The sequence below is a fragment of the Chenopodium quinoa genome, unplaced genomic scaffold (assembly GCF_001683475.1).
Source record: "Chenopodium quinoa cultivar QQ74 unplaced genomic scaffold, ASM168347v1, whole genome shotgun sequence".
Taxonomy (NCBI): Eukaryota; Viridiplantae; Streptophyta; class Magnoliopsida; order Caryophyllales; family Amaranthaceae; genus Chenopodium; species Chenopodium quinoa.
In genome coordinates this window covers 734,974-807,062 of record NW_018743391.1, presented here as the reverse complement: position 1 = coordinate 807,062, position 72,089 = coordinate 734,974, and the positions used below count along the sequence as shown (strand labels likewise).

The window sequence follows — 72,089 nt, the reverse complement described above, 5'->3', positions numbered from 1 at the left end:
TAAGATGCAAAATCAGATGCTAAGGTGGCAAAAGAAAGACATCATCTTATCTAGTACCTGGAAAGACCTCGTAATACCAAGCTATGGGAGGGGAGAGAATGAACACTTTGGTTATATATAATAATAATTCATATTACAAGAAAATAATTGCAAGAGCTTAATTCTATAAGTGCATAACTCTGTACCAAGATATCACCTCAACAATAAGAAATGAAGTGCTATGCTCAATAAGTGGGTAGACAAAAACAGCTTAACCAACGCCTTTCCTTTTCACCAAATGACAAAAACATGTAGTTCCTATTGTCTACAACGACTACAAGTCTACACCTTATTAACATTTAATATCATTATATCAATCAAATGAAACTACCTTTGGGCCATCACAGTCACTGTATCTGCTAGGTCCATTGTTCGGCTCTGACATGCAGAGACACAAGATGCGAGAAACGAAGTTCGAAGAGCTGCTCTTGTGAAGTCATAAGCTCCATTAGCTATTATCTTCTTTACTAGTCCCGTAATACCATGTAACTCCTCGTGTGTAGTAAGAAACCATATCGAATCCAATGAGATGCAAAGGAAATCATTAAGAGTTAGTGGATCAGCAATCAGAATCAAACTTTCTGCCAAGTCCCAATCATGAGAGCTCACAGCACTTTGAAAAAGTTTTCCCAGCTCAATCCTATCTTGTCTACTGAGCTTCTTTTCATTTCCTACACTACCTTTCTTCCCCAACTGAGAACTTGTCGTCACTGCCTTCGATTTCTGCTTCTTAGAACCATAGCATCCAACCTTGGACATTCCAGTGTCCTCCATATATAGCGGCCCTTCTCTCGCAAACACAACATTACTTCCCTCACCTAGCTCGGAAATTTTGCTTTCAATTTCAAACTTGGGACTCTCAGTTCCACCGTAATCAATTTCCATCTCAGAAGGTATCTGCTCCTCTTCTTTAATTTCAACCTTCAATCTCAACCCCTCCCTTCCCATGTCACTTTCCATCTTATACAGGAAAAAGATGCCCTTTGAAACCACCCAAAAGACTGATCAGCTACAGTCAGTTGTTAACAATGAAACAGAACAACCATATCAAAACTATGACAAAAAATTCAACAATCACAAAAATACCAGCAAATTATCTTCCTGAATCCCAACACTTAGTTAAAGTAATCTAATATATCAGCTTCTACTTTCACTTCACTTGAACCAATTAAAATCGAAAACGAAAACTCCAAGTTACAACCAACTGATATTGAAACCGGAATCGAAAAACGAACACTCAGAGCTACGACACCCCTATTGAAGATCACTAAGATTAACGCAATCAAATGAAAAAAGATGCAAATCCTCAAACACCCTTCACTTGAGATAATCAGAAAAACTTGGAGAGTAGCAACATCACACCATGAAAACAATAAAAATCCATCAAACCAAATGAAAAATTGAGCAAACCCAATATCAAATTGCACCAGAGGATCTCAAGATTCTCAACTGAACAGTACCATATAAGCAAAACCCTAGAGCATCATCTCTTCAATTCTCTGATAATACAGCAAATTCTCAAAGATCCAGCATCAACCTGAAATACCCAAAACAAGAATCTCATCAGGAAATAAAAAAAATATTAAAAAGAATCAAAAATAAATTAATAAAGAAATCAATCAAACTCAACCAAAAAAACCCAGTTGCTAACGCAATCAATAAATTCAAAATTGTGAAATTTGAACAAGGGCAGAAATTAAAATGCATGAAATTATGATTTTTATAAAAATAAAATAAAAAAAGGAAATGGGTTTGTTCTTGCGAACCTGAAAATTTGCTTGGCAAAGAAGAGGAGAGAGAATGAGAGGTTGGCTTAGAAAAAAAAAAAAAAAACCCAGAAAAACAAACTAAGATGGGTAATCTTTCCTTTATTCCTTCGAAAATAAAAAAGTAAATAAAATATTTAAAAAGGGGGTTTTTATTTTTATAATTAAATTAATTTTGGGCCTCTTGTTTGATTTTATTTGGGTGGGCATTCTTTAATTATTGATTCTTTGTTTGCATTTGCAGAGGAACTGTTAGTGAAGTCAGACACCAAAATTGTTTTGTAATTTATTAATATCACAAACTCTTAATAACATCCGATTTGCACTGTAAATCGGGCTGGCTGGGCAACTTCATCATCGAGAAAAACACCCACCACCGTCGCCACTCCCTTAGCTTTTCCCAAGAATCCGGCGTCCCCCTCCGATTTCGACCTTGCTGACCACCCCAATCCCACGATTCCAGCGCCGCTGACCTCCCCCCAATCCCCCGATTTGTCGAGTTTGAAGTCCGGGATTACAACAACTCCAAATACCTCGACCCCAATTGCATATATACCGTATTGTGGGTATCTATCATTTCACCTCATCTACTTTGATGGTGGCAAACATGGGGCGGTGGATACTCTGGGTTAACTTTTGGATTTTGTATTTATTTATTTTATTTTGGTACTTTGTTTTGTGGAAAAAAAAAAGTCACTTTTGTAAAAAAAAAAAAAAAGGGTTACTTTTGTGAAAAAAAGGGTCACTTTTGTAAAAAAAAAAAAAAAAAAAAAAAAAAAAAGGTCACTTTTGTGAAAATATGGGTCACTTTTGGAATAAAAAGGGTCACTTTTGTAAAGAAAAAGGGTCACTTTTATAAAGAAAAAGGGTTATTTTTCGCAAAAATGTTCGATGTATAATAAAATTATTGTAAACCGGGGGCATGCAAAAGGAGTTTTATTAACATTAATACTCCGTTTATTCTATACTCCCTTCGTATTTCATTACTTGTTCTATAATACAGAGCATTTCTAGATACACAAGGTTTTAAAAGAAAACAGAGTATCAAGGAAGTGAATTTGATGAAAAAAAAAAAAGTATTACCCTTGTTTAGATTTAGATTTTGGCCATGTTTTCATCAGATTATTTTCAGTTCAGTTTAGCTCTAATAAGTTCAGTTCAGTTCAATTCAGCTCCTAATTTCCTTCTCTCATAAATTATTCATTTCAGTTCAACTTGGCTCAATTCAGTTCAGTTCAGCTCATTTCAGTCAATGAAAACAAGTCCTCCATTTGTAGATATCGAATAGCTTTTTATTAATGAATTGTTTTTTTTTTTAAAAAAAATATTACTTTCATTTATATTATTTGCAACGATTTGACATAAAGTGTGAGTAAAAAATCTAATTGTTACAAATAATTTGAAATGGAGGTAGTATGATAGTTAGGAGAATAGATGATTTGAAAATATTAAAGTATAATAATTAAGGGTCCACTAGGAGAAAAGAAATTTGTAAAATATTCTGAAAGGGTTTTTAAAAAAGACAATGGAGCAAGTAATATAATATGACTGTAAAATACGGCTGTAAAAGAAAAGTAAAGCAAATATTAAAACACACCCCTAAGAGGAAAGTAGAACCAAATATTAAAATGCGGAAGTGTAAACCGTACTCCATACATATACTCCACATTTATTTAAACTAGTCTTCTGGCCCGTACAATGCACGGGTTATTCATATAAAATTGTATTGAGAGATAAGTGAGGAAATATCATTAAGTCATTATAGGGTATAATATGTAATCGGAAAATTTGTATTGAGAGATAAGTGAGGAAATATCAATAAGTCATTATAGGGTATAATATGTAATCGGAAACATGATTAAAGAGATTAAAATTTTTGAACTTTAATCGAAAAAGAGGCTTAAATAGAAGGTGGAAGGGCTAAAATTAAAGAGAGAATAGAAAAATGTTGAATTAAAGGTGAGAGATGAAGTGTGTATGAAAGATGAACTATAAGTTTACCTAAGTTTAATGAAAGAATTTAAAAAAAATGGTGTAATAAAAAATTAATAGTGTAAAATGACATGTGTCACTATGGTTAGAGAAGTGTAATAGAATGGATGGGGACATGTATCTTTCTTAGTTTCTTGGTTATAGACGTAATCAAGAAAATTTGGGCTGGATACACTACAGAGTATACTAATAATTAATATTCCTCCGTTTTTTTTATTTTTTATTTGCATCACTTTCCTTTTATTGATGTTATTTTTAATGCATCACTTTTATATTTGGTAATTTTATGCTATATTTTATCATTTTTCTCTTATTTTAAACTCCACTCAAATTATTTTATCATTTCTCTCCTTCCACCACTTAAATAATAAAAATATCTATCATTTCTCACATATTTTCTCTTTCATGATCTATATTTTACTTTTAGTACTCGTATAATACATTCACTCACATTATTATATTACTCTCCTAAAACTCCGTGCATTCCAAAGTAAAGGCCCCGTTCTTTAGAGCTGCTCTGCTGAGCCCTGCTCAAATCAATTCTGCTCTACTCTGCTCAAAAGAAATTTGTTCTACTCGGTTCTGCTATGCTTAATTTTTAAATAATAATTAATATTCAATAATAATAATTAATATTGTATTGATGATAATAATTTTGTTATTTTGAAAAATTATAATAATTATTAATATTAAAAATTATAATTAATAATAATAATAATTAATAATAATATTAAAATAAGAATAACATTAATAATAATAATAACATTAATAATAGTAATAATAATAATGTTGAAATCTGCTCGGCTCAGCTTTACTTTTCTGAAATGTGCTCTGTTCTAGTTTGCTAAAATTTAATCTGCTCTGCCCAAAAGCTAAAAAAACAGAGCATAATACTTTGTACGAAGTACTTTGTAATAGTAATAATGTTCTATGATGCTTTGTAATTATTAGATGACGTAGTTTAAGTTTGGAGGAAAAAAAAGTAATTTCATTTATTAAAAAATAATAATTAAAAAAAGGTTAATGAGTCATGAAAATGAGAGTCACCCAAAGCTACGCCAAAGGACCTCACCACTTGGAAGTTTTAGGTTGGCTTTTCGTGGGCTCCACCTTTTTTATGCACAATCATTGCTTTTTCCATTTTTAACCCTCCATTCTCATTTCTTCACCGATTTTTGTTTATAACTAGTTTGTGTCCCGAACGATGCCCCGCAATGTTAGTTTGTGCTTGTTCAATTGTTGTATAGCTAGTGTGTGATTTGGGCGTTGACTCGCATGTTACAGTTTATTTTTAATTCATATGTATTTATTTTCTAATCTTGTGAAAAATAAATAAATTAAATAACTTCTAATTTAAAAGAATATATATTGTTATATATGTGAAATTTAAAACCTAATAAAAGTTGGTTCCAGCAGCAAGAGTCGTATGGAAAAAAAATCTAACTCCTTCGATCACTGCCCAATTCTACCAAGGATCAATTAAAGAATGGTTAACAAAGAACCTGGAGAATCCGGATGCAAATGATGAAGAAAGTTTGGTAATTTATTTTGGAATCACTGTTTGCTGGATATGGCGGTGGCGAAACTGTTATGTGTACAATAAAAAGAGCGAGTTTCCCATTGATTTCATGGCTTTTCTGCAAGTCAGGTATGAAGAGGCGAAAAGAGCCTTCAATAATTTGAGGGAAGACGAGGCTACTAGCAGACCACCAAGAATTGAAGTATACATTGCTTGGAATATCCCCGAGTATGGTTGGTATGCCTTAAATTGTGATGGTGCGGCTAAAGGGTGCCCTGGGCCAGCTGGAGGTGGTGCAATTATTCGAGATTACACAGGCAAGATGGTCTCGGCATTCACTAGTAACTTTGGTTACTGTTTTGCTTTTAGAGCAGAGGTTATGGCTCTTACAAGAGGTCTAGTGATTGCCCAGAACCTACAATTAACCAAACTGGAGGTACAAATGGACAATTTAGCTTGCGTTCAAACTTTACATAATCAACAAGTGCCTAGAGGTGAGAATGTGCACGATATTATCTACTGCAGGAAGCTTCTAAATGACCCAAGATGGAAAGTTCGAGTGGTACATGTGTTTTGTGAAAGCAATCGAGCGGCGGATTGATTGGCCAACAATGGAGTTATTCAAAACTCTCAATTAGATTTTATTAATAATGTTCCAATTGAGTTGAGTCGTATTTTAGAGGAGGATGCTAGGGGTGTGACGAGGTCACGCTTCATTCCTTCTTAAGTAGGTGCTGTAGTTGTTTTCTTTGTTTGTTTTGTTTTATTTCTCTTGGTCAATGTACTTCTTTTGGAAAAAAAAAAAACTAATAAAAGTTGGTTTAGATGGTAAGTGTGTAGCATTTATTTGTTTGAGGATAAGGGTTTGAATCTAGATAAATGCATATTTTATTATTTTTGTTATTACCTCCGTTACATATTAGTTGCAACTTTTGCCATTTAGGGATGCTACACATTAGTTGCAACTTTCTATTTTTTTCCCTTTTTAGTAAGTTTTTTTCAATAAAAGTACGAATATACCCTTACTAAAGAGTTCAAAACCACAATTAGCTACCAAATCAGATTTCATTAAATTCCTAATATAACTTATTTAACATATTAATGTCACCCAGTTAAATCAACAATCATCAAAAATCACTATTTCCCATTTCATCTCCCACAAAAAATCAGACACCCACCACTACCTTTACGGTCGTCGTTTTCAAATCAATCACTACCTTCACATCATCGTTTCCAGATCAAACACTACCTTCAACGTCGTCAAAGCTCATCACCACCGTCAAAGTCGCCTCCTCCTCCTCCTCTTGTGTTCCTTTTTCGCTCTTTTTTTTTTTAAAAAAAAAAAAAAAAAGTTCATTCAGATCTGATAGTTTAAGGGGCGGGTGGGCTTGTTTGGGGTGGCTCGAGGCGGTTTATGGGTAAATTAGGGTGAGTGAGGGTGGTTTCGGTGTGGTTTTAGGTTGAATGGGAGTGGTTTTGGGGGTGAGTGAGGGTGGTTGTTCCGGGTAGTTATAAGGTGGTTCGAGCCAAGATGGAGTGGTTTCGTGGTTGTTTGCACTAAGAGAGGGTGATTTTGGGGTTGTTTAGGTGGAGAGCGAGTGGTTTCAAGGTGGTTTGGGTTGAAATGGGGTGGTTTCAGGGTGGTTCGGATTGAGATATGTTGGTTTCAGGGTGGTTCGGGTTAAGATGGGGTGGTTTCAAGGTGCTATATTTGTGGGTGACTTCGGGGTAACTATTGTTGGCTGACGGTGGTGGGACTGTAACACCCCAATAATTCTCCCTTTTCCAAACCACTTACTTTAAATAAAAATAGAGGAGAACCATTGGCATGTTACCGCCACGTGTTAAAACGTTAAGGCTTTATCAAAGTATTGCAGCGGAAATCCAACTTAAATCTTAAAATAATATAATTTAGAAAACCAATAAGTCAAAGCTTACAAATTGGAACCATAAAGGCCCTTATTAAAACCAAACAATATTCAAAATCCTAAAACATAATTAAAATAGTAAAACATAAATAAGTTCAACACAAAGAATGAATACACTCAATCACACCAATCCCTTGACAATGCGTATGTCAAATCCCCGAACTTCACATCATCAAGCTAACCTGTGTAATACTGCTCCCCAATATTACAAGTGTAATAATTGGATCATCACAGGGTCATTGAAAGGTGAAGGCCATGACAAAAAAAACACACACACACACACAAAAGCACGCAATCAGCAAAGCTGAGTACATACGAGCTACAACGTACCAAACCTAGCATGATCAATTAATTAAAGTAAATAAACATACAACGGGAATTCATTAATCAAGATTCTACTTAGACAATTCAATTGACTCAACATACTTACTAACGTTTTAAATAAAAATAGAGGAGAACCATTGGCATGTTACCGCCACGTGTTAAAACGTTAAGGCTTTATCAAAGTATTGCAGCGGAAATCCAACTTAAATCTTAAAATAATATAATTTAGAAAACCAATAAGTCAAAGCTTACAAATTGGAACCATAAAGGCCCTTATTAAAACCAAACAATATTCAAAATCCCAAAACATAATTAAAATAGTAAAACATAAATAAGTTCAACACAAAGAATGAATACACTCAATCACACCAATCCCTTGACAATGCGTATGTCAAATCCCCGAACTTCACATCATCAAGCTAACCTGTGTAATACTGCTCCCCAATATTACAAGTGTAATAATTGGATCATCACAGGGTCATTGAAAGGTGAAGGCCATGACAAAAAAAAACACACACACACACAAAAGCACGCAATCAGCAAAGCTGAGTACATACGAGCTACAACGTACCAAACCTAGCATGATCAATTAATTAAAGTAAATAAACATACAACGGGAATTCATTAATCAAGATTCTACTTAGACAATTCAATTGACTCAACATACTTACTAACCAATTCCAAACACTTGACTCTTTGTATTTAGTTTGATTAATTTAATTTGGAGTAAGCAATAGACGAGGTTGTCCAACCCACCAAATCATTGTGGTCCCAAATGACCATTTAAAATAAAAGTTTAGCGCAATGCAATAATGGGCGCGACTCCATTCTCATAAAGTTAGTCTAGGATCCCATCTAACTTTCATTATGAAATAAAATGTAAATACTAAAAGAAAAGAGGACATGTTGATCAAACAAGCCTCGGAAAGCCACGGGCTACCACCGTGTACCCCAACCCATAATTGGCAATACTCTAGAAGTGCATGCTCTCTAGAGTTTTATTGCACATCCATGTTTCACTTTAAGTGATTACAATTTTAATTAATAGCCGACTCATTCAAGAAGACCATAAATAACAATCATACATTAATTCATTTTTAATCTTATTTAGGACAATGGTGATCACATCACAAATTGATCTTTAATTCCATTAAACTTCCAATTTATCCAAATTGTTGAACATAATCAACCCACCTAGCCATTTCGGCTTAATCCACTTTTACTCAACATACTAACAAGTCATGCTTGAGTAATAAATAAAATAATAATAACCTTGTGGAATAATTAATAAATTCATTCCACTTAAATAATTTAATTCCAATCCTTTAATAATCCAAATGTGGTTAACAAACCAATCCAATAAAAATATGTTTGTATTAACATTCCATACAAACAATTAATCCAATATAACTCAACATGCTTGTATCCATAATTCCATACAAACATAATCAATGCACCAAAACATGTCTCATAACATAAGCACATGAATTAATTAGATGTATAACCAAACAATTTTCATCCAAGTATTCTCTAATCATGAAACTAAGTTCTTTTCTTTGGTACCTAAACATGATACTACTTCACTACTAGAAAACAGGTTGATTGCGACGGAAATTTTTCGTCGGAAACACCTTGTTTTCTGTCGCAAAACCCATTTACGACGGAATTCCGTCGTAACCGGTTGTCGGAAAAGTTGTTGTCGGAAAAACTCCCTTTTCCGACGAAATTTCCGTCGTAAATGGGTTTTCCGACGGAATTTCCGACGGATTTCAGTCCGCCGAGAACATTTTCAAGCACGGCAAAGTCCCTCGTAAAATTCCGACGGAATTGAATTCCGTCATAAATGCCCAACGGAATTTCCGTCGGAAAATGCTTTAAAAAAACAAAAAAAAGCCACCGCCACGCTGTACCAGCCACCGCCACCGCAAGCCGTCACCCCTCACCACCTAGCCCCACCTCACACAACCAGCAACTCACCAAGTCACCTAACCCACACCCAACCCCACCAACCGTATCACCACCCACACCAGAACCCTACCCACCAGCCACCTACACCAGATCCACCACCCCACTACCCACCTACAACCACCACCGCCACCTAACCATATTTACCACCCCACCACCCACCTAAAATCACCACAACCACCACCAAAAATCACCACAGCCACCACCAAAAATCATCACAATCCAGAAATTAACAAAAAAATAAAAAAAAATTAAAATCAAAATTGAAAAAAACAAAATAAAACAACAAAATAAAACCCACAAATATGGTCTCCATCCAACAGCCACCACCCACCACCACCATAAATTGTAAAAAAAAATTCCAATAAAACAACAAAATAAAATCAAAATTGAAAAAAACGAAATACATACCTTAATTAGACCACACATAACCTCGAAATTGGGTTTAAGAGGCCAAATTCGACCATAAAAACTCTAGATCTAGAGTTTTTATGGTCGAATTTGACCCAAAAACCTTTGTTTTAAGCATGAAGAGAGAGAGAGTAAGGGCGAAATAGATGAATATTATTGTTGATGTTGATGCCGGCAATGGTGTTGTTGATGTTGGTGTTGTTCGTTGTTCGTTGTTGATGGCGGCTATGGTGGGAGATTTGAGGGGAAAGTAGAGTAGAGGAGAGATAGAGAAGGAGAACGAGTGAGATTCAGAGAACGAAAGAAGGAGAACGAGTGAGAACGAATTGAAAGAGAATCAGAGAGAGGAGTGAGAACGAATTGAAAGAGAAGGGGAGTGAGATTCAGAGAAAGAGAAGGGGAGGAGAGAGAAGAGGAAAGATAAGGAGGAGAAGAGGCGGAAAAGAGAGGAGTGTTATTCTAGGTTGATTTTTTTTTTTAAAAAAAAAAAAAAAATTCCGACGGAAAATTCCGTCGTAAATTTACGACGGATTTTAATTCCGTTGGAAAAAGTAATTTCCTACGGAAATATCCGTCGGAAAGCCCATATATTACAACGGAATTAAAATCCGTCGTAAATTTACGACGGAATTAAAATTCGTCGTAAATTTACGACGGAATTAAAATCCGTCGTAAATTTACGACGGAATTAAATTCCGTCGTAAATTTTGTACTTTCCGACGGATTTTCAAGTCCGTCGGAATGGTTCCGTCGGAATTAAGCTGTTTTCTAGTAGTGCTTACAACGAAGTAGACATGTACGTACATCGTGTAAACAATCCTTTGTGCCACTTTTAATTACTTAAAAGACTCCTAGGTAATAATCACTTCCTAGAAAACAACCAACAACAATAAATTAATACTTAACCAAATTTTCAGCAATATAATTTATATTAAAACTCCTTAAAACTTCATTAAAACATGTTTTTATGGTTAATTAATCATTAGAAACACAATAGGAACAAAAGCCCCAATTTAATTGATTATTAGAACCCTAAAATTCTAATTTAAATAAATTAGAACCCTAGGTTTTAAAATTATAAAATGTGAAAATTAAAACAACAATTATAATATGAAATCATAAGTTTAAGCTATCAAAAACATGATTTTAATACTAAAAATATAATCTTTATACTAAAAAATCAAAACCCAAAACAAATTGAATTAACATTAAGCAAGGTAATGAAACAAAGGAGGAAGAAGGAGGAGCCACGGCTGGGCTGCCTGGTGGTCGCCGGCGGTCAGATGGGTGGCGGCAGGGAGGCGCACCGGTGGTGGCTGGGCGACAGCAGTGAGTCACAACTTACGTAAGAAGGAGGAAAGGAAATAAAGAAAAGAAAAAGGAAAAAGAAAGGAAAAAAAAAAGAAAAGAAAAGAAAAATAAAGGGAAAATAAGAGAAATAAAATAAAGAGAAGAAAGTTTACTAAACTTTTAGTGTGGGGAAAAATTTGGAGATGTATGGGGTATTTATAAGAGAGAGAATTTTAGGGTATGAAGGAATATTGGGCCTCATGCAAATTATGGGCCAATTAAATAAGTAAAGTGAGTTAGACTTTGTTTGTTGGACATGAACTGTAGAATGATGTTCATAAAAAATCATAATGTAATAAAAATAATTTTCCACCCAAAATAATTTGAAACTTTTAAAAAAAAATCCGGAAAAATACAATAAAAAATATTATAAATAAAATAAAATTTCATTTATAATATATTTAAAAATATGGGGGATTACAGGGATTGCTATTGTCGGTTGACGATGATGGGACTGTTGTTGTTGGTTGACGGTTGTGGGGTGGGTGCTGTTGATGGTGGTGGGTAATTTATTAATTACCTTCACTTTCTCTCTCCTACCTTACTTAATTACCTATTCTTTATTTTATTAATCTACCATTATGAAATTTTGTCTTATAATCCGTGTCAAGCTCAAAGTTGCAACTAATATGTAACGGAGGTTGTAAATGAAATCACAAGCTTACGTGTCGCTGACGTGACATTGTGACTTGGTTTTCATATACATTGAAGAGTGCCATGTGACACCGTTCCTTTTAAAGGAACACCTTTAATTTATAGTATAGATACCAACGGTGAAACTAATGCGGTTATAAATCGAATCGGATTGGAAACCATATCAAATTAGTAATTCGATTCGATTTTTTCTAATTTAGTTTGGTGTATTTTGAGAAGTAAATAAATTTGCAATTTGGTTTCGATTTTAGGATTTGAAAAACCAAAATACAAACTTATATCTAAATCTATTAAATATTATTAAAACAAAACATTGCTGACTTCATTCACCCTTAATCTATCTCACGTGTCATTCTCACATTAAAAAAGTTTCCCTCCATTTCTATGAGTGATGTCATCAATTATTAATTTTTTTTTAATCTACATTATATATTTCAAACAAAAAATAATTTCACTCTTTTGCATACGGAGTAAAAATTATTTAGATCATGCAACGCACGAGTCTAATCTAGTTACAATCTAAATATAATTTTAGGCTCTACATGCAATATAAGGCCAAAAAGTGGTTATGTTTGACATGCCCCAAAAAAGTTACAAATCAAAGCCCAAAATACTATGCCCTAAAACGGTGTGGTTTGGGTTTGGATCGGACTTTGGAGTTTGGACTGAATACTAACATGGTGCGATGCCGCTTGAAAATCCCCAAACCAAATTAATATCATTTTGTTTCGATTTAGGGCTATAAACGACATTGCAAATAGAACATTATTCACCCCTAATGCCACCCTTGAAAATGTTGGGGAAATTGTTTACTAGGTCACAAAAATGACACGAAAATTGGACAAATTAACACTTCGAGGCCTGAATAAGATCAGTTTCCCAAAGTAATATTTCAACCCTTATATACACACTAGGTATCACAAAATTACTAGGAGATACAACGAAGACAATCACAACAGTGAGTAGTATGTTTGTGATCTAATGTAATCAAACTTTGGATAATTTATGATGTGATAATTGAGGTTTGCAATTTTGTTTCAGGAAATATAATAAACTGATTTTTCTTAAATCTTTTCTTCATGATATATTCTTTGTACATACTTATAAAGAAGCCAAAATCGAAATGAACAGCCATGAAGAAAATTGACAATAAACGTCACTTTACAAACAACCCAGACCTGCGCCCGACTGGGCCTTTGACCACCCGACCGGGAGGATCTGGACATCAGAAAATCGAAACCTCTCGCGTCCGGCCAGGCGTTGGTGGCCCTACCGGGTGGTGAAGCCTTATTCCATAAACACCCTCGCGCCCTATAGGGCGGTGAAGCCTAGAACCGAGCAACAGGGCTTCGATCTCCTTCTTCTTCTCACTCGCACCCTGCCAACGGAGCTAGCCATAACAGGCTGCTATGGCTTTCCTCTTTACCGAGTATACCCCTCTATACCGAGTTCATTAGCTTCTATTTACTTTGGTATACTTAATCAAAACTTCTTACCAATATTAGCACCTTCACCTATATTAACATTGATTAAGCAAGGCAAACATGAAATTTGTCTCATACTCTAAATTACTCAACAGAAAATTAATAGAGTAATAATAGGTTTCTCCTAGGCACATATGCAAATGCAAATCTTTGGCTAATAATATTTTTAATTATCAACAAATATAATCTATACTCGATTATCAACATATATATTCTATACTCGATAACAATTGAAAATTAATAAATTATTTATTGAAATGGTTTCAACAAGTACACACAGGAGATTAGGAGTATTGTAACACCCAACTCAGATTACACATGAGTCAACTAGTGAATATCTTCCTTTTTGGGCCTTAGCTTGCAAGGATTTGCTCCAGTGCAGGACAGAAGTCCTACCCAAAAGGCCTCTAATAAGTTGGAGTATTAACTAGAGTTGGCTAATTATTTATGGATATACTCTAGACTAGGCATCTATTCCAACACCCCTCCCTAACAATGCATTTCACAACCTCCCCCATATACCCATTTTATGCAAATGTACAATAACTGCACAATAATCTTACTACTTTACCCCCTATGTATACACCAAAAAAAAAAACAAATAAACCACCATTGATCTCATTTCGCTTTCTCTCTCCTCACCCATTTTCCGCATTTTCTCTCTCTACACCCATTTTTTATGAATTTTCTAATCCGAAAATTTATACGAATTTGTGAGAAAAAAATGTTCAATTCAACAAATCAAGGTCGAAATTCGAAGGAGTAAGTGATTTTGTTCATATTAGTTCGAAAAAAGTATAAACCCTAGTTTTATTTATTTATTTATTTTTTTGTTGCAATTGTATTACATAAACGAACATCATCGAAGCATAAAACATGAAAAAAAAAGTATGAACCCTTGCATTTTAGTAATTTTTACTAATTTTCGTTTAAAAACTAGTAACCTGAAGAAGTATATTTTGATTTTTGAGTATGAAGTATTTCAATTTTTTTTTTTCTTTAAATTTTTTGCAGTGCGAAGGAAATAGTTTTAGAGTAGAACATCAAATAATCTGGAGAAAAGTAAGCATTAATTAAATTAGTTTGTAGTGGGTTTTTTTTTTTTTTTTTTTTTATTATGAATGTTCATTTTTATTTTGATGAATGTTCATTTATATATTTGTACACAGTCATTCACAAAATAGATGATTAATATAAATGTTCATTTGTATAGTACTACATAGTCATTGTATTAATGTTCATTCTTTTTCATACTTTAGAGTGAAAAATTATTTTGATGAATGCTCATTTGTATTTTCACAGATGTTCAATCACATAAAAGTATATGGTTTTCACATACTAATATACGATTATCAGAATTTTGATAAATATTTATATATTGGTCATTTTCTTCAAATATTTCATGCTCAGTTCAATTTCGAGTTTCAATATATGTATTTTTTCATAGTGATGTATTTTGAGTTTCAACATATTGATAGCTTTGAAGAGTTATTCATGTATATATTTCGTTTTCATTGATTGATATCTTTCATAGGCATTTTTAAACTAATGCATGTTCATTTATATATTAATATATATTCATTTTCATATTCAATTATGTAAATATGTTCATTCATGTATTAATAGCTGTTCATTTCTACACTGATATTAGTAATATATGTTCATTTATATACTATCATATACTATTCATATTCATATGAAATTGGTTCAATTCAATTCAACACTCAATCTAACTAATAATTCATTTATTTTTGTCTATTAGTTAAACAAAGAATCGTGGATATAGCAAGAAAAAAAACTAGAAGACGACAAAATAAGGAAATTAAGAAGGCAAGGATTTGCTCAACATGAACCAATAGCACGAGCATGAATTTTTTGATTTCGGATCGAGAGTTCATTGTGTATAATAATATGTGTGGAATTATGTTGTATATTTTAATATCCAATATTTTAAGTTTTGGTGATATACAATTTCTATTGATTTTAATAAGAAGGAAATAAAATTTATTTTTCCCCAAAATAATATTACAAAGCACAACAAATCTTCTTCTCCACACCAATCACGAGTTTTTCTCCATTCCTCTCGTATATTGTCGTAACGTCCTTAATGCTAGGTTTTGAAAAAGACTTTTCATGTCATTTCCATTTAAGTCCAATTCGGATCCCTCTGTTGTTTCCTTTTCCTCCCGCACCTTTTCTTCAAAATGAGAAAGAAGATGGTACACTCAAACAGTATTATTTAAGTGCTTATTGCTTGCCAAAGATCCTACTTCTACAATTGGTAGGTCATCGGGTTATTCAAATAAGCCGTGTTTTATGTAGTTTTCCCATGTTACAACTTCTATACCAATCCGGTCAATCCCGAATGGATCGGTTAACATTTTATTAGGGAGTTTGGTCTTGACTCTTTTGTGCGGTATTCATATCCTTCAAAAACAAACATTTAATAAACAAAAAAGTAAATATTCAAAACAACTTGAATTTGTGATTGATCATTACAATTGTCGACTTTGAACCATCATTCACCAACTATATGACTATATATATATTAGAATATTTGACATTACATGCTCATAAACACACCTGAACGATCAATAGATTTAAAAAAAAAAAAAAAAAAGCTAAACACTTAGTTCATGTATCAAGTCTCTCATAGGACCTAATATTTTTACACTTATTATCTTTATAACCATCATTAGAACAAATAAATCATTTCATAGAAAATAAGTCATCCCTTTTCCTCTTACTCCTCCTAACTCTGATTCCAAAATCTTTCATAAAAGCATACTCATTAGTTAGACATTTCATAGTTAAGCATCATCTGTAGAAGAAAATTGTTTCCCCCAAAAATCAAACTCACTTGCTTCTTCAAAAATAACCGCATCCCTTTTTCTCACTGCAATAATTAAACCTGTAACAAATGAACACATACGGTAGCAATAATGGTTGTAGGGAATATTTCAAGCATCCCACACTTGAGCTCCGCTGTGATCATACGCTTAAGCATGGTGGCGTCCAAAGGGAAGGAAGCTAGAGTAAAAGAGTCGCCAACAAGTTTTAGGAACTTGTAAACCGTTCACAGGGTGAAGGTTACACCCCTTAATGATCCAGGAGATCGTTAACTCCAATAGGTCTAGAACGGAACCATGACTGGAAGTTCGGGGATGAAGGTACAAATCCAACCTAAAAGAGATTGAATCTACCCTAAAATTAGGCCTCTACTTTATTCTTCTCGTATTCATGTACGCTTTCTGACTAACACACAATCAGTAGGTTAACTCTAAACCTGTTTAATCTATGTTGGTTGAATATTAATGCACAAACCAATTTATTATTGGCGACCATTTGAATTATAATCATATTAGCCTAAACAAAATTATTAATTATCTTATTAAGCGTGATTACTAGTACAAATTCCCTTTAAACATGCATAAAAGGCGTGATCAAGCAATAACAACAAACAATATATATCAAGCAACATAATAATCATCATCATAATAATCATGTTAGCAATAAAGCATAATAATATTAGCAAGATCCTAGGCATGATACTAACAAGATTAATAACAAAACCTAGCATGTCAGTAAACATCAAAGATCAAAGCTTTAGCCCTAGCATGATACTAATTTAACATGATATTAGGAAAGAAATAGGAAGCATAATAATAATATCAAAAATATTAGTTAACCCTAAACATGATACTAGGAGCAATAAAACATCCTAACATGATACTACGAATCAACAAAATAATGTAAGCATGATTTCTATATCAAAAGATCAATAATTAAAGTAACTAAATCACTTACTTCGATGCCTCGTATCTCTTTATAATAACAAAATACACACGTTAGTAACTTTAAGGAAAATAATAAAACAAAACAATTAAATTAAATAATTGAAATAGGGATATGGGACCAAACCCTCAGAAATTATCAACCTTTCACGTCTAAGGCAAAGAAAACTTCGAACTTGGCTAGGTGTGTTTAGAACTAATGAATGTGGATTTGTGTGAGAGGGAAGGTTTAGAAAAAGAATAGAGAGAGAGAGAAAGCTTCTAGCTTTTAGAGAGAGAGATTGGAAATAATGATTGTGAATGATTAAAAACGGGGAGATACAACCCCTATTTATTGAAAAAATAGCTCGGAATTAAATCAAGTCATATTCGGAATAAAATACCTCCTGTCGCCAACGACAGGAGTTAGCGCCAGACAATAGGAGCAGCGCTAGGCGACACCCTTGTCGTCTTGCGCTAAGTCAGAATTAAAACGCGCTTTGTACGCAGAATCATCTTCTTAATACGATTAAGCAGCTAATTCCGCGTTAAGCATATAAAAATCATGTTTGTGACAAATCACATATTTTATTCAAAATAAAACTCTTTAAAATATAATTATTAATCCTAATCTTGTTAGAATTAAAAGGAACCTTCTAGATAATTCTAGAAGATTAAAATCAATCCTAATACATTTAGGAATAATAATTAATAGGCCCTATCTATATCATTGGGCCACATTTAAAATCATTTGGGCCAAATTTAATTTAATCCATAACTTTCTCATTATTCATCGGAATTGGGCTTACAATATATTGTTGGAAAGCTCTTTTTGAGCCCAATCAACCTACACTATTATTGGACCCTTATCATGGAACAAACCAAATTGGAGTGGATATTTTCATAAATAGAGTGTAAGAAGAAACATTTTAAAAAACAGAAAGAGAGATATTTTAATAAAAACATCCACATCACTAGACTTTTTACACTTTCACTTCGTTCGATAATCAAATGACGTGAAAGGTATTCATCATTGGGTTTGGTTTTGAGGAGACACATTTGGGTGTCTACAATGGTCAATTACAATAATTCATTTGATCAATTACAGTTAACTTACCATATGTAAAAATATAAGTGATCATCTATAGGTACATAACTGGACATTATTTATGAAACTACAAAATAGTGATAAGCATTAAAAGTCACATGTACAACTTATAATTCCATAAACACAACTATATATATAAATAAACATTTATAATTGCATAATTGAACATTATTACAATAAAACAGAATAACAAATATTAAAATGTGTTCACTAGTTAAAATATTGTAGGGAATATTTCAAGCATTATCCCAAACTTGAACCCCACTGCGATCAAACACTAAAGTACGGTGGCGTCCAAAGGGAAAGAAGATAGAGCAAAAGAGTCGCCAACAAGTTTTAGGAACTTGTAAACCGTTCACGAGGTGAAGGTTACACCCCTCAACGATCCAAGAGATCGTCAACTCCAATAGGTCTGGAACCATGACTGGTAGTTCGGGGATGAAGGTACAAATCCAACCTAAAAGAGATTGAACTTGCCCTAATAATAGGCCTCTACTTTATTCTGATCGTATTCATGTGCGCTTTCTGACTAACATGCAATCAATAGAATAAACCCTAAACCTGTTTATCTATGTTGGTTGAATATTAATGCACAAACAAAACTATTATTGGCGATCACTTGAATTATAATCATATTAACCCTAAACAAGATTATTAATTATCTTACATAAGCGTGATTACAAGTACCAATTCCCTTTAAACATGCATAAAAGGCGTGATCAAGCAATAAATCAAGCAACATAATAAATCAAAATAAAAATTATAATCATAATAATAATCAAAACAATAATCATCATAATAATCATGTTAAAGCATAATAATAGTAAGACCCTAGGCATGATACTAACAAGATTAATAACAAACCCTAGCATGTCACTAAACATTAAAGATCAAAGCTTTAACCCTTACATGATACTAACAATCATAAATATTAGGAAGAACATAAAAGGCATCATACTTTTAAGCATACTTGATATTAAAGTTACCCTACACATGATACTAGGAATCAAAATAACAATCTAAGCATGATTTCTACATAATAATATCAATTAAACCATTAAAGTACTTACTTGGATGCCTCGTACCTCTTTCTAATAACAAAATACACACATTAGTAACTTCAAGGAAAATAATAATATCAAAGAATTAAATTAAATAATTGAAAGAGAGATTTAGGGCCAAACCCTAAGAAATTAAAACCTTTCACGTCTAGGGCGAAGGCAACTTTGAATGTGGCTAGGTGTACCTAAGTCTTGTGAGTGCAGAATTTTGTATTTGAGAAAAGGCTAGAAGAGAGAGAGAGAGAGAGAGAGAGAGAGAGAGAGTAATCAAGAGATTCTTGATGAGAGTTGATGAATGAAAACAGAGTTTTTAGGAGGCTATTTATAGAGAAAATCAGCTAAAAAGATAGAAAATCGAAACAGAGTTCTGACGTGCAAAAACGAGGTTAGCGCCAGACGCTGACATTAGTGCCAGACGCTAACGCTAGCGCCAGGCGCCAAGCTTAGCGTCAGGCGCTAATGCTGGCGTTTGGCGCTAACTTAATTATTGACGCGTTTTCTTAAAACCGGATAGAAATTGCCGTATAGGAGGATAAAATCGTATTTTCCTCAAAAACATTCTTTTATTCTGATTAAAACTCTAAAAAGTCAACAAAAGTCAATTTTATCAATGCTAACTGAATTAGGAATGCAAAGAATCTTCTAGAAGAATCTAGAAGACTAAAACCATTCCTAATTGGATTAGGAATGATAAATCTATATTAGGCCCTCCCCTAGATCATTGGGCCGCATATAAGGCTCAAACCAGACCCAGTTCAGTAATTTGGCCATAGCTTCCTCAATATTCATCGGAATTGGGCTTATAATATATCGTTGGAAAGCTCATATAATTTCAAGCCCTATCCAACTACACCATTATTGGACCCATATCATGGACCAAACAAACTGGATTGACTGTTTTCTTAAAATAGATTTTCAAAAACATAGAGAAGAGAAAAGAAATTAAAACTATCCACAACACTAAACTTTCCACACTTTCACTGCATTCGATTACGATTCGACGTGAAAGGTACTCATTACTGGGTTTGGTTTTGGGGAGACACAAATAGGTGTCTACAAATATATATGAGCGTCTTTAAAGGAATGAAAAGCATTGAACTTCACCGTTACAACATATATTCCCTCCGTTCCTGAAAGTTCGATTCACTTTGCATTTGCGCGGTTTCCAATGAATATCTTTGACCATGAATATCTTTGGCTATGTATGAGTAAAAATTATAAAAAAATTGATATTTGAAAAATTTATGATAAGGTGAATGAGTGAATCTAATAAGATCCCACATGCTAATTTATTTTTATTGTATGAATCATAAACCGTGGTCAAACTTATTTTATTTTGTCCTAATGAATCGTAAGTGAGTTGAACTTTCAGAAGCAGAGATAGTATATTCAAATACAACTACAACAAACCTATAGTTTACTAGGGATTAGATACATTAAACATAAATGAACATTTACTACTACACAAGTGATCACTTTTTTAACTAAGATTATTTTTATACAATACACCAAATTGATAAAAATAATCGGTTAGCAAAATTATGCTACCTCCGTTTCCTTTTAGTTGACACGTTTTGACTTTAGCACTATTCATCTACATTCCTTTGACCGTATTTTGTGCATTACACGTAATGAAAAATATAATCATGTGGGATCTTGTTAGATTTGTCACGTTATATAATTAAAAATCTTAATAATTAAATAAGTGCATTGACAAATGTGACTAAAGAAACGTGTCAACTAAAAAGAAACGGAAGAAGTAACAACTATAGATGTTCATATAAGATGCACAAAACTAGAAAGACAACAATCAAATAATAAGATTATAATCAAAATTACAAAATAGAAACAATAACAAAAATAAGAATCAAATTAGAAGAATAATATAAACAAAACTATAAATCAACTAATAGCAACAAGGAAAATTTGAGTCTAATAATTTGACCTTTGTATGGTTCTTTTTTTTTATTAATCCGACCTTTTGGTTATTCTACAATAATCCTACCTTTAGGGGTATTAGGCCAAGGTGACTTGCGACCTGTTTTTTAGGTTTTTTTAATTATTTTTTTATAAGTTTAAAAATTGAAAATGAATTAAAAATAAAAATAAAAAACTAGCCCTTCCCTAGCCTTCCCCCATTGATCCCGGTAGCCCTACCACTCCCTCAGTCCCTTCCCCTCCCCCTTGAGCTCCTTTTACCAGCAAACCCCTCCCCCTTCCCATCTCTTTCCATCGTTCTGGCCAGCCCTCCCCCAGCCACGCCTCACCTTACAAAAACCAAGAATTCCAAATCAACACCCAGAATTTCAAATCAAAACCCGGAAACAAGGGCTTGTTCTTTCTGCTTCAATTTCAAGAGTAGACATAAATACTAATTTTGATGAAGATGATTTGATATTTCCAGCAATTGAACCTTCAATTCGAGGCATTCATTGGGTAAAGAAAGTCCCATAGTATGATCTTGCAAAATCCTAATCAAATTGGGGGTAAATTCTAGGGTTTTGAACATTGAAGATCTCCTGAAAATGGAGGGAAATTGAAACAGAGAAAAAGAAAGAAAGAAGAGGGATTTGGGGAAGAGAGAATTTGGAAAAAAAAATGGCGGTGGGGGTTTTCGATAGTTTCGATGGTGGTGGGGGTTTCTAGGTTCGAGGGTCAGATTTCTAGGTTCGGGGTGTTGGGATTCTAGGTTTTGACCAAGATGGTGGCCGGTGGGGCGGGGTTCCTTGCTGCTGAAGGTGGAGGTCTGGTGGGTAAAGGACTGGCCGGAAATGGAGAGCCATTCATATAGCCATGGAGGTTTGAAAGGGAGGAAGAAGATGAAGAGGAAATGAGAAAAAAGTTTTCTAAAAGAAAATAAAAAAAAAATAATGAAAATGCAACACGTGGCAAGTGACTTATTATTATAGGTTAAGTGACGGCCTAATAAAATAGAACGCCCCCCAAAGCTTGGATTATTATGAAATAATCAAAAGGTTGGATTAATAAAAAAAAAAGACCGCGTAAAGGTTGGGTTATTAGAATCAAATTAATAACAATACTAAAACCAGAGCATTATCACATTTAAAATCAATACAACAAAAACCACGACATTAAAACGTTATAATCGCACAATTACAATTGAAAAACATAGCACTATCAAAATCGATTAATTGATTATCATTTAAAATACGAATTACTCATACTGATGCATAACGAATCAAGTAATCCAACCCTAACAGGGAAAATCGACTCACAATCATGAACAAATTAAATGCAATTGAGCTTGAGATCTCCATGGAAGAAAAGAGATAAAATTGAAATTTAATCAGAAAAAAAGAGGAGAGAGAAAATGAAATCAGTGAAAAATAGGAGAGAGGAAATTAAAATTAGATCTATAAAATGTATATATGGTTTTCTTAAATGGAAATTAAAAAAAAATGGAAAAAGGAAAAAAAAACACGCATAAGATGAAATCAAAAATTTTATATTAATCATAAAAATAAAATCAGTTTTTATTTTGTTTTTGTTTTTTTATTTTTTTTTATTTTTTTTTTGTGGCTAGCCATATTGTGTGGCCGGCTGATAGGGGTGAGCATATCCGGGTAGTTTATAACTAGGCCCATGTCCCGACCTAAGAAAGTCGGGTACCCTAGTTTCGGGTGCCCGACTTTCTTGGGTCGGGTCATAGGGTACCCGGAAACTTTAATCATTTCAACTTATTAATCTATGTAAAAATAAACTAAATTCAGTAAATCATTCCGTTACTAATTAAACTTCATAAACACTAGCATACTCGATTGGACTTCCTACCAAACGTATTGTAGGGAATAAATTTCAAGCGTTAATTCCACTAGCTTGAACCCCACTATGATAATACACTAAAGTACGGTGGCGTCCAAAAGGGAAGAAGATAGAGCAAAAGAGTCGCCAACAAGTTTTTTTAGGAACTTGTAAACCGTTCACGAGGTGAAGGTTACACCCCTTAACGATCCAAGAGATCGTCAACTCCCTAGAACCAAATAAGGTTTCGGGGATGAAGGTACAAATCCAACCTAAAAGAGATTGAACCTGCCCTAATAATAGGCCTCTACTTTATTCTGATCGTATTCATGTGCGCTTTCTGATTAACATGCAATCAATAGGATTAACCCTAAACCTGTTTATCTATGTTGGTTGAATTTAATGCACAAATAAATCTATTATTGGCGATCACTTGAAACATAATCACAATTAACCCTAACAAGATTATTAATTATCTTATTAAGCGTGATTACAAGTACAAATTCCTTTTAAACATGCAATAAAGGCGTGATCAAGCAATAACAATAAAATATCAAGCAACATATAATCAATAATAATAAATCATAACAATAATAATAATCATAAATAGAATAATCATCATCAAAATAATAATAATAATCATAATCATCATAAATTATAACAATTATAATCATAATCATAATCATGTTAATATTAAAGCATAATAATAATAGTAAGATCCTAGGCATGATACTAACAAGATTAATAACAAACCCTAGCATGTCACTAAAGCAATAAAAATCAAATATTTAACCCTAACATGATACCAACAATCATAAATATTAGGAAGAACATAGGAAGCATTGTAACAATCATATTTAATATTAAAATTACCCTAGACATGATACTAGGAATATCATAATAACAATATAAACATGATTTCATCATAATATCAATTAATCAATTAAAGTACTTACTTGATGCCTCGTACTTCTTTCTAATAACAAAATACACGCGTTAGTAACTTCAAGGAAAATAATAAATAAACAATTAAATTAAATAATTGAAATAGAGACTTGGGACCAAACCCTCAGAAATTAAAACCTTTCACGTCTAGGGCGAAGGCAACTTCGAAATATGGCTAGTTGTTTCTAGATCTTGCGAATGCGGAATTTTGTATATGAAAACAAGGTTTAAAGAAAGAACGATGAATGAATGCTAATTAAAACTGATTGTAAATCATGAGAATTGGTGAATGATTAAGAGAGAATTAGAGAATTGATGATTGCGAATGAAAACTGATTGTTAGTGTATGTAGATGATAATTGAAAACGGAGTTTTTAATACGATATTTATAAAGAAAATCAGCCAAAAAGATAAATTAAACAAAACAGAGTCTGACGCATAAAAAACAGAGCTGGCGCCAACCCTGGCTAGCTGGCGCTAGGCACCAACACTAGCGTCAGGCGCCAGGCCTGGTTCCAGGCGCCAAGGCCTGGGGTCAGACGCCAAGCTTAAATTTAACGCGTTTTCGAAAATCAGATAAGTTTGTCGTACTAGAGGATAAAATCATATAATTCCCTCGAAAATGCTATTTGATTTTGATTAAAACTCTGAAAAGTCAACAAAAGTCAATTTATCAATGCTAATTGAATTAGGAATGATAAATCATATTAGGCCCTCCCCTAGATCATTGGGCCGCATATAAAGCTCGAATCGGGCCCAGTTTAGTAAATTGGCCATAACTTCCTCAATATTCATCGGAGGCTTATAATATATCGTTGGAAAGGTCTTTGCAAGCCCCATCCAACTACACTACTATTGGACCCATATCATGGACCAACCAAATTGGATTGGCTTTTTTCTTAAAAATAAGTTTTCAAAAACAGAGAGAAGAGAAAAGAAAATAAAACTTTCCGCAACACTAGACTTTCCACACTTTCGCTTCATTCGATTATGATTCGACGCAAAAGGTACTCATCACTGGGTTTGGTTTTGGGGAGACACAAATGGGTGTCTACACGTATAATTACTAAACTATTAAATTGAATTAAAAATATATTCATATTTCTATATAAATCGAACTCCATTAAATTGAATTACACTTTTAAACAAACTACATACTAAAAAGAAAAAAAGAGTATATAACCCAGCAAATGGGTTTCACACTTTTACAAACACATTCTTGAAAAAATGGTTTTAACATGGGCTACCAATTTAGGTATCAATCTCTGAGAAAAACGCCAAAAACGAACATTGTGGGCCACCGATTGGGTATTGATCGGACAAAACCACCAAGAAATTCACTGTGCTGCAGCTTTCCTCCCTTGCTTCTGCCACTCGTCCCTGACGTCGATCGTATCGCTGTGTGTTTGTCAGATCTGACAGCACCGACTTGGTATGTAAAGAGAGAGAGAGAGAGAAAGTTTGTAGTGAGGGAAAGAAATTATGTAGAGAGGAGATAGAGTGAGGAGAGTGAGGAGAGAGGAGAGAGAAGAGAGTGACGGCTATTCTAGTAAAGAGGAGAGAGAGTTGGGAATAAAACCCTAACCCTTTATTCAGCCTTTCACTCACAAAAAAATTAAAATTAAAGTTGACGGGTCAACGGGTACCCGCCACCCTCACTGGTTGGCCCATGACTCGACCCGAAGACATGTTAATTTTCCCGGGTCGGGTACCCGACCCGCTTATTTAAAAAATTAACAAAAAAATACCCAGTAAATTAAGTTGGGTTAGCAGGTTAGTGGATAGGATATTTTTGAACACCTCTACCGGCTGAGACACATCCAAACACTGACCGAGTAACTAACCCTTGACTGTCCGAGTAACCCCTGATCGATTGAGTAACCCTTGACCAACCTAGTAACTCCTGACCAAGTAAACCTGACCACACGGTGTGACCAGCCACATATGAAATTTTGCGAAATAAAATATTATCTTTTTATATTACAAATTTTATTTAAATATGAGAAACAAAGTTAATAATTCATTATATATATATATATATATATATATATATATATATATATATATATATATATATATATATATGTATATATATGTATTTATGGACCTATTCTCACCGGATCCCTCCCCTATATATATATATATGTATATATATACATATATATATATATGTATATACATATATATATATATATACATATATACATATATATATATATATACATATATATGTATATATATACATATATATATATACATATATATATATACATATATATATATATACATATATATATATATACATATATATGTATATATATACATATATATATATACATATATATATATATACACATATATATACATATATATACATATATACATATATATACATATATACATATATATACATATATACATATATATATACATATATACATATATATATATATATATATATATATATATATATATATATATATAGGGGAGGGATCCGGTGAGAATAGGTTCATATGTGAGAATTCATACTTATATGAGAACTGATTTAAAATTTAGAACATGTGAGTAAAATTTTAGAACATGTGAGTAAAAATTTAGAACATGTGAATAAAAATTTAGAACAAACTGATATAGAATATAGAAAGTGTGAGTAAAGAATTTAGAACATGCGTGTAAAAAAAAATAGAACATACGTTTTAAAATCTGGAACATATAATTAAAAATCTTAGAACACACATTTTAAAATTTAGAACATATAAGTTAAAATTTTGGAACAAGTTATTTAAAATTTATGACATCAAACTTAACTAATTTATGGTTTAGAACATGTGAGTACTAAATTAGAACATTTGATTTAATTTAGAACACCTAAGGAAAAGTTTAGAACATCAGATTTAAAATTTAGAACATACGAGTAAAAATTTAGAACATAAAGAGTGTTCTCACATATGAAAAATTCTCACAAGAGCCTTCCCCTATATATATATATATATATGTGTGTGTGTGTGTGTGTGTGTGTGTATATGTATATGTAAATATATGGGAAGGCTCTCGTGATGAGAAATTTTCTTATGTGAGAATTTTTCTTATGTGAGAACATTCTTTATGTTCTAAATTTTTACTCGTATGTTCTAAATTTTTCAAATCTGATGTTCTAAACTTTTCCTTAGGTGTTCTAAATTAAATTAAATGTTTAGTACTCACATGTTCTAAACCATAAATTAGTTAAGTTCGATGTCATAAATTTTAAATAACTTATTCCAAAATTTTAACTTGTATGTTCTAAATTTTAAAACGTGTTTTTTAAGATTTTTAATTATATGTTCCAGATTTTAAAAGCGTATGTTCTATTTTTTTACTCATATGTTCTAAATTCTTTACTCACACTTTCTATATTCTATATCAGTTTGTTCTAAATTTTTATTCACATGTTCATAATCTTAAATCATGTCTAAATTTTACCCATATGTTTAAAATTTCATAAAGCAAATTTTATAAATTTTTAATCACTTGTTCTAATTCTAAAATAAGATGTTCTAAACATATTTCTCACACAAATGTTCTAAATTATTACTCATATGTTCAAAATTTTAATTTGAGTCACATGTTCTATATTTTAACTCGCATGTTTTAAATTTTAAATCACATGTTCTAAATTTTAAATCAGTTCTCATATAAGTATGAATTCTCACATATGGACCTATTCTCACCGGATCCCTACCATATATATATATATAATAAGTAGGCAAACGAATATCACAAAATTTATTAGATAAATATATATTAGTAAAATATTTTATTTGAAAAAATACAAACAAACCGTGCGATGGGGTTTATCTATTATGGATATAAATCTTATATATATGAATATCATGATTGACGCATATTATGTTACAAATTCAAACTTTTTTTTGTTAGTTAAGGTTGCGTTGCTTATTTTAAAGGAACATAAGGGTGAATAATTAATTTAGGGGGCATTTTTTTTTTTTGGAAAATTGTCACCATTAATCCCAACTTTGCTCCCTTCGCCGAAATTTATCCTAGCTTCAGTTTATTCACTATCACTCCCAACATTGTATCCTATTAGTTTTTATCACCCCCAACCAGTCATCTAACTTGATAATGTAAGTTATTAGACACGTGTCAACACGTGATAGGTCCAAAAAAAATTAATTTTTTTTACAAAAATAAAATCCTACCCCCTACCCAGTAGTTGGTAGCCCCCTCCACCTCCAGTAAGCGACATCCCCTGCCTCTTCTCTTGTCTCTAGCCCCGACCACCGTAACCCATCCCCTCTTCCCAACCTTGACTACCGTAACCTATCCCCGCTCCCCAGCCCTGACCACTGGAATCCACCCACCTCCAATTCCCGCAGCCCTATACGCTCAAAACGAAACCATTGGCCACAAAATCAGCATTCACGGTCAAAATTGGCCAGTTAGGGTTGAAATCAACCATTTAGTCTCAAAACCCGCCGATTTTGGTCGTTTGTTGCCAATTTTGGTGTTCGTTTTTGGGAGGAGGGGTTGTTTTGGGCGAGGAAACTACCGTTTAGGGCAGGGGTAGGTTTTGTGGTAGTCGTGGGCTAAGAAGAGAGTGTGCGTGGATCGGAGGTGGGGCAGGTGTGTGATGGCCGGGGCAGCGACGACACGGGAAAGCCGGAAAGGGGGTCTGGGTAGTGGACAGCGCTCCAGGGGGAAGGGGTTTGGCTAGGCGGGGGGGTTGCCGGCTGTCGTTGGTGGTTTTGGGTTTTTTTGTTTTTTAATTTTTTTTATTACTTTTTAACCAATCACGTTGCATTGCGACATGTGTACAAGTAATCCCAAGTCAAAGAGGTTTACCTTTTTAACCGGTTTCAAGACACTTGGGGGTGATAAAAATTAATAGGTTAGAAAGTTGAGAGTGATAGTGAATAAACTAAAGTTGAGATTAATATTGGAAGATGGAACAAAGTTGGGAGGGGGAGTTGCGGTGGTTCGGTGCTATGGGTAATTGTTGCATTGGTGGCAGTTGTCGCGGTTTGATGTGATGGTGTAAATGGTGGTGATACTGGAAGTGCAGATGGTAGGGGTTATGAGGTGTTTGCGTAAGGAGCTGGGAGTAGGGGAGTGTTGGTGAGTGGTTAGTGTGGTGTAGGTTAATAAATTGGTGTGGTGATTGATTAATTTAATGAATTAATTGGCCCCACTTAATAGCAACATTGATAGAAACCTTTATCTGGTAGTGAAATATATAATTAGGGAATTTGGGTGGTAGTAAAGTAAAATAAAAAAAAATTAAACATGTAGCAAATGTGACACAGAGTGCTTTTGCTGGTAGCAAATGTCAGATTTTCCTTAAAAAAATTCTCGCTCAAATTTCTTTCATTCAAACATTTATATTATTCTATTATATAGAAACTTAGAAAGTACTTTTTTTTTTTGAACGGAACTTAGAAAGTACTTAAAAAAAGAAACAAGAGAAAACAATAACATTTATACGTGAAATGAACTTGATATTATTATTACTTAGGCCCTGTTCTATTCACCTTAAAAAAATAATATTAAGTAAAAATAATTTCAGTTCATTAAAAATAAGTTCAGTTCAGTAAAATTAATTTTAATTTAGTAAAAATAATTTCAGTTCAGTAAAAATAAGTTCAGTTCAGTAAAATTCAGTTTTTTTAAAGAAGAATTATAATAGAAAATCAGTAAAATAATTTCAGTTCAGCAAAAATAATTTTAGTTAGTAAAATTAATTCAAGTTCAGTAAAAATAATTTAAGTTCAGCAAAAATAATTTCAGTTCAGTAAAAATAATTTCAATTCAGCAAAATTAAGGTGAAGAGAACAGGGCCTTAGACCCTTGTAGGAGAAAATGAGATTATTAAACTTAGCCTGTAATTAAAATAAAATTAACAAAATACATAAACTCTAGCCTAAGGTCCCGTTCACTCCACCTTATTTTTGTTGGAGTGAAATTATTTTTACTGAAACGAAATTATATTTGCTAAATGATCCGTGCCATTTATGGCACCTTTAGGCTATGTTTTCTTTATATTTCTATGCTCGTTTTTAGTCTTTTATGTAGTGTTTTTAGGGAATAATGCTTGATTTGCCTGTTTGTGTGTTAGTTTAGAGAAATGCGTGCTTTTAGTGGTTTTCATATTATTTTATTCATTTCTCGGCTTTTTCCCTCGCTTCTCCGTTTGTTTGACTTGTTTTGTAGGTGTGTCGAGCTTCCCGAGATTTAATCATCAAGGAGGGAGATCAAGTGCATTCAAGGAATTTAACGTAGCCAAGTTAGGGAAGGCAAGCACGCAAGTCAAGCCAATCCAAGAAACAAAGGAAAATGAAGGCTTACAAAGTATCAAAAAGGACCTTTGTGCATTGTTTCGGCCTTATCTCGAGTTCTAAAGATTGGATTGAGGTGATTCAAATTGGGTTGGAAACTAGACTTGAAGATCTTACCAATGATAGGTCGCACGCCTTCGTAAGATTCTTAGATAGTAAGTTACAGCCTTCCAAAGTTGGCCCTGCAAATCTGCCGCAACCCATTTCTGCCGATTTTGGGTAGTAACTCTCCGCGGGCTCCCCGCGGGTGCGGGCCTTGGCCCCGCGGGCGCGACTTCCGGGGTGTCCGCGGGCGCGGACGATTTCTCCGAGGGCGCGGACTTCTGGGTCTTTTACGATTTTCAGTTTCTTTTCTCCTTTTGTTTATATATTGTTTTTGGGGGGTTTTATTATCATTCATTCACATAATTCTTATTCTTAGAATAGTTTTCTCTCTTAGGTTGAGAGCTTCTCTCTCTAGATTAGGCTAGATTAGGAGTAGTTTTAGAGAGAGAAAGTGAAGGATTTCAATGGTGATTGAGAGATTGAAGATACAAGGGTGACAATTGTGTTCAAGATCTTCTCTATTATCAATGAGCATTCTTAACTCTATCTCACCTTATTGCTTTGTTTAATTTCATGTTTGTTTGGTTTAATTTTGATGTTTGATGCTTGATTAGTGTAATTGTTCTTGATATTTTGTTGATTCTTGATTTCCATAGTTGTTAGTTGATAGATGATGATTCTTGAATAGTTGTTTGGCTAGGAATCGGGTGAAACTTGTATGATCGATTAATTGTGATTAATTTGGGAAATGTGTTGATTAATTGTTGAGATTAAAGTGATTAGTGAAGGTTTGCATGTGTGTAATTCAATTAGGCCTTGAGAATTATGCTAGATAGCATTGTAATTGCTAATGACATGAACAATTGATTTAGGAATTTCAATTATCGATTGGTTATGATTGTGATTCTCTTAGTTTGTTATTCATAGTGAACCCTAGCTTAACAATTAGGAGATAGCTCTTTGATTCCTATTGATTGCTCTTATCATTAGTCCTCACAGCCTTTGATTGGCATGCTCTTCCCAAGTTGTTGCAATTGACATGATTACTTGTTGATCCCCGTTGCTAGTGTTTTATTTCCTTGGTTACTTGTTTTGTTAGTTGTTAGTATTCTCTCTTACCTTCGTCTTCGACCTAGCTTAGGCGCATAATTGAAAGAGCTTGAACATTACCGTTCCTTTGGGTTCGACCCTTGACTTGCCTCTATACTCGTATTTAGGTTTGTTAAGTGTTTATAAATTTAGTTTGACTGAGGGAAGATTAGATAACGACCTAGTTTTTCCCCTCGTCACTAAACTTAAATTATTTTTATTGAACTTAAATTAATTTCACTGAATTGAAAATAATTTTGTTGAACATAAATTATCTTTACTGATTTCCTATTATAATTCTTTTTTAAGAAAACTGAACTTTACTATACTGAACTTATTTTTACTGTACTTAAATTATTTTTACTAAATTGAACTTAATTTTACTGAACTGAACTTATTTTTATTGAACTGAAATTATTTTTTACTTAATAATATTATTTTTTTTAAGGTGAATTGAACAAGGCCTAAATTGTTGGTTGAATAATGATCTTATATATTTTATGTGAAGCTCAAGGATTATGCAAATTAGTCCAGCAGAGGATTGGATAGCCAAAATAGGTTGATTCATACTCGATTTATGGTGGTAATGGCGACTCATAGTAGTAAGTAGCTGATAGTTGCATTATATCGGTGGTGAATCGACCGTTGTAGTTGATGGTTTAGTGGTAGTTGTAGATGGTGATGGTGGTTGGCTGGTGGCGCTGGCTGCTCCGAATCTTTTTTAACATCCTCTTATTTTCTGCTAATACGACCCTTTCAATAACAACATGCAAAAACTAAAGCTAGAAACACAAATACAGCTCCACTTGTATTCATTATTATATGCATGGTTTGACGATCCATATTAATGTTTTGTGTTAGACTTTGTTCACTTCATTTAAAAAAAATATTGGGGAAAATTAATTTCAATTTAGTAAAATTAATTTCAGTTCAGTTCAACAAAAATAATTTCAATTCTGTTAAAATAATTTCAGTTTAATAAAAATCAGTAAATTTGAAGAAGAAATATAGTAACAATTCAGTAAAAATAATTTCACTTCAGCAAAAATAATTTCACTCTAGCAAAAATAATTTCAGTAAAAATAATTCCAGTTCAGTAAAAATAAGGTAAAGTGAATAGAGCCTTAGTTAATGTTTAATACATTAAAAGGTTTGAATTAGAATTTACAATGATTTTATGTGCTTACAAATGCATACTTGTACGGGTTTCCTTTAATATGAAGCATAAACAATCATTAAATTCCAAAATTAAGTATTTCTTTCATATATTTTGCCACAAACCTCTTATGATTTATGAAATCTATATCGTATGCTTTGTATACATTCTTATATCTATAAAGCTTTCCTATAGTTTATAATATTTACCTTTATTGGTCTCAACTATATAAATTGCATCCCCTTATTTTTTTTAAGCTCCGTCCAATTCACTTTTTTTTTTCTTTTGAAAAGAGGTCTCAAAGACCTTAGCTTTCATTAATAGGAAGCTCACTTTCTAAAACAGATACAATGCAACTAGGAAAATCAGAAAACCATATTCTACTACTAGTTCCCCATGGCAAGCAATGTGCTAGTTCATGAGCAACCTTATTTGCTTCCCTACGAACAAAACTCCAAGTAACCGACTCTAAGGAATTACAAACATGATAAATATCATCTAAAATAATGTGAAAGTTGTTGCTTCCCGGCCATCTCGTGTGCTGAAATTGCGTTCACAAGCTCCAAACAATCACTCTCCATTACTACTTTTCTATAGCCAAAGTCCACCGCAGTCCTCAAGCCCCATAAGAGAGCCTTAGCTTCAGCTGTCCTCGCATCCCATCTGTCCTCTACCTGCCATGTTGTAGCCAGCAAGGCTACTCCCTCCGCATCCCGAATACAGCCCCAACTGATGCTCCCTTCCCCTCAGCAACTCCCCCATCAACATTCACCTTCACGAACCCCTCCCTAGGTGGTTTCCATTTCTTCCTTCCAGCTCTCCCCTTCTTAACAGTCCCATCCTCCTCTTTTCTTAGCTCATTCATTAATTTCGTGACATACTCCATGGATCTCAATGGGTCGCAAGCTTCGCCCTCAAAGACCCACCTATTTCTAGCTGTCCAAATTTCCCAGCAAGTCGAAACAAACAGCCCATGTTCTTTGCGAGGTAACTTGTCAAAACAAGTTATTGCCCATTCCCCAAAATCACTTCCCCCACCCCTCACATCCTCCCCCAATTCACAAACATCCCAAATCAACCTAGCTATCACGCAATCTCTTAAACAATGAAGCTCTGAGTCCTCCCCTACCCCGCAAATACGGCACACCGCTTCTCTATCAGGTATGCGTTTGCTCAACCCCCTCGCAGTTGGGAGAACCCTCGAAAAGCCCTCCAAAAGAAAGTTTTAATACGGGGGATGGTGTTAACGCTCCATACCTTGTTCCAAAAAGAGGACATGCTAGACGACGAAGCAACTTGATCCAAATCACTATCACCAAAGATGGCTCTGTAAGCAGACCGGACTGAATATTCTCCACCTTTCTCAAGGTCCCAACACAACATATCATCAGGAGGTCTAAAACTTAGAGGGATACTCAAGATTCTATCCCATTCAAACGGCAAAAATATCTCTTTTATGAGAGAAGTATTCCAGGAAGCCGTAGGCAAATGTATAAGATCGCAGACCTTCATTCCCAACCGATTCTCCACACAAGGAGAGATGACCTTCCGAGATTGTGTATTAGGGATCCACGGGCAGCCCCACACGGTAACATTTAGACCATCTCCAATTCTCCACCGCATTCCCCTTTGTATTACCCACTTAACTCCCCAAATTCCCCTCCATGTATAGCTTGGATTACTCCCAAGTTCCGAACATAAGTAGTCACCATTTTTAAAATATCGAGCTTTTAAAATTTTGGCAATTAAACAGTCCGGCTGGCTCAACATTCTCCAAGCTTTCTTCCCTAAAAGAGCAGAATTAAAGGATTTAAAATACCTAAATCCCAAACCCTCAACCGCCTTTGGCTCACATAATTTTCTCCGAGCAACCTAGTGAATTTTCCTCTCACCCTTTTTTTGGCCCCACCAAAAATTCGATACCAACGAACGCAACTCATCACAAAAAGAAGACGGGAATCTAGACACACTCATCGCGTAGGTAGGGATAGATTGGGCAACTGCCTTAATCAGGACCTCTCGACCCGCCTTAGATAACATCCCCCCCTTCCAACTCTGCAACCTCTTCCACAATTTCTCCCGAACACCCTTAGTAATCACCCTTTTCGACCTTCCCACCACAGTTGGGAGCCCAAGGTATTTATCATGAATATCAACCATTTTTACCCCCAACAAACTGGCTAATTCCTCTTTTCTCTCCTCCGACACTCCCCTACTAAATGACACCGTTGTTTTATCCAAATTCACCATCTGTCCCGATGCCATTTCATAACATTGGAGAATATTTCTGATCGAATTAATCTCCTCACCATTTGCTTTAGAAAAAATAATACTATCATCCACAAAAAGCAAATGTGAAATAGAGGGAGCCGTAGGCGCCACCTTGATACCATGTAAACACCTTGTCTCCACCGCCCTATTCAAAATACCTGACAAAGCCTCAGCACATAAAATAAATAAATATGGGGATAGAGGATCACCTTGTCGTAAGTCCCTAGATGGAGTAAAATCCCCCGAAGGTGCACCATTAAACACAACCGAAAACGACACAGAGGAGACACAATGCATTACTCTATCAATCCAGAGCTCTGCAAACCCCAAATTTTCCATAACAGCTCTCAAAAAATCCCACTCTACTCTGTCATACGCTTTAGCCATGTCAAGTTTTAGAGCTAAATAACCACTACTGCTTGTAGAATTCTTCATATGATGAAACACTTCAAATGCTGCTAGAATATTATCTGTAATGAGTCTCCCTGGAGTAAAAGCACTCTGATTTACAGACGTAATGTCAGATAAAATACCCTTCAAATGATTAGCAAGCACCTTAGTGATCAATTTATATACCACATTACACAAGCTAATAGGGCGAAACTCTATCATTTTATCCGGGGCTTTCTTTTCGGAATAAGCACAATAGCACCATTTAAAACAGCCAACACAAGAGAAGAGACAGAACTACCAACAATATGCCAGTAAGTTTGAAAAAATAGGGGACACATACCATCCGGCCCCGGGGCCTTTAAAGGGTACATCTGCTTCAGAGCTACAAGAACCTCTTCCGCATTGAATGTAGCACACAATTTCGCATTCATACTATCAGTCACTCTATGCTCAATGCCACCCAACTCCTCCTCCATATCATTCGGATTAGAAGAGGAGAAAAGATTCTGAAAATAACTTACGGCTACTCTGCAAATCCCCTCCAAGTCAGCGTGCCTAGTACCATCATCCGACTCCAATCGAACAATGTTGTTCTTTTGGCGTCGTTGCGAGGCCTTTCTGTGAAAGAACGAGGGATTTTTGTCCCCGGCCGTCAACCATAGAGCTCGAGAACGTTGTCGCAAATACAATTCTTCTTGATGAAGTAACTCATTAATCTCTCTGTCCACTTTCTTCCTCTCCTTCGCCTGTTTTTCAGCTCTGCCGCCCCTACTTAGCGCACTCAGCCTCTTTCTTCTCTTCCTAATTCCTTTAAAAAGCCGCCCAAATTCCTTATCACTCCAAAATTTTAACTCTTCAGTACAAAAGCCAACTTAGTCTCCACCGAACTCCCCCCCACAAGCCACGCATTCTCGACCACCTTCGCACATTTCTCATGCTCAGTCCAAATTTGCTCAAATCTAAATAATTTCCCCCTCCATTACTTGTGCCTTCCCCATCCACCAACACAAGCTTTATAGGCACATGGTCCGACCATTCACGGTCAAGGTTATGCAATTTAGCTTTCGAAAACATCTCCATCCACTCTAATTTTGCTAATGCTCTATCAAGGCGGCATTGCACATTGTCACCATCCACTTGCCCATTATCGAAAGTAAAATCATAACCATCATGAGGGACATCACACAGGATACACGCATTGAGGGCCTCTCGAAAATTCTCCATTTTCCATAGAGCTCTATCATTCCCACCTTCCTTCTCCTACTCAAATAAAATTTCGTTAAACTCACCTATGCATACCCAAGCCTCCGACCCTCTGTTCGCCAATTCTTCAAGGAGTCTCCAAGATAAGTGTCTATTTTGCACTTCGGGCCACCATAAAAGCCTGTCAATCGCCATTTGGAATCCCCAACATCCCTCCTCACCATGACATCAATGTGATGAACTGACATAGACAAAAGGTGCACCTCAATAGCCTTAAGCCAAAATAAAGCAACCCCACCCGATCTCCCACAACTATCCAGCGCAAGACCATCATAACCAACAAGCTTCGAACGAATTTTATTCATTTCTATACTACTGAGTTTCGTCTCCATAATAAATATGAAAGACGGGGCCTCTCTCCGGACTAAGTTCCGAAGATTATTAACTGCAGAGGAGTTGCCCAACCTTCTACAGTTAATACTTAACACACTCATTGAGCTTGGCGGGGCTGCTCATCGACAGCCTCCGCCACCTGTAATCCAGAGTTTTCTGCCAAACCGAAAGCTTTCTTCTTAATAGCACCACCATTCTCTCCCATACCCAACCCACCATCGTCATCAGCCTCCACTTCCCTCACCTTCTTTGTTCCCAATAGCACCTTACCCTCACCTAAGTCCATCATATTATCATTATCACGAGGCAAAAGTTTCCACTTTCTATTTGTTTCCCCCTTCTTGCGCATATCCCCACCTTCATCAGTAGCACTTCCACTAGAGAAACCGAATAACGACATCTGTGTAGAAGCTCCCTCAAGCTTAGCAGCTCTACAATATTGATCAGAGTTCCCATTTTGTTCCTCACCCAACGCTTCATCACTTCTACTTCCCCCCTTTAAAATAGCAGAATTTGCAATTTTCTCTGGTTTTTGAGTAAACACCAAAGCTTTCTTCTTCGCCAATATTTTCCCCACCTCTTCCACCATCTTCGCTCTACCTTTTCTCGGGGATGCCCTCAACCAAAGGCCCCATTGTTTCTCTACAAGTTCCTCATCCTCTGCAACATTTGGGCAATCCTTCTCGATGTGACCCAGAATGCCACACATGAAGCAAAACGAAGCCAAACGCTCATACTTGAATTGAATAGTGGACACATCACCTCTTTTATTTTTGATTTTCTGAATTCTACGCAATGGTTTAGAGGTATCAACCATTACCCGAACCCTCCTCGATTTGTCCCATCCCAATTCATCATCCTCCACCTCCATTACAGCCCCAATCTTATTCGCAATGGTTCAAACATCATCATTAGTTCTACTGTCTAAGGGAAGGTTATAAATTCGGATCCAAAATGGCAAAATTTTAGTTCAATCGATTCAGGTTGTTCCCCTATATGAATATCCTTTAATAACAGTAATTGATTATCAAAGTTCCAAGGAGCACCATCTAAAACTTTTTCTTTAACATGCCAATTGAAGAATTGAATGATAAATAAATTGTTTTCAATTTTACGGAAAATTACCTCACGTCTCAATGCCCAAACTTGTTTGAGCGTTCATTGCATAGCTTCAAAATTATACGTTCGCACAATCAGAATCTTTCCTACAACTGATAACGCCAATTTGCTTTCTTGGGTGTCATTAATGTTTCCCCCCAAATCCGCAATCTCCTCTTCCTCCTCTGTGATGTTTAATTTAGAGCACTTCTCAATGATATCCTCCGCCATAGCTACCCGAACAACCCCACGAGAAGGGTAGCACCGCTTGAACGAGCAAGAGCAAAAACTCAGACCCCCGATGAAAGGAGAACCCTAACCCAGAGCGAGACTCACATGAAGGTGACTTTTCTAATTATTATTTAATTTTAATTCACCTTATTTTTGCTGAACTGAAATTATTTTTATTAAAGCAAAATTATATTTGTTGAACTTAAATTATTTTTATTGAACTTCAATTAATTTTGCTCAACTGAAATTATTATTATTTTTTTTTACTGATTTTTTATTATAATTTTTCTTTAAGAAAACTGAATTTTACTAAACTGAACTTATTTTACTGAACTAAAATTATTTTTACTGAATATTATTTTTTTAAGGTGAAATGAACAGAGTCTTATATAAGTTGTGTCTATCTATAGAAGTAATATTCGATTTGCTTATATAAAAAACAACATAAATTTTCCATAGTTATAAAGCAATTAGACCCCGTTCACTTCACATTATTTTTGCTGAATTGAAATTATTTTTGCTAAACTGAAATTATTTTTGCTAAACTGAAATTATTTTTAGTGAACTGAAATTAATTTTACTGAACTGAAATTATTTTTATTGATATTCTATTCTATTTCTTCTTTATAGTTAGGCTTCGTTCACTTCATCTTATTTTTGCTGAACCGAATTATTTTTACTAAACTGAAATTATTTTTACTAAAATGATTTTTTTTTACTGAACTAAATTTATTTTTATTGAATTGAAATCATTTTACTAAATTGAAATTATTTTTACTTAATATTATTTTTTTGACGTGAACTGAATAGGACCTTATTGAATTTTACTAAATTGAACTTAATTTACTGAATTGAAATTTTTTTTATTGAACTAAGCTTATTTTTACTGAACTGAAATTATTTTTACCTAACTGAACTTATTTTTAGGCCTCATTCTCTTTACCTTATTTTTGCTGAACTGAAATTATTTTTGCTGAACATAAATTACCGAACTTTAATTAATTTTACTGAACTGAAATTATTTTTGCTAAAATGAAATTATTTTTACTGAAATTCTATTATATTTCTTCTTTAAAGTTATTAATATCTATTGAACTGAAATTAATTTTAGTGAACTGAAATTATTTCTACTGAACTGAAATTAATTTTACTGAACTGAAGTTATTTTTACCCCCACTTGCTACCAATTGGAACCCCTCTTCACTTTTGATTAACTTTCCCTCTACGGGGCGTTTGGTAGGAGGGATGAGATTGAGTGGAATAATAAGGTGGATTAATAGATGGGTTAAGGATAAAAATAGTGTATTCCATTTTTTGGTATGGGTTGGGATTAGATTAGAATAATAAATAAAAATACAAAATTACCCTTACTATCCTTTCTTCACTCTCTTCTTCCTTTTATTTCATTAAGGGTAGAAATGTCTTTTATCCATTAAATATAATCCCCATCCCTTATACCACCCCACCTTAGTTATTAATTTGGAGAGATAGCTCCCTTTTTTATCCCTCTCCTAAACCCTCTCATAATCCCTATCTGTCACAGTCACTTTTGGGTTAACCTAGGAAAGGCCGTCGATCACCCAGCATGGGCGCGCAAGGCCTTCGGGACCCCTGCCTACGCGAGCAAGTGCGTGCTCGATTCGGGAAGAACGAGCCAAGTGAGGCTAGAGTTGCTCACTACCATGTCTAAGGCTTATGAGGTTATTAGGGATAACCCCCAAGTGCTTAGATCATGGTGCTAGCAAAACATTAGTCATCTAGGTCTTGGGCCCATGGCTAGCACGCGAGCGCGCGCACTAAAAGATCTTCGGAGTGTTTGGATGAGCAAAACTCCACAACAACCTTTGATACTTATTGAGGAGACTTATTAGGACCCTAATAGATCATACATGGCCTTAGGGCCAAGGTTGGGTTCAAGGATCGGGCTTGAGAGCCCATTATTGTATTACTGTCAATTTGTTGTTCACTAGTATTTCATGGCCAGATCAAAATAAAGCTCTTTAGGGGGTGATTGCTCACTCAAGGGTCAGGGGCTGACTCAAGGGTGGCCTTAGGGCTAGGGACCTTGGACATAGTCTTGGACATAGGATGGCCTATGGGGACTATAGCACACTTGGATGGCTATGGTGGACTCTCAATAGGACAAACCGACTCGGTAGTCCCGACTAGGATCGGTGCGGGGCGACTAACAAAGGCTGGGGGCTTAGTACGGTGCATGCTTGCTAGGTGGTGCGTGGTTTGACTAAGGAATTCTCTTGGGATCATGCTAGGATGTCTCTATGGTGGAAACCGTAGTGGCTCCGGCTTAGAGGAATGAATGTAGCCCGGGTCAACGATGTTTTTGGTGCCTTTGACGAAACTATGGACTTACGTGGCCATATGCTTGATGCTAAGGAACGACCTTGGCTTGTAGATTGTCTACCTAAAGATTTCTTTGGTGGACTACTTATAGTAAGGACTGAAGGAGTTCTGTCTCCGATAAGTGTAATTACTAGATATATCAAGGATCACTATTATGGAGATAATAAGTTCGTTCTTTTGGGTCGTCATTATCTGTTGCTAGAATATGATCAATGATCTTTGGGCTAGTTAAATAGTCCAAAGCCCGATAGAATGGATCTTATGAGGTCACACACAAGGGTATTGGGTTAAGCAAGTTAGAGGCCCATTAATGGGCCTCATGAGCAATTAACTAATCATGAAATGGATTAGGCTAGCATAGTTAGATTAGAATTAGGTTTTGGGCTTTTGACATGGGCTCTTATTTAGAAATGAGATCTATAAATAAGATTCATGTCTAGGGTTGCTTGCAAGCTGTCATAATTCACACACAGTGGATTTTGACATCAAGGCAACCAATCCCAAAAACCCTAATTCCTCTCTCTATCTCACGGCTATCTCTCTCCTCCCCTCGCCCGTACGGCCGGCCACCCTTGGTGGCGCGTGTGGTGGTTCGTTGCTCGCTCTTCTATGTAGAAGCTCAATTGAAGGGTTCAATTGCAACTAACTAGCATTAGTAGAGATCTTAATCTGTGCCCGTGGACCAAGTAGAGGAATCACGCTTGGGTTTTTTTATTGTTCTTGCTCGATCGCACGTGGAATTACGCTTCAAAGGTACAATTATATGTTCTTTATGTGTTATGCATTAAGTTTTGGGATTAGGTAGTGTATGAATGTGATTCATGTTTATTCCGCAATTAGTACCTATAATCTCCTACAGGGACTCCTTGACGGTCATGCTTAGTCATCGTGGTTGCATGCAGTTGCCTTAAATCTAGGGATTGGCTAAGTAGTGGGGATGGTGGACAGTTACATAAGGTAACCACCCACGTTGCACCACTCTCCCTAAATTGTCGGGACGGTTATGCTAAGGTAGCACGTGGCTAAGTATGGTTCCTAAAATATAGGACCGTGATGTTAGTGGGTTGACTAACGGTTATGTTAACTATGGTTGTGACTATGGTCAGGCGGAAACGCAGTTAAGCCATTACGGAGGTGGTTTCTATAAAATAGGAGCACCCCAGTAGTGGGGTGTAACCATGAACGTGGGTAGTTATTCTGAGGGGATAAGGCCACGTCATGTGGAAGTTACTCCACTCACTTAGTGGCCTTAGAAAATAGGAACACTAAGGGAGTGGGCGGTTACACTGACCAGGCGGTTTAGCGCCTCTTAATCACACTGATGCATGTCTCCTAAAATGTAGGAACATGGCATAGTGGGGTGTGACGGTTACCAGACGGTTACAAGAGCATGCTGAACATGGATAACCCCCTTGAGCCGTGGACAAGTCCAGATACATCCAAGTAAGCATCTAAGTAGTGGGTAGTTATTAGATCATGGATGTTATGGGCAGTTATCCTATTTGACTGGGCTGTAGTCAGTGCCTATTCATTTGCTTGGCATCGAATTTTGGGAGCTCTAGAGAGAGTTTCTAGAGAGAGAAACTACTGTAGTTTGTAAGCCACAAAATTAATAAAGTGCTTAAGTCGTTGGTGCTTGTCTCTTACTTGTGTGCGTTCATTCTTTGTTGCTTGAGTGTTAGGCTGGTCTAAATTTGGTTTAGGCGCTATCACGGGAACCTCCTTGGTCCTAACTCAGGTAAAAAAAAAAAAAATTTAGTCCACAAATTATCTCGTGACACTATCCCTCTAAACAAACAAAGGACATGTTAAGGGACGGAAAGAAATATTATTTTTGTAAGTCGAAGTCTTAGAATAATTCAAGTCGTGTGTTAGGACACTTTAATCTTTCTCAAACCTCAAACAAGGCATCTTCCTCTCTTTCTCTCTCTCCATCTGTCGTGCTCCTTTTAATCTCATTTATATATTGACTTCACAAATCAGGAGCCCTAACTCTCTAATCTCTCTTTTCTTCATTTCTCTGTCTTTCTTCCTCAACTTCCACCGATCTGATTTTTCTTCGATTTGATCTGATTTGAATCGCCATGGATGAAGAATACGATGTCATAGTCCTTGGAACTGGTCTCAAGGAATGCATTCTCAGTGGTCTACTCTCTGTTGATGGTCTCAAGGTTTTCCACCCCCCTTTTTTCCTTTCAATTTCGGTTTGATTTCCTTGAAGTTGAAGCATCGATTGAATTATTGAGATTTGCTTATAATTCGATGATTTAGATGCTTAATTGAATTGGGTTTTCCTGAAATCGTGTGTTTGATTATGGGATCCTGTATTTTTTGAATAAATTTCTTGTTTTGCGCTTTCTAAAATTGTTATTGTATTGGATGTTATATTTGTTGATTGAATGATAGCTTTGAAATGACGTGGGGGTTTCTGGGAGCTCACTATCGTATGATTATTGTTTGATTTGGTTGTGTTTTAATTGTAGTTATGCTTAGTTGTTAAACTGTTTCACTGATAGAATGTGAAATGTGTTAGACCCTATATATTGTTGTCATTAGCAAGAGAATTTCGTTGATTAGTGTATGATAAAGGTTTGATCACCTCTGAGCCATTGGCGATTCTTGGCGAGAAAATAGAAAACTGTATCTCGAATTGACCGTTTTTCATGTATAGATGTAGCCCAGCCTTTGTGCAAAAGATCAGTTTTGTATGGTGAGCAAAGACTTGAAAGTAACTTGCCGTTGATTATGGATTAAATGCAATACGCAACATTCTATAGTTTAGCCCTGCTATGGTTATTGGGGGAGAGTTTGGATGGGTTTGGTTTTTGGTATATAACTGTATATGGTGTCGTACTTAAATTCACGGAATGTGCAGATTGATGAAGAAATCAATCCTCTTATTTCTTAATGTTTTCGTGAACCTCTTGATCTCTCATCACTTTCTTTCTGATCAACCTTTTGAAAGATACCTTTGCAACTGGAATGTGGATGTAAACAAAATGTACACACTGTTGAGTTTACTGATATGCCTACTTCATTAACTTTTCCTCTGCTATATCCTACTCTGAGTCTCTGACTTGCCTTTCTATATGTCAATAACTTGATTTGGCTAATTCTTTCACTAAAACCAAGGCTCTCACAGCTTCATGTATGAATTGGGAGTGCATGGTGCATTTCACTAGCTCTGCAACCAACTTATAACAGCATAGCAAAATAGTATCGATTGTGATTAGTCACCACTTCTTACCAAGGGCATAAGAGAGCAACCTGATTAGGCAATATGTGATTGATATACTGCAAGTATGGGAGCCTTCCATGATCAATAGATGGACAATTGTTGGAGAAAGAAATATTCTGGCACAATACCCGTGTCAACTGTAAAAGACATAACTTCATCTATACTACCTTCTGTATCTGAATTTTCTGTAATATTGCTGTCTCTGCCAGTAAAATTGTTGTCTGAAAATTTCAAATGCTTTCCTGTACAAGTGGAAGGATTGGGGAGTGTGTAGGTGCTCCTCAAATAGTGTTTAGGCAGTATGTGGGTTTAGCCACTGATTGAAAGAAATTCAATACACGCTAGGATAGGAGTGTTGCTTGATATGAATGTGAAGTCAGACACTGTCAGTGAAGTTTCTAGATTAAGACTCACTCTGCATGTATCCCTTGTGCATTAAGGGAGTGTAGCACTCGATATTTTATGTAATCAGCTGGAATGTTCTTGCCATGTAGTCTTGTATTTTTTTTTCCTGTGTTAATTCTGCTAATTCTGGATTTTGATAAGCATTAATTCATGATTCAGGTCCTACACATGGATAGAAATGACTATTATGGAGGAGAATCAACTTCACTTAATCTCATTCAGGTTGGTATTATACAGCTCTGTGGAGTTTTTGGCTAAATTTATACAAATATTTTATACTAACTATTAACCTTTTATTATTATTAATTTTTTTTATACATATATAAATGTAGCTGTGGAAGAAGTTTAGGGGAGATGACAAGCCTCCAGCAGAGTTAGGTCCCAGCAGAGACTATAATGTGGATATGATGCCAAAGGTGTTTAATGCTTATTATATTTCTCAATACATCTACCTGTGCTAGCTTCTTTGTAACTTCTATATTTAATTAATTTCTTTTTTTTTAACCTTTAGTTCATAATGGCAAATGGTGCTCTTGTCCGGGTTCTGATACACACAGATGTCACAAAATATCTCTACTTTAAAGCAGTTGATGGTAGTTTTGTGTTCAACAAAGGAAAGGTATTACTACTCAATCAAATGCTGCTGCTGGTTTTAAGATTGGCCTGATGCAGGATAAGAAGAATGACCTTGATTTCATTATTCTATGACCCATCCATGTGATAGGTTCACAAAGTACCCGCTACTGACATGGAGGCCCTGAAATCTCCATTGATGGGATTGTTTGAGAAGCGTCGTGCTCGTAAGTTTTTCATTTTTGTGCAAGATTATGTGGAGAATGATCCCAAGACACACGATGGACTGGACCTGACCAGAGTGACTACAAGAGAACTTATAGCGTATGTTCTTTATCTATTCACTATGAGATTATTTTTGTTTCCCTTAAACTCAATGCACACCTAATTAATACTCATGCTGATCTGAAAAACGTTGCCGTTTTTTTAAATTGACTCGATCATCATTTTTCTTACGATTCATGAAGGGCGTGCTATTTATCTTACTTTAAAATCCTTTTCCCAGTTTTTCTTCCTGTACTTCCGTAGTTATATATCCATGGTTCCACCTGTCTTTTCATCTTTGTGTGCAAGAACTTTCTAATTCCTTCTTAGTTTGCGTCACCATTTTTTATTATTATTTTTTGTATTGCTATTTTTTTTGGTTTTTTTGTGTCTGTGTATCGGTCAATGGCTAGAGATCACACTTTCTTTGCTGTTAGAATTTTAATCTAGCTTATATGGTTAAAGTCTTAGGGGGTGTTACCCAAGATTTGGGATCAAATTCCGCCGACATCATTTTCTCTTTGTTCTCTATGCACCAAAATAGAATTTATAATTGTTGTTAATGTGCTTTTGTGTCAATTTTTTCTCAGAAAATACGGCCTTGATGACAACACCATAGATTTCATTGGTCATGCATTGGCCCTTCAAAGAGATGATCGCTATCTGAATGAACCTGCAATAGATACTGTGAAAAGAATGAAGGTGAGAATCCTGCTTGTTCATAATTTCATAATTTCATATCCTACCTAGTATCTCCTTGATATTCATATGTAGTGCTCATAAGCATTATGTTTTACCTTTATCTCTTTGGCTTCAGCTATATGCCGAATCTCTAGCACGCTTCCAGGGAGGATCACCATATATCTATCCCTTGTACGGATTAGGAGAACTACCTCAGGTCAATTGACTATCTTCTTCAAATAAAAATAAATCTGTTTACCTTTTATTTGTATGTGTGTGTGTGGTCTTGGAAGAGGGGAGGGGGAGGGGTTTAGAACCTGATTGTGTTCATGTTAACCTATTTTGACATGTGTGATATGTTGACTTTCTTCAGGCATTTGCACGGCTGAGTGCTGTTTATGGTGGAACATACATGTTGAATAAGCCAGAATGCAAGGTATTTTTCCTCATTTTATGAATATTCTTTATGTGATGTCATAATTGACATTGCTGCAAATTACATTTTCTAGTTGGGACATTGATGATTTTCCTTGGCTGTTAGGTTGAATTTGATGCTGAGGGAAAAGTTGTAGGTGTAACATCCGAGGGAGAAACTGCTAAGTGCAAAAAAGTTGTCTGTGATCCATCTTATCTTCCTAACAAGGTATTATTGTGGATCATGAATTAGACTTTTAAACTTACCAAAAAGTTGGTTATTTCTCGAAATTTGTTACTTTTGGAGTTTTGGTTAAATAAGAATGTATTTCCATTTTGTTTTCTAGTTACTTGTGTAAAACTTATGAGTCAGGAAGCCTGCAGCCTGCTACCTGCATGATAATTGCAGTGAGAAATTATCATTAAGTCTTAGGAGGTGCTTTATTCTTTAAATGGATGGAAATTTGTCATTTGAACACTACTGCTCCATTCTTTACTTTGTTTCTGGATTTCTGTTTAATTGCTCTTCAGCCATCAAGCCTATTCTGAAAACAGAAAAATTGCAGAGGAAACAAATGGCTTCTGTTTAATATTAATGATTAAGTACAAAGGAAACATATGGTGATTATTGTAGAATTTTTCCTATGATGTTTTGTTTACTAGTGTTAGCCAATCGTTATTCATATATATTTAAATTTTTTTTTCGTTTTTGTTTGTGTTCAGACAAGGAAGGTGGGAAAGGTTGCGAGGGCTATTGCCATTATGAGCCATCCGATCCCTAACACAAATGATTCACACTCCGTGCAAATTATTCTGCCCCAGAAGCAATTAGGTCGTAGATCTGACATGTAAGTTTCATATCTTGACAAAAAAAGATTCGATGACTAGACATTTGTTTAAATGTGTTTTTGACTGTGTGAGAGATATAATTAGGGATAGGAATCAATGGTGTTAGAATATTTTGGTTATATCTAGGCAATCTAACCAATATAAAGTTCATAGTTATTGCAATTAATGTAGTTCAATGTCTTTAAATCATACTTAACCAAGAACTATGTACCTTGCCCACGTTATAAGTGTGTGATACAGCCAGATTGCTATATTTCTTTGTTTTTGCCATTACTCAATAACCGTTCAAGATATTTACGTATTTTCTGTTAAAATCTACCTGCAATGTCACAATTCTATCAGCTTAGGGTTCGTTTGGCATTGTTGTGGTTTTCTGTTTTTTGGTTTTTTGTTCTCTAAAAGTATATGATATGAGTCCCATAATGAATCAAAAATTATATAAACTTATTAAAATTATGATAATTATGAAAACTGACAACAGAAAAGTGGAAACTCCTTTTTTTTTTGTTTCTTGTTTTTGCCTTTTGGTTTTCAAAAAAATAGGAAACCGAAAACCAAAACTGATGCCAAACAAGCCCTTAGTTGCTTAATTAGCCACATCTAGCCAAGTTAATAATTTTTTTACGATGTACTAGAATTTTCTTTTATACTGGTGGGGTTCCTCATCTACTATCTATACTATCAATGTTTGATTTGGTCAAGTACAAGGAGAAAAAGCTTACTACTTGACACGTATTGTATGAGATAATAAGCTGTGCAATTCATTCAATGAAAGTCTGCTTGATTTAGCTGCTAGATGGCCAGACATTGGATTTGAGTCCTCGTCTGTCAACTCTCAACAACCTTTGGTGATTGACTACCAAATTTAATTACTTGATGTTAAACTCACCAAATTGGGAAAAAGAAAATGTGTTTACTCCCTTATAAACTCCATTTGCAATTTTGCATATTATTTTAACACATTCAATTCAACCTCCTAAAACTTTGTGGTGGGTGTTGCACTTAAGGGAAAAAAAAAAAAAAAATAATAAATGGAGTTTATTTGTTAGGATATTGCAGTTAAGGGTTTAAATATCCTGGCTCTGACTGCTATATCAAATTTATTGTGATAATCCTGCATCGTGCAACTCTACTGTAATCACTGAAATGCTATATCAAAATTTATTGTGATAGGTGAGTGGTGATGGATTGTTTGTTATGTAGACTTAGAACTTGTAAGGGAAAATATGTTTGTGAATGTCTGCTGCATTACTGAATACTCTTACTGAGGTTTTAAGACTTTTAACATTAGGTTGCTTGTTTCTGTGCTGCTGTATATTTTTACAGGTATGTCTTCTGCTGTTCTTACACTCATAATGTTGCGCCAAAGGGAAAGTTCATTGCTTTTGTATCAACAGAGGCTGAAACCGACAATCCTCAAACTGAATTAAAGGCTGGAATTGATCTTCTAGGCCCAGTTGATGAGATGTTTTTTGATATCTATGATAGATATGAGCCTGTCAATGAACCTTCTTTGGACAATTGTTTTATATCTACGGTAGGACTTTTCCCCTTTTCTGTGACTTCTTCATGATGCTCATGGAGAATTTTTGAATCTTAATAATCTAATTACTTGTTTAATGTGATACAGAGTTATGATGGTACAACACACTTTGAATCCACTGTCACAGATGTGCTCAACATGTATACAATGATAACTGGAAAGGTAAAATGTTGGACTGTTTGGTATTACTTTGCATCTCCTTACAGTCCTGTTGCCCTGCAATGTTTGTTGCCTTTTCCGTTTTATAAAAATTTGCAACACTTTGCCCGAAATGCTCCCACATTTTTATTAAAGTGTTGCAATTTTTTGAACAGAGGACGTATTTGTTTATGGGATGCTAGATTGTTCTGCATGCTTTCTACCTAAACACCCCAGTAATTTAATTATTATTATTATTTTTTATTTTTTATTTTGGTTCCATTCACTTGAATGCCTTGATATTCATGGTGTCAATCAAAGATTCTACTGATAGGAATGATAAAACAAATATACTAAGATTATAAATCATTTTTAATCAATATGTTGAGTGGTACAACCGTACAACATTTTAACAGAGAAAGTAGTAAATAACCCAGTATTCCCCACCCCTCCCCTCCAGAATAAAAAGAAAAAGGAAATAGTAAACGCCATGACTGCAGTAGGTTATTTACTGTCAAGAAAACCACTTCATCTGTTTCCTTAAATATACATTGAGATTATTCATTAAAGTTAACCTAAGAATTTTGAATACTGCTAAAGTCTTGCAATTATGAGGAAACAGATGAGTATAATATTCTGTGGTATTTTTTGGTTTTCTGTAATTAAAAATAATAAAATTGGGATTATTCATTAACATTAGCCCAAGAAATGGATGTAGTTTGACTGCTTGTGTGTGATGGTTGTTAAAACCATTTGACTGGATCATTTATCCTGGATTCGCTAATTTGAGTCGAGGAATTTAGGTACTATTCCGTATCAAGTAAACCCTTGTAAGAAATTTATCTGATTAGGAGTTGTGTATCTAGAATGACTTTCTCTGACGAGATTTGTTTATTGTACTATAATGCTATCTTAAATTCTAGAAACTTCTGTGTATATTTATTTCATTCATATCTGTCGTGCCTAATATATACCTCTTGCTCTCTGTAAGCTGTATTCTTTTGCTTCATTTTGGTTGATTACTAATATTTAAGTGTTTTATACTACACTCTTGCTCTCTGTAAGCTGTATTCTTTTGCTTCATTTTGGTTGATTACTAATATTTAAGTGTTTTGAACTACAGGTGTTAGACCTTAATGTGGATCTTAATGCTGCCAGTGCAGCTGAAGAGTGAAACTCAGTTTAGCTGCGTGAACGATGTATTGCTCCTTCCGTTCCTAAACATACCAATCTATCTTCTGCGGTTTATGGCCTTGTGCCATTAAACTTGTTGGATCAACATGTAATAAGTTTGTTGCTGTGTAATGAATTTTAATGCGCAGGGAGAACTAATGTTGCTGTGCTTCTCTGTTGGGCCGTTGGTGTTGGATGACTGAAAATGTCCTGTTAATTTTTTTTTTGGTCCTTGTAAAAGCATGCTTTCCTGATAATTTAAATTTAGAGCATGATTCACATATTTGGTTAAGAATTTGTTTGGTAACCTTTAGTAGCAAGTAATTATCATAATCGCGATTAGCTATTATATAAGTAGTAGTGTGTGATCAAGGATCTTTAATTCGTATCAGGAATGTGTTGAAAATTAATTATTTTTTGTTGTAAAATTGCAAGGGTCAAGTGGAATTGAATTAAAACGAAGTAGAGGTATATAGATAAAATAAAATGGTTTTAGTAAACCTCTATTCATTATTTATATAGGCATGTTGCCGAGGACTTGCTTGTACCTGGTGGTGCATATGGCATCTGAAGGGACGTTATGTGAATTCTGGTGTTGTGTTGTGATGCCTTTAGGGCTGAAGTTATGGCACCTGGGGGAGGCCTTCGGTAACCAAACACACACGAATCAAGACGTCATCGTGGGCTATGGTACTACTACTAAAACCTCAATTGATGAGAGAGAACAAAATTACAGTTGAGAGAGGAAATTTTTAACTAACCATTGCAAAACAAAACATATAACTAATCAGCTCACTTGGACTATGATGTTATTGCTGAACACCCCATCATTTTTGGCCATTTTGGATTTTTGGCTATGGTTTGAACAAACCAAGCTCGGAAAGCAATTTACTCCATGCTTTAGCTATATAATAGTATAATACCACTCTTTTGAGGCAATTGACATTTCGGCTGGTGTTTTGCCAATCTCATCTCCTTTTACAAAATCTGTGAATCTCGTCTAATAATTTGGTTTGAAGTAATAAGGATATCCAATTATCTATGTATTTTATAACATTTGTGAAATTGCACTATTTGTCATCCATTTAATATTAATATATGGGTGGGTGGACTCACGGTGAAACAGACTCATCCAATACTTTGTGTAACTGAATTGTCATATCTTTTTAAATTTGTCAATATTTTTCTCATATAACATAGAAAAAAAGCAATTAGATACCTTATCTTAGAGACTTCTAAGTGTTGAAATTGTAACTCTAAATCTAATACATAAAGAAAGAAATGAAACATACGAAGGCATATAACACAAACACCCAAGATCAAACCAGCAACTCAAACTCACAAGGCTTGCTCCTTGCATAAAAAACAGACAACTACCAAACCCTAACTCGACTAACAACCGGCAAGCAACCTAGCAATGCGGCGACACCTGAAAAGGCCAAGAAGTCATAGTAAATCATCTAGTAAACCTCATTGATCCACAACTCCGCCAACAAAGAACAAACCCTCTAAACGTCCAAAAATTACTACATTGTCGATCCATTGTTACTTAACATGATCATTTTCTAGTTGTATCTCTTGTATTGTCGAATTTTGATCGTGTTGCTTGTCACTCGTAGTAGATGGTCTTATAGCAGGCAAAGACATAGTTCTTTTGGGTGTTACTTTTTTAGTTGTATTAGGAGTATGCAAAGATGTTGTGGTTTTTTTGGCCTTCTGTGCCCAATGTATTAGGCCTTCTTGTATGTAATCCTCGAATATCGCCTTGTTGAAGGAGCTTCCCATCTACATGTATGTACGTATATTGTATGAGTTAGCTAGGTAAAGAACAATGTTGAAGTATAAAAACATTCATATATATTAAATTTTGAGACAATGAAAGTCTACATAAATTAATTTAGGAATTATTGAATTAAGTATAAAAATGAAAAATTACCTGGGTAACAATTGCATAGAGTGGTAATGTGCTATAACTGCAGACAAATTGCACAAATGCCCTGCATAAGCGTTTAAAGGAGAACATATAAATAGTGTAAAAGTCAACATGGTGCAATGTTTTTAGCACAGAAGAAATATAATGATATAAAAAATGTGATATATTTAGAATGAAGCTAGAAAATTCAAGTTAATAGATCATTACGCAATCACAAGTCTTGGTATGGTATAGCCAATTGAACCCATAATGCATGAGTCAAAACCGTATTGTACCTGTAAAAAAAAGCACACTTTTAAATCAAGTCTCTTTAATTTGAAATCTATAACTTTTTAAAAGGAATGCAAGTCTTATATAAGACAGAATTATAATAACTTATTCATTGAGCCGTTAGAAGCTAATTCTAAAAATAGAAAAGTCACCTCGATCTCACAATAAATTATTATATATCAGTACACCTTAGAGATGTTAGAGATGAACGTAACGAACCCAAATCCAGAAGAAAAACGCAACTTCGAACGAGTTCTGAAAGAGAATGATATGAATCAAGAGAAGGAGAAGTCGAGGTTTGTGAAACCAGAAGTGAGTGTCTGATGGATGGATTTCAACATTTCCATCAATTACAGAATGCCTTCGACTTTGAGCAACCTGCTTTGCAAGTTGGATGATTATGTGCTCCAATTTTGTACCCACGCAAAATAATAGCTGCATGTAAAACATAGCATAAGGATCACACAAATTCTTGAATAAGTGGGACTTCCATTAATTTATTGTAAGACTGATTAATGTTTCTTTAAAATTATTTATAGTTACCATTTTTTAACATAAATACACTATAAAAATACTCGTATTGTATAAGATAATTGTATTAGCCTTTATAATATGTATCCACAATCCACTAGAAAATACACATCATATAACTAATATATAAAGCTAAACTTTTAGCCAGGTCACGTGGCAGCGACACTTGGCGTCCTAACTTTTCGCCAAGTGTCGCGCCACCTTTCATAGATTTAGATAGATTTTATAAGATAAAAACATTAGTTAAAAATTCCATTTTCAATCAAATTAGGATATAATTTTAGAATAAGTTTGTTGTTTAGAGTTTTATTTTCGATAAAATACCAAATAATAAACTTGGATAAATATAGATAGACTTGGTAGAAAAAAAAAAAACTATTTTAGAATTCTATTTTCAATCAAATTGAATTATAAAATAATTTTATCTTAAAAATCCATAAATAACCCGGGCATCGCACGGGGTACAAAACTAGTTAACATAAAATCAAATAAACTCGTTATAAATTAGGGTTACCCTTAAATGGGTTAAAGTTATCTTAAATTGTTAAAGTTACCTTCAAATTAACCGTCTTTCAATAAAATTAACAAAAGTCTATCTTATACAAAACTTATTGTACTAGTATATATTAGCCTTTAATTAGTGTACAATCACTTACTAGTAGCGGAATGAAAGCAATCCAGAAATAAACATGGTACCCTGCACATTGATGAAAACCAAAAGAACAAGTTGATTTGCGGAATTTTTAGCCTTTAATTAGTAATCCGTGGTTTATACACACGGGTGTACAATGCTCATCATACACCCGGATAAATAAAAAAAAAGGCGGAAAGAACATCTTGTGTTTCATAAAGAACATACTTGTATTTGACAAAGAACATGTTTGTATTTGACAAAAACATGCATTACTGAAGAATATAAAGATATAATAAAAAGAACGAGATAAAAACTTAATAAAATTTTCTGAAAAATTACACATTATTAACGGAAAAAATTTAGAGGTGATAAAAAATCGAGTAGAGCCGGGCCATATCATAATTTCTCGTGCCCAAACCCGTAGAAAAGTAGCGGGTTTTGGGCTTTTTTCGAACCCGGTTCAAGTTTTAACTAAAAATGCATTTTTAGGTTTGCCTAAACCCACCCTATTTCGGGCCGGATCGGGTCGGGAAGCGAGTCATGCCAATGTTGATCAACTCTTAAAAAATCCTTACCAAAAATATCATTTCCCCAAAAAATAGTTTTCTATCTCTCCAAAAAAAAAATCAACTTCCCATAATAATTTAGTTTTTTTTACTCTAATATTATTTTCAATTAAAAATAATTTAAGATTTCAATATCAAATTTCAAAATAACATATGTTAAAAGAACATAATTTATATTGTAAAGTACATATAGTTAATACCTAAATAACACACTAATCAAACTCAAAGAATATATGATAATAAAAGTAATTTAAATATGACATATGATAATAAAAATAGAATTTGGACATCATTACGACTTTAAAGAACATACACGCCAAATTCAAAGAACATACTTTGTATTGTTAAACCCAAAAAAAAAATATGTTTATCAACATATGTTAAATAACATAAGTTATAATGTAAAGAACATATAATTTTACTCAAAGAACACACTGATCACACTCAAAGAACATATTAAAGGTATGTTCTTTGTCAAACATAGGTATGTTCTTTATCAAACATTATATGTTCTTTCCGCCTTTTTTGTTTACCCGGGTGCACCATGAACATGGTGCACCTGGGTGTATTATCTAATTTTCATTAATTAGAGTACGTGAATAATACATAATTGATAGAGTACGCAAAATACAGTAACAATGGAGCTTACCATTAACATTTAGAAACAAAAAGACCACCACAAATAACCAAAGAAACCAGCTGCAACCAATCAAATTATTAATGAATTGTTAAATAGATTGCTAAAGCTAAGGGAAACGTAAATATGAAAGAGTTAAAAGAAAGAATTTGGGAAAATAATATTAATTCTCTAAATTGGCCAAAACATTAACAATAGAGTTGCTTAATATTGACACGTGATTACTGCTCAACTACTCGTAACATGCAATTTAGAAATTGGATATGTTAGGGGGTTAGTGCTACATATACCTGCATCTAGGGGTGTTCAAAAATGTATGATCCGAAATTTCGGATATCCGATCCGGTTTTAAGGTTTCGGATATTCGAAAAAAATTTCGGATTTTTGGTTTGGATAGGATCGAATTTTGTCCGAAAATTTTAACTACCCGATCCGAAAACCCGACTATCCAATCCGAATATCCGATTATCCAATCCGAAAATCCGGATATCCGAACCGAAAATTCGAATATTCGAAAATTTCGGATCGGATTCGGATCGCAATTTCTCCGATCTGGAAATTTCGGATATCCGAATTTTCGGATCAGATCGGATATCCGAAATTTAACAGCCCTACTTGCATCGTATTCATTTATTCAGATCAAATAAATTACCTGATTCCAACAACTTTCTTGAAGTCAGCTTCATAAGCACGAACCATGTACTTGTGAAAATTAAATTTGGGATTACCCTTGCAATGTGTCTGCCAAACAAAATTAGTTATTAGTGGCCTGAATTTTTAGGGAAAAAAAAAATATCATACTACGGCCTATTTTGTTCAGCTTAATTTCAGTTCAGTTCTATTCAATTTCTAATTTCTTTCTCTCACAAACAATTCATTTCAGATCAGCTCTATTCAGTTTAGTTCAAATCAGCTTAGTTTAGCCCTAATCAGTTCAGTTCAGTTGTTTTCAGCAAATAGGAACAGACCCGTATGTATAACTTTTGGGTATTATTTGTGGGATATAAATTTTTTTTAAAGTTACACATAATAATTAACAAAGCTAGTGTAAAGGTAATTTGTACAGAAAATTTGGAATGAACGTTGTTGCTGAAGAGTGAAGAAACTTACCATGATGAAGCCCAAACGCATAGTGATGTAATCTGATTCTGTTACTGACCCATAATATTGTTTGAAAAATGCTTGCTGAAAAACAATGAATTTGTACACACAGTACGTAAATATCGATGTGACTAGTGACTAATAATATGGGACGGAGTGAGTACATTTGGTATTAATATAGGCTAAAGTAGCATTGTAGCAAGGCGTTATCAATATTCGGTACGTACCACCCAACCTAGCAATCTGTAATGGACTGCCCAAGAACGACCTTTGATAAAATCATGTTGCTCTACGACTGTGATTTCATCTTTTCTACCTGCATATATTTAAAAGTGGATTTACTTTAAGTAATAAAGTACTTGTAATATAAAGAATTTAAACAATAAAAGTATATAAATTATTACATTGGTTTTAATTTATATACTTATCATTGGCATGTAACTTGTTTCAAAAAATTACAAGAATATTGATGATGAAAAATTGGTAAAACCATAAAATGACAAAGAATGTTATTAGGAAGTAAATTAAGAATATACCATGTTCAGGAATCAAGCTCCTTTTTGTGGATCAAATCTTCCCACGTTTGCCATTGACTTTTTATCTACAATATCAAAATTGGATAAATGATTAAGAATATGGTTACTGTTTTTTTTACTGCCAAGTTTTGTAAAAAAATAATAATATAAAGGACAATAATTTTTTGTTGCTAGGAGAAACTATGTACAATGCATTTTCAGTTCATAAATTAATAAAAATAAATATCGTATTGAGATGATGCTAAATTTGTAGTATAACATTTGATTCATATAGTATCATATTAGATAATTCCCGAACCATGCTCGGTTCAGTTTTTGAAATTAATACGGAGTAGTAATTAAAATATAGAAATCTTTATAGAAATGTAAGTAAATAGTCAATCATAATAATAAAATTTGTAGATTAATTAAAATTTTGCAAGAATAAAAATGTTTAAGAGGGAAAATTCCCTTGCTCCAAAAAAAGCCTCCACTTGTCTCTACATCTACTAGATTTCTTGTATTAGACATGTTAATGGTATTGTATTAGTGGAACTCTTACTATTGGCATACGTGTTTTTATTAGAACATTATGTTCGTGTTAGTATATAGTTATAGATTGATCTCCTAGTCTCCTACAAAGCATTATTATTACATACAATGTAAACACATTTGTTCAATTGTTACCATATATAATAAGATTAATCTAGCTAATAAAGCCCTTGAAGAATGTAAAGAGATCGAGGATAAATGACCTTAAAGCCGCCAAAGAGAACAGTGAGGGCGCACATAATCACATGTACAACAGCTAATACAAATATGAATATGTGCAAATGATGTAGCGCTGTTACTGATAGGAATGGAACTTTTCCCTGCGCAAAAAAATCATTTTAAAGAAATTATTAAAGCAAAAGAAATATAACAATACTCGTAATAATTAATTGGTTATTATAAATTCTTTCAAAAAAAAAAAGGGTTATTACTTATTACTTCCTCCGTTCTTTATTACTTGACCCGCTTTGACTTTTACACTATTCACCACCCATCCTTTGACCGTCTTTTGTGAATAATATGTAAGGGAAAATATATTCATGTATGATCTTTTTGGATTCGTCTCAATAAGAAATATCATAATATATAACTTTTATAATTTTTACTTATGGAGAATTTAAGTTATTGATCGTTAAAGTTTTACATTGGCAAGCGTGATAAAAGAAACAGGTCAAGTAAAAAAAACAGAGGAAGTATGGATTAAACTAATTTAATTGCATGTTTGCATGCTGCATATTTTGCTATTATATTAATGTACATTTGTGTTAGTTGATGATATAGATTAAATAAACTAATTGAAGGAATTAGATTCTGATTTTGTGATCTATACTTTTTAAAGGATATGATTGTTTATGCTTTCTTTAATAGCTTTTACAAATTAATTTAATCGTGAATTGTATTCATATATATACATATAATTTATTAGGATGTCAAAGCTTTCTTGCTTGCTAAGTCATAAACTTGGGTCAAATAATACCTCTATTTGCTCTTAAATGTGCTTTACACTTTGAAATATAATGTCCAAAGTTTAAAAAATATTAAGTATGATATTACATATTTCAAAATGTGGTCTAGTAATAGTGTGCTAGATTTGTTTCAATATATATCTTATACTAAATTAACAATATTATTAGTCAAAGTTAAATTGAGTATAAATAAAAGTCAAAAGAACTTTAGCATTACTTTGTATATTATACATTTATACTCATATTACTTTAGTTATATAACTAGTTTTGTGCCCCGGCGATGCCTGGGTAGTTTATGGACTTTTAAGATAAAATTATACTATTATAATTCAATTTGATTGAAAATAGAATTCTAAATTAACTTTTTTTTGTTACAAAGTCAATCTATATTTATCCAACGGGCTACGATACTTGGCGAAAAATTAAAACGCTAAATGATGTTGTCTTGTGGCCTAATTATAAATTTATTATTTGGTATTTTATCAAAGAAATAACTCTAATCTTATTCTAAAATTCTATTCTAATTTGATTGAAAATAGAATTCTTACCTAATTTTTTTTTATCTTATGAAATCTATCCAAGGTGGCGCGACACTTGACGATTTTTTATCATATGAAGTCTATTTAAACCTATCCAAGGTGGCGCGACACTTGGCGAAAAGTTGGAATGTCAAGTGTCGCTATTTCGTGAGCTGGCTAAAAGTTTGGCTTAATATATTAGTTATATGATATGATGATTTGCGAGCGTGGACTATATAATCTATATTATACTTCATATCGAACAAAATCAACTGATTGGCTAAAAATAGTACCTAGAATTTGTTTTATACACCCGGGTGTACGGTACACCTAGGATCATTTGCTTATTTAATCAACAAATGAGCAACAACTATTTATTACTCATTTTATAATGTTTTATATCATATAAAAGTGTAAAAATATGATCAAACCGGGCTTAAAAGAGTCAATTAGACTATATTTGACCTTAATAAAATCAGGCTTATAAACACCGTATTTCAAGTGAAGAGAACTATGTCTGATATTGAAGGGGAAAAAAAGTCAATGTAACAACGTACCTGTTGTTGACAATAAGTGTCAGTAGACTCGGAGAGAAGATGACGCCAAGTTGCATGAGTTTGAGGGACAATTTGAGGTTCCTTCTTACAAGGAAGCCATTTATTTGCCAAATTATGAGAAATGCATAGTCTACCAATTCTTCCTTGGAATACCGTCAGCAACAATGATATAAATCCCACCAACATCAATTCTGCAAAATAATAGTCATAAATTTTTTAGTAATCCGTACAATTAAATAAAATTATGTAGTCAAAACTTGTCATTTACAAACATGTGCAAGATATGCAAGTGCAACAATCTACGGACGGAGTAACTAATAAAGAGTCTGTTCACATTTACTGAACTAAGTTGAAGTGAATAGAATTGATTGGAGCTGAAATGAACTAAATTAAAATGAATATTTTATGAGAGAAGAAAATTAAGAGATGAATTGAATTAAAATGAAATTAAGTTGAAGTGAACAAGCCTAAAGTACAAAGTCATACGATTGAATAGTGATACAAACTTTATAATGTATTGTGTTACAGAGTAATACTATTTTAAATGACGGGTTTTTATATGAAATTTAACATTTGTTAGCTTAGCTATGAACAAAATGGCAAGAGACATGATTATTAGTACCTTCTTTGATTTTTTGGAGGGCTTGATAGAGGGGCTTCCTGTTCGACTTCTTCAAGTACTGAATTAAGAACACCAAACAAGAAGCATAATTACATGAAAAATTTAAAAAGTATTAGACTACAAGCACAATTAATATTTATAACTGTACTTGATAAGGAATAATAATTTTGTACATTCATGATGAGTACCTAACAAATATAAGATCTTAAAAACAGTCAAGTAATTTGATTCCTTAGAAAAAAAAAATACTACCTCCGTTACAGATTATGTGCAACGATTAGACATTTTCCCTCTCTGTTTTATGTCAAATCGTTGCACATAACTTGTAAGGGATGTAATATTAGAATTTTATGTTGTTTCCAAAGAAAAATAAGATATCTTTATTTCTTTGATAAATTGAATAATTGATCATGAAACTTTGATAGTACAAGTTAGAGTGTAATCGAGGAAGAGATCGAATGTGTGCATACCTTGCCAGTGAAGTGAATTAACCTCTCGGCGGCCAAAGAAACGAGGACGAAAACCATGCATACGAATGCCACCACCCATGTTGGTGTCGATTGCAAGTTAGTTTCTCCTACTCCACCCCCACTCATCTCTTTAGAGTTCTTTCTTTAAAGATCACAATGAAAATGATCAAGGAATTTGAGTGAGGAAAGAAATTATGTATATATGAGTAATAAAGTGTTATTTCTTTTATAATAATGTACGTATCATTATGAAATTATCAATCATACAATAAAACTTTGGAATATTGATGAGTCTTTTGACTTTTACTTTTTGCAAAGTAAAAGTTTTGGTTTTTTAAAATTTTTATTGAAGAATATGGCATATAATTCATATGGACATTTAATTAAACAATATGATCTTGAGGTAATGTAGTTTTTTTAGTTCTTTCTTTCAAACTTCGTTGTTGATCAAGTTGTAATTTGATTCCCCTAAGTTTTATTGCCCCTTAATTAAGAAAAATTAAAAAAAAAATTAAGATTCATATTTATTTATTTCAATTATTTTGTGGTTGAATTGTGCTTTATGCACTTCAATACTTAATATTTTATATTTGGATAGTACACATTTATATGAATCCAATGTAAGACCATGGTCATATTAGAAGTATTGAGATTTGAGACCATGGTCTTGATTTATACATTTCAAGACTGAGTAAAAATACAACCAAAATTTTTGATACTATGTTGTGAAATAGTTGGAAAGCTCAAGTATATTGCAATGTATTAGTTATTAAAAAAAATAATAATAAAATAAACTACAATGGTAACAACTAACCTAAGCTTAATCCTAGAAATTAGGTATATACATGGACTAACTATAATGACAAACTAAGAATGTATATCCGGTAATTACAAAAGATATAGACAGAAACATTTTAGATAATTGACAATATCTTGTATCAACGGATGCGACTTTGACAAGCGCACTTTAGGGCGCGCTTTAGAGCATATTTTAGGATGATTTTGGATGTATTTGGGGCCGCTTTGGCCGATTATTACCTTGTTATGCTTACGTTCCCCATATTACGTGCTTCACAGGTTTTCGGTTTGTTTTTGATGTGTTTTCAGGTAATATCAACCGAGTTTAATCGGATCCCGAGCCCTTAATGCGTAACCGAGCTAGCCTTGACCGGAGTCCGAGGAGTTAAGGAAGTTCAAAGTGCCGTGCATTGATTACATAGCACAGGCAGCACGGCCGTGTTACCATAGGCACACCCGTGCTGGCCTATAAGCAAGCAACCCCAGGCAAGGCAGCACGGCCGTGCAAGCCTATAGCACGGTCGTGTCAGTATCCACGCACCAGCACGGCCGTGCAGGCCATTAGCACGGCTGTGCCAGATGTTGCCCGTGCCCGTGTCAGCTTCAGTATGAGCCCCGTGCTAGAGCATATTCAGCACGACCGTGTCATTTTTAGCACGGCCGTGCCAGGAAGCTGCACGGCCGTGCCATATATAGCACGGCCGTGCCAATTTGAAGAAGAAACCCGGTTTACTTACTGACAAGCTAGCACGGCCGTGCCAAATACAGCACGGCCGTGCTGATCCAGGGTTAACTGCGCGCTTAACTTCTCCGCATTAGAAGACGTATATAAGACCCAACTTTAAGAGGATTCCGAGGACAGTTTTAGAGATAGTTTTGAGAGCCTTTGTAGAGAGTTATTGGAGAACGTTCTTAGTATTAGAGATTCATTAGTTTTCTTAGAGAATTTTCTAGAGATTTAGTTTTCTTGGATTGATTTGAAGCAAGATTTGCGAAGATTCTTTGTATTATTCGTTGACGACGGATATCAAAGTTCTGAACTTTTCCATTGATTCGCATCAATACAATTGGTATTATTCATTCTTGTTTATTAATCAAGCTTTATTATTCCTTAATCAGAATTCATGTTTATATCTATTATGCTTTTGGAATTCATTATTGCTTTGATTATGAATATGTGTGAGTAGTCTCCTAGCTAGGGTTTCGGGATGAAACCCGGCCTAGGTAATCTATGTAATTGAGGATTGATTTTGATAAACGGATTGTGATTAAATTGATTATATGCAATTGCATGTTAATTCATTATAATAGGAGTAGCTAACCTAGAATCTTGAATTTGATTGCATGATATCCTTGATTTGAACAAGAGATTGTGAATTGAGTATTTCATTATTGAATGTGGTTTGATTATGTATCGAGTAATGTTAAGTGCATGAGAAATCCAAGCTTAGTATTGTCCGTTGTCTTCCTATCACATGATATTGATCAGACATATAGTCTTTGCATATCCCGTCTGTCTCTGTGATTCCTTGTTGCGTAGTTACCGATGGTTTGGTGAATTCCCGTTCTCCCTAGTGTCTTAGTTTATTGATTTATTCCATCTTATTAGTAGTATTTTAGAACACCATTTTCCATTGATTTCGAACTAGCTTAGGTTTAAGATTGATTTGCAATTACTCTCGTTCCTCGTGGACCGAACCTTTATTTGCCATTGTACTTGGTTATAGGGTGTTCGTATAAGTATTGTTTGATTGAGAGTTAGATTGTAGCGACCGAGATAACCCTTGTCAAAATGGCGCCGTTGCCGGGGAGCGGTGTTTGTTAATTGCTTTTTGATTTCTTGAGTCTAGTTCATCATAAAAAAGCACAAAAAGATGTTTCCCTTTTGGCTACACTTGTAGCCCTGCTATTTAATTGGTTTGGTTAGTGTGTATGCGCAGGTCTAAACAGAGAGAATTAATACCCTTCGATCCAGAAATCGAAAGAACTTTGAAGAGCAATCGTAAATCTCGATTGACGTCATCAAACTCTCAAGGAAAGGAACACAACACACAACAGGTTCCAATGGCAGACATACCGCGCCAACCCAATCGGCCAGCACCACGACCCCTTAAGGAGTTGGGAACTCCTGGGGCGTATAGAGCTTCAAGTGGGATTGCTCCACCCACTACTGAGGCCAATGCTTTCGAGATCCGGTCGGCTATGATCACCCTCATCGAGAGAAGGAAGTTTAGTGGTGCCAATCATGAGAGCCCTTTGGCTCATTTGAACGAATTTGAGAAGTACTGCAATACCATCAAGGTTAATGGGGTGAATCAAGAGTTCGTGAGATTGAAGCTTTTCCCCTTTTCACTTATTGGGAGAGCTCTCGAATGGTTAGAGAAGGAGGTGAAGCCGAACTCTCTACACACTTGGGATGATGTCACGACAGCATTCTTGGGAAGATTTTATTCCCAAAAGAAGACGGCCGATGTTAGAGCTTTGATCCAGGGATTTCGGCAAAGGAGTGGGGAGTCAATCTACGAAGCATGGGAAAGGTACAAGGAGTATCAAAGAGAGTGCCCTCACCACGGAATCCCAACATATAAAGTTTTACAGATTTTCTATGGAGGATTGAGTCCTCAAGGGAAGACTAGTTTGGATGCGGGAGCAGGTGGCCCCATTATGAACAAAACCGAAGAAGAAGTCATTGATATCATAGAATATGTGGTACGACACCACATGGATTGGCAAGATGGAGAGCGAGAGGCCATGAGCAAGAGTGGAGGAGCGGTCTATTCGGTAGACCATCTAAATGCAATCGGGAATTTGACATCGCAAATTATAAATCTAGGTAAGGAAATGTCAATTATCAAAGAGAAGCTCAACGATCCACCGCATCAAAATCTTCCATCCTATTCTAAGGGACCAGGTATGCACTCTAACTCTAATAATATGCCTGCTGGATGTATATTCTGTGAAAATTGTGGGTCTTATGACCATGATACCTCTGCCTGTAACGGAGATTCCAAATTTCAATCCAACTATAATGATGGTAATGAGTGTGATAATGAACAAGTCAATGCCTTGTCTTATGATAATAGACCTAGGAATGACAATAACAGATATTTACCACCTAATCAAAGAGGGAACAATTATAATCAACAGGGTAATAATTCTGACTACCAACAGCAAAACCAGTGGGGAAACAGGAACCAAAATCCCAAGGGTCTTATAATCAACATGGTAATTTTGGTAATCAGAATAATTACCAACAAAATGCAGGTAATCAAGGGCAATACAATCAGAACATGAATGCTAATAACAGGGGAAATTGGAATAACAATGGTAACAGGAACAACTTCCAAAATCAAAATCCCCAACAGTCTAATGCACGTGGCTCCCGAGCCTCTAATGACAACTAAAATGCTCAAGGACCATCGCAAAGGACTAGTTTGGAGGAGATGATGGAAGCACAGACCAAAATGTTCAACACTTTCATGGCCACCAGTGACAAAAAGTTTAATGAAGTGATGACACATAATAAAATGCTTGAAACCCAGATTTCTCAGTTGGCTAGTGCTATAAAGGATGGGGTTGGAGTGTCAAAACTCCCACCTCAAGGTATTGACCCTAAAAACTCTGTAAGTGCTATCACCACTAGGAGTGGAAAGACATTGAGGGGGAACGATGAAGTAGTACCCCCTAGGAGTCAATATGTGACTACACCTACCACTGATACTGTTATAGAGAGTGAGGAGGAGAGGACCGGAGAGAATGATAAAACTATAGAGGTCTTAAATGAAAAGGAAGTAACACAAGTCAAAGAACCCAATCTATTGCAAAAACTTCCTTACCCCCATAAGTTTGTGAGACATAAGTTGGATGTTCAATTCGGTAAGTTTTTAGATACTTTGAAGCAAATTCACCTTTCCATACCATTCACCGACGCTATAAAACAAATGCCTAACTATGCTAGGTTTTTGAAAGATATTTTGAGTGGCAGGAGGAATTGTGATGGGGTGGAAACTGTTAACCTCACCGCGAATTGTAGTGCAATCATCATGAACAAGATGCCTCCCAAATTGGGAGACCCAGGTAATTTCTCAATCCCTTGTGCTATTAATAAAATGAAAATTGATAATGCATTATGTGATCTTGGGGCTAGTGTTAGTCTTATGCCATATTCTGTATATCAAAGATTAGGGGTAGGAGAACTTCTTCCTACCAACATTACCCTACAGTTAGCTGATCGTTCGATCAAATTTCCTAAGGGTAAGGTAGAAGATGTTCCCATACGAGTTGGGAAATTTGTGATACCTGTGGATTTTGTAGTTTTGGAAATGGATGAAGATAATCATATACCTATTATTCTTGGGCGACCTTTCCTAGCTACCTCTGGTGCTCTCATTGATGTGAAGAGTGCCAAGATTTCTTTAAAGGTAGGAGAGGAGGTCCTTGAATTTGATCTGAACAAAAGCATGCAATATCCTTTGTCTACTTCCGAAAACTGCATGATGATTGACACTATTGATTCGATTGTCTCTAGTATGCATACACTATTGCTTTCTACTAACCATGATCTTGAGCCAAGTGATACCGATGAGAGCAGGTACATAGAGGAGCAAATGCTAGAGGAAGATGATGGTGATAACGGTTTCAAGGAAATTACACCCATGTATGCACTTGCTAAGGCCACCACAAAAGAGGTAAACGAGGCCCCTAAGGTAGAATTGAAACCTCTACCATTACATCTAAGGTACGAATTTCTTGGCCCTGATTCAACTTATCATGTCATTGTGAATTCTTCTTTAGATGCGGATCAAACTCGGAAGTTGTGTGATGTATTGAGAGAGCATCAAAGTGCCATAGGCTATACCATTGATAACCTCAAGGGTATTAGCCCCGCTATATGTATGCATCACATAACTCTCGAGGATGGTGCGAGGCCTTCTATTGAGAGGCAGAGGAAACTCAATCCTCAAATGGGGGAGGTGGTGAAGAAAGAGATCACCAAACTTCTTGATGCAGGTATCATCTTCCCCATTTCAAGCTCTAGATGGGTTTCCCCTGTGCATGTTGTACCTAAGAAGGGGGGAATGACTGTAGTTGAGAATGAGAATGGTGAGCTCATCTCAACTAGAACGGTGACCGGCTGGCGGATGTGCATAGACTATAGACGTCTAAACGCATCTACCAAAAAGGACCATTTTCCCCTCCCTTTTATTGATCAAATGCTCGAAAGACTAACTAGGCACAAGTATTATTGCTTTCTTGACGGTTATTCGGGGTTTTTCCAAATACCTATAAACCCGGATGACCAAGAGAAGACGACTTTTACTTGTCCATATGGTACTTTTGCCTACAGGAGAATGCCTTTTGGACTTTGCAATGCACCGGGCACCTTTCAACGGTGTATGATGAGCATTTTTGGGGACATGTTGGAGGCCGAGATGGAGGTTTTCATGGACGATTTTTCTGTTGGGGGAGCCTCCTTTGATGATTGCCTAGTGAACTTGGGGAAATGCCTACAACGGTGTGAGAGAGTGAATTTAGTCCTGAATTGGGAGAAGTGTCACTTCATGGTTGAAGAAGGTATTGTCCTCGGTCACAAGATCTCAAATGCAGGCATAGAGGTGGACAAAGCAAAGGTTGAAGTTATAGAAAAGCTACCACCACCGGTCAATGCAAAAGGGGTAAGACAATTCCTAGGGCGGTTATAAGTGACAACGGGTCACACTTTGTGCATGGGGCCTTTCAAAGGATGCTTCGAAAGAATGGAGTACATCAAAGGTTCGGGACAACCTATCACCCTCAATCTAGTGGGCAAGCGGAAGTCTCCAATCGACAGATAAAGTCCATCCTTGAGAAGACAATGGCGAAGAATAGGAAAGATTGGTCCGATAAGCTTGATGATGCACTTTGGGCATACCGGACTGCTTTCAAGACCCCAATAGGCACCACCCCATACCGCTTGATCTACGGGAAAGCATGTCACCTCCCGGTCGAACTAGAGCACCGCGCTCAATGGGCTATCAAGAAGATAAATTTTGATCTAGCAAGCGCGGGAGAGCAACGGATGTTGGACCTTCATGAATTGGAGGAGCTTCGGATGGACGCATATGACAGTGCGAACCTATACAAGTCCCGATCTAAGGAGTTCCATGACCGGAAAATAGAGCGGAAGGTGTTCAATGTTGGTGACAAAGTCCTCTTATATAACTCTAGGATGAAGCTCTTCCCCGGTAAGTTGATGTCAAGATGGAGGGGTCCATTCACTGTCAAAGATGTTTTCCCTTCCGGTGCGGTTGAGCTTTATGATTCTAGTGGGTTGTAATCCTTCGTGGTTAATGGGCAAAGGTTGAAGACATACTATGAGGGAGCCCGTGTTGGTGTGATAGATGTGTTCGAATGCGTTCACAAGAGTTGAATGTGACCACGTCAAGCTATCGACGTTAAACTTAGCGCTTCCGGGAGGCAACCCGATTTTCTTGCTTTTACTAGAGTAGTTTCTTTTGTTTTGTAGTTGGTTTAGCTCCTAATTTGTGTGAGTTTTGTGTGCTCTTGTGTGTTTTTTTGCAGGTAGAAGATTGGTTAGAAGTCGGAATGAAGAGAGTGATGAGTGCCTTGAAGGAAAAGAAAACCTGCAGACTGCAGCAGACAGCACGGCCGTGCCATCAGACAGCACGGCCGTGCCAGAATCCAGCACGGCCGTGCCAAATTCTGCACGGCCGTGCCAAACCTCAAAAGCCCACTGACATTCTAGCACGGCCGTGCCATTTTCAGCACGACCGTGTCGAGTACTAGCACGGCCGTGCTAATTTTAACACGGTCGTGCCATCTGAAATTCAATTTCGCAAAAAGCCTGCCAAGCCAACACGGCCGTGCCAAACCTCAGCACGGCCGTGCCAGTTATAGCACGGCCGTGCAGCGCGGGTTCCGGATAGTTTTTCGTGTTTTTTAAACACGATTTCACTCACACTCTCTCATTATTCTCCAACTCTCCTACCCTTTTTCTCTCTAAACTAACCCAAACCCCCAACCTCCTCCCTCAATTCCTCAAATCAAACCCTAATACCCCATATTCTTCTTTCAAGATCTCGGCACCCTCCTTGCATTGGAGCATTTTTCAAGTGATTGGACGCAAAATTCGGCCCTCTTTGAGCTCGCCACAACTCCACTTTGTGGAGTCCTCGGTGAATTCGTTCTTAAACTCATTGATTTTCGCAATTTTTGTCCAATTTCATTCGTTTTATTGAATATTTGTTGTTGAATTGTGCTTTATTGTTGCAAGTTTGGGTGAACTAGTAGTGTTAGGGTAGTACATTGCATGCTAGGATAGTTTCTTGCTTGTTAATTGGTATATTGTGCTTAATTTCTTGAATCAAACATGCCTAGAACAAAGACATCGACTAGGAGACCGGGTCGGGACGATGCATCCTCATCCATGGTTCCACCCACGGTGGACACCATGGGTGTTGTTTTTAATAACCCGTCCTTTTTGGACAAATTTGTAGGATTATCCCACCGACCGATCCGGCCTACCAAGTTCTACGACCCTTTAGCCGCTAGGGCTCTAGGGATCGAAAGCGACATGGTTCAACTATTTTCATTTACCAAATTTGATTCTTTCCTTACCATACATGCTCTCACATACAAGAGGCTTACCCTCGAATTTTTGTCTTCTTTGTACGTGCATCGGGATGAGAATAACTCACCCCGGTACTTGTCCTTTCAACTAATGAACTCGGGCACCATTCAAATGTCGGTGGCCCAAGTTAATGTCGCCTTTGGGTGGAAATCCGACCTGAAATATGGTCCTAAGGATGGCCACTCAAAACACTACAACTCCGGGTTGTTTTGGCGGCAAATCACGGGGAAAATGGATAGAGATCCCCGTAGGGATAAGGCGACTTCCATCGTCAATCCCGCCTTTCGGTTGTCCCACAGGACCTTCTCCTCTACTATCTTTGCTAGAGGAGATAGTTCGGGTGTAGTCTCCATTAGGGAGTTACAGTTTATTTGGCACCTCACCCGTGGGGACGGGCGTCTAGACATGGGAGCGTGGTTACTAGACCACCTCGACGGTGTAGCCCGGGGTAGGGGTGATATTACTATCGGTGGCATGATCACCATTCTTGCGCAATATAATGGGATTGATTTTTCTGAATTGCAGGCTATCCCAGGCACTACGAGGCTTAATATGCGCACCTTGAGAGCCATGCAGTGGCTTGAAGGGACATCCCAGCCGGATTGCTATTTGTGGCTCGTAGCAGGCAAGCCATACGCCTACTTGCCCGATCCGGAGAGGACGGTGGTTTACAACAAAGACAACTGGATCTTCGACCCCGACTTCGCCTGGCACGAGGACGGAGGCACGGAGTATGTAGACCGCAATCCCCAGCCTCACCAGGGGGATGAGCAGGCCCACGGGGGCCAAGGAGGTGACGATGCTGATGATGATGATGATGACGAGGAAGGTGGCCCGGATGCGGCCCAGCAGATCCCGGCGCAAGACTTCGCCTGGCTCCGCCAAGGAATGGAAGATTTGAAGCTCGAGGTAGCGGATTTGCGCCGGTCGAACGAGGATATGACCTCCGCCTTCAGAGACTTGAAGAGGAGTGTTGATGATATGGCCTCCCGTTTCCCTTATGGCCCGGGCGGGCCTAGCTCGTGATCCCTTTCCCTTTCCCTTTAGTTACCTCCCTCTCCTTACTATTGTAAGTCCTTGATGTATAAACATTGAGGACAATGTTTGATTCTAGCTTGGGGGGGGGGGGGTCTTACTTGTATTCATTCTAAAAAAAAAAAAAAATGGGTCTTACTTGTATTCATTCTAAAACAAAAAAAATAAAAAAATAAAAAAAAAAATAAAAAAAAATAATAAAAAGATTTACTGCTTTCCTAGACTAACCTTAACTTGTTTGCTAGTATGTCTTTCCTTTTTGCAGATTGGGAACATTCGAGACGCGGCACGAGTTTGAAGAACGATGCTATGGCCGTTAATTGGAGCTCCCGGGAAGCAAATTTGGTGAGATCTTTTCTTTTTTTTGTGTGCTTAGGATAGTTTAGTTTAGGAAGAAGTTGAATGGTTCGAGGATGTTTGATCGGTTCTAAGGAACCTGGGATCGTTGATGTTGATATCATTCGATCACTTGTTTGTCAATTGGGATTTTATGTGATTTTTATGCCTCGTTATGTGCCTTTCAACTTATTCAGTTGGCTTAGTTGTACATATGTTTGTGTTAGGTAGGAAAAGCTTCTGCTATGAGGATGTGTGGTTTAGCTTATATGATATGCCTCGTAGTCTTTTCCTATGTTTTTGGATCATAATAAACTTGTCTAATTGCAAAATTTTGGAATATTGTTCATGTTGGATTCGAAATGTGAATGAATGTGTATGGAATGTCTATTTCCACTTAAGCCAGTGATGAATACACAGTTCAAGTCTATTGTTGATCAATGTGGACGAGTCTAGGCGAAGGGTAGAAATAGAACACTTTTGTCATGTGAAACTCTATGCCTTTGGGCTGTGGTAAGATGGAGTCGCTTCCCGGTTGTGGATTTGACCCCCTTGATTGGTAGTTGCTTTATTTGTTAGATCCCGTGAGGTTTATTTGTTCTAGCCTTCATCATTCTTGTTGAGTGGCATATTTGGATCCTTGATTACGCATTTTTCGATCTTTGTGTTGACTAGTAGCTCCCGAGACCGACTTGACACTTTTAAGGGAGGAAGAGGGCACCTTTTTCATTTTTCTTATTTTGTTCCTTTTGTTTTGTTACAAATTGATTTTCTTTTTACATCATCTTACTTGCTAACCATGTTGAGCTTTAATTCCATTCTTGGTTAACCGTGTTACAAACCCGATGGCCAATGTTTTACCAACCCTTAGTTGTGAAGCGTTTACCTAGATAGGTTTGTTGAGCTTATTGTTTACTAATCAAGAAATAAAGTTTGATAGTTGGTTTGAGCAGGTGTGAAAGTGAGCCTAATTGTAAATATGTAATGTGAAAGTCATTTTGCCATCAATAAAAAAAAAAGAAAAAAAAAGAAGAAGAGAAAAGTCGTCCGAATTGTGAAAAAGGCAAGGACACATAAATAAAGTTTTGAAGTTTGAAAGAGGTCATTTGAGTGTGTATTATATGGATAATTTGGGATGTGTAAGAATGTGAATCAATGAGATTGTGGAAAGTGAATTACATCTTTTGAACTATTGTTTTTGAGAATTGTGATTCTTGCGCTTCATTTAGGAATTAACCCCACTTTTTTAAATTGTTTTCACCTACCTTACCCATTGCCAATACATTACAACCCTTTTAAGACCCTTAGACTTTAGAGGTGTTCGGTTCTCAAACGGTGGAGGGAGATACCTTTCAACCCTATGGAAAGATTATGCGTAATCGAGATGTCGGGATACCTTTGTTATTTCCTCAAAACATCACTTCTTCCGGTTCCTTCGAGGAATCACGAGGGGCCAATTAGGGTGGTGATTTGAAGCAAAAGGGGAGGACGTGGCCGGTTTGGTCGGGTTTAGAGGGAAGCATGATTTCTTTGTTCTCTATGCTTGGTTTAGGTCTTGTTCGCATTTTGATTAACGATATCTTGGATTGTGTGTCTCGTTGCTTGTTTGAGTGAGTTTTCCTTCCGTGCATGGTTGTTCTAAGTAGTATCCACGCACCAGCACGGCCGTGCAGGCCATTAGCACGGCTGTGCCAGATGTTGCCCGTGCCCGTGTCAGCTTCAGTATGAGCCCCGTGCTAGAGCATATTCAGCACGACCGTGTCATTTTTAGCACGGCCGTGCCAGGAAGCTGCACGGCCGTGCCATATATAGCACGGTCGTGCCAATTTGAAGAAGAAACCCGGTTTACTTACTGACAAGCTAGCACGGCCGTGCCAAATACAGCACGGCCGTGCTGATCCAGGGTTAACTGCGCGCTTAACTTCTCCGCATTAGAAGACGTATATAAGACCCAACTTTAAGAGGATTCCGAGGACAGTTTTAGAGATAGTTTTGAGAGTCTTTGTAGAGAGTTATTGGAGAACGTTCTTAGTATTAGAGATTCATTAGTTTTCTTAGAGAATTTTCTAGAGATTTAGTTTTCTTGGATTGATTTGAAGCAAGATTTGCGAAGATTCTTTGTATTATTCATTGAAGACGGATATCAAAGTTCTGAACTTTTCCATTGATTCGCATCAATACAATTGGTATTATTCATTCTTGTTTATTAATCAAGCTTTATTATTCCTTAATCAGAATTCATGTTTATATCTATTATGCTTTTGGAATTCATTATTGCTTTGATTATGAATATGTGTGAGTAGTCTCCTAGCTAGGGTTTCGGGATGAAACCCGGCCTAGGTAATCTATGTAATTGAGGATTGATTTTGATAAACGGATTGTGATTAAATTGATTATATGCAATTGCATGTTAATTCATTATAATAGGAGTAGCTAACCTAGAATCTTGAATTTGATTGCATGATATCCTTGATTTGAACAAGAGATT

General features: G+C 35.4%; 2 protein-coding genes and 1 pseudogene across 2 annotated transcripts in view; 1 reads left to right on the top strand and 2 right to left on the bottom strand.

The window, feature by feature from the left end:
• Window positions 1–2,340, bottom strand: part of LOC110738640 (ankyrin repeat protein SKIP35-like) — an 8,680-nt gene extending 6,340 nt beyond the window's left edge. Inside the window, exons 1-2 of the mRNA XM_021919033.1 lie at window positions 1,806–2,340; window positions 371–1,576 (exon numbers count right to left, since the gene is read on the bottom strand). Coding sequence (XP_021774725.1) covers window positions 371–999 — 629 coding nt within the window. The 5' untranslated portion in view covers window positions 1,000–1,576; window positions 1,806–2,340. The remainder of the gene's footprint in view (window positions 1–370; window positions 1,577–1,805) is intronic.
• A 40,192-nt stretch (window positions 2,341–42,532) lies between these two features.
• On the top strand, window positions 42,533–50,238 carry LOC110738639 (guanosine nucleotide diphosphate dissociation inhibitor 2-like). Its single transcript, XM_021919032.1, has 13 exons — window positions 42,533–42,824; window positions 44,456–44,518; window positions 44,629–44,712; window positions 44,808–44,915; window positions 45,021–45,193; window positions 45,724–45,835; window positions 45,951–46,031; window positions 46,188–46,250; window positions 46,356–46,457; window positions 46,952–47,076; window positions 48,404–48,614; window positions 48,708–48,782; window positions 49,882–50,238. Exons 1-13 carry the CDS (start codon window positions 42,738–42,740, stop codon window positions 49,930–49,932), a joined length of 1,335 nt encoding a protein of 444 aa, XP_021774724.1. The 5' UTR covers window positions 42,533–42,737; the 3' UTR covers window positions 49,933–50,238.
• A 975-nt stretch (window positions 50,239–51,213) lies between these two features.
• Window positions 51,214–59,945, bottom strand: LOC110738638 (annotated as a pseudogene).
• Between the last annotated feature and the right edge of the window lie 12,144 nt (window positions 59,946–72,089).

Bases quoted from the DNA above. Each gene is read 5' to 3' on its own strand.
- LOC110738639 (XM_021919032.1), top strand. From the start codon at position 42,738: ATGGATGAAGAATACGATGTCATAGTCCTTGGAACTGGTCTCAAGGAA. The intron at 44,519-44,628 runs GTTGGTATTATA...ATATAAATGTAG, and splicing joins CTTCACTTAATCTCATTCAG to CTGTGGAAGAAGTTTAGGGG. The intron at 44,916-45,020 runs GTATTACTACTC...TCCATGTGATAG, and splicing joins TTGTGTTCAACAAAGGAAAG to GTTCACAAAGTACCCGCTAC.